We start from the raw sequence: 64,612 nt of genomic DNA on the forward strand, positions 1-64,612 counted from the left end.
CATGATTGTGATGGTACACTCAAACTCTTCCAGTTCCACTGGCAATTCTTTTTGATGTGGAGCTCTGAATCAGGCATACAGCCCATAGGACGAAAACTGAGAAAGTTCTGGTGTTGACAGTAATGTTATTATTGTACTAATAATGCATATAGGCTGATTGAAAATCACAGGTGTACTCAGTCGTTTGTCAAGGATTACAGGTGTTTTTACTTTGGTTTTAATTAGTGTCCACTTTGAGGCCACTGTTTTCAATATAGTCTCTCTAAATTATCTGTTTTTCATTGTTCATAAGATGAAATACTCTACTGTTCAACTTAGTAGTAATACAAGTATTGAGATATGATACATTTTTGACAAATTTGACATTCCCGTTTTTATTATATACTGTATGTATCTAGCCATTTATGTATTCTTTTAACTAGACTTCTCTGCTCATTTGTAATCTGCTTTGTATGCCTTTTCAATTGCCAATCAATAAAGTTGCCCTCCCTACCATTTCAGAGGCAAGGAGCAGGATGGATGATGTTACCTATCGAAGAGCTCGCCACGTTATTGAAGAGATAGAAAGAACTGTCCAAGCTGCTGAAGCCCTGAAGAGAGGAGCCTACAAAGAGTTTGGCAAGCTCATGGTGGAGAGCCATAACTCTCTGAGGTACAGACAACAGAGCTGTGTGACATCTGTTTACGCTGCAGTCACTGTTAAGGACAGAATGTGGGAGGTGTGTGGTAACTTGGTGTTCCTTTGTCAGAGATCTGTATGAGGTAAGCTGCAGGGAGCTGGATGAGCTGGTGTCTGCAGCCATGAAGGTGGACGGGGTGTTTGGCAGCCGGATGACGGGCGGCGGATTCGGTGGATGCACTGTTACTTTGCTGCAGGCGCATGCCATCGACACGACCATTCTTCACATACAGGTGAACACACAAACACACATCCATATATGAAAACAGTGCTGAATTTATTCTATCAAGACTATCATCAGTATACAACAAGTACAGAGGAAGCTGGTTGGTAAATAGTTCTAGATTTTGGGGAATAGCTTGTCTGCTTCTTATTGGGAGTTGGATGAAAGATCCATATCAGCCTCTTCTCTGACTACTGAGTAGAGAACATTTTTCCTGGAATGTTAAGCGAGGCTTAGCACTTCAAATGCACGAAACGTAGCTTCGACCAATAGAACCCAAAGCAAGAGAATTAATTTTAATCCTACCAGTTTCAACAGTGATCATGAGAATAAGTTTACCTCTAAGTTTTGCTCACATAAGTACATCAGATTATTAATAAATATATGTCAAGGCATGAAAATGTCCAAAGAGAAAATCCCACTACCCCAACGGATCTATATGTATTTGGTCATGGCTATACAGTCAGGTCCATAAATATTTGGACATTGACACAATTTTCAGCAGTTCGGCTCTGTACACCACCACAGTGGATCTAAAATGGAACAATCAGACATGCTTTAAAAAGGTGGAGGGCACATATATAATGTGCTGTAGCTCCTACGCCGTTCACCTGATTTTGATGTAAATACCCTCAAGTTAACGCTGAAAGTCTGCACTTAAAGTACATCTTGATTGTTTCATTTCAAATCCATTGTGGTGGTGTGCAGACCTAAAATGCTGAAAACTGTGTCAGTGTCCAAATATCTATGGACCTAACTGTATCGTGCCTTTGCCATCCTGATGACCCAGTACAGTGATAATTCCTGAAGAAATCACACAAAACTACAAGACAAGTCCCCCCTAACCAAAGTTTATGGCTACAAAATGAAGCCTAAAAATGAAAAATAGATTACAAAAAATAGTTTTCTTTGTTCTATTTTAGGAACTATTATGAAACTCTAGAACCGTGTCCTGCTTGGATTGGTCTATCGAGCAATACTTCTGCTTTTGTGGTACAACTTGATATATCTGCTCCATCAGTTATAAAAGTCCAATGAGGATAATTAGTTTTTTTTTTTTTTCCTTTTTGTGACCAAGTATTTTATGTTTAAGCGGATTCTATATGTTTTTGTTTTTTTTGTATTACAATGATATGAATTACCTGTGGTTCAGAAAAAACACTAGTGAGTCTGCATGATCAATATTTTGTTATTGTGTGATCAAAGATGAGACTTTTTTATGACGGCTTTGATTTTTTTCCATGACCAAAGACTACTTTGACACCATGGATGCATAGTTGTTGTAGTCATTATAATAGTTTTGGAGTATGTGGGTCTCTGCTCGGAGGACTCCATTCCATACGTGGCCAGCAGGTTGTATTTATGTGTTCGGTACTATACTGCCAAGTATGCATACTATAGGCCTTGTGACATAGTTGCCTCAAATTTTGGGCTGTACTATGGCAGGTCAAAACAGTATTTAATGTGTGTTTCAATACATGTTGAATAAAGTTATACAGCAGTCAAATAGAACAGCTTTAGATTAAGGCACCCGTGATGAAGTAGGCCAGCTGCTTTGCTAGGTGAACTAAGGTAAACATGACAAATTTGCATAGAGAAGTGAAAAGTCTGAAGAGAAAAAAAACAGTAACATTGGACGTATTTTCTTTACACTACAGAGAAAAACTGCATGCCATAAACTGTAAGCAGAAATTTGCAGTTTTACTTGGTTATCAAAGTTGTTGGAATCAATATGTTAACTGGTCATTGGTCTGTTCTTTCCTTGGACACCTTCTTGTGTGAAGGCCGAGAGTGATGACTCTCTGCTCCAAGCAACACATAACAACAGCATATGAAAGCCAAGCAAAAACATTTGATTTGAAGTTGTGCATGTGCATAAAGGTAAAGGTGCAGACCTACACTCTGAACCTTCCAGAGTTGCATGACTCCTAAAGATGTACAGCTTTTGCTGCCCCTATGTGGCCAATGAAACCTCTTTACACCATCAGCAGACTGTTAAAATTAGCAACTTACTGGTGAACAATATGCAGCAGCGAAAGAGACAGATAGTGTTTCCCAAGAACAGGTGGAGACCAAATCAGAGCTAAAATAACAGAATGACTATTGAATTATTGTTTGTCAGCTGGCCAGAAACATGATCCCATTTGAATGCAATACTTTTTAATCAAACATGAGTCATATCAGCTTAAGCCTTAACACTCACTGACCTGAGTAGCATCGGGATATTTTTTTTTCTTATGTATCATTAGAAAAAAAACACCTTACTAATCAGTGCCAAACATTTTTACGAAATCAACACCACAGCAGTAGATGTTTCTTAATTTGTAGTGAAGATTTGTACACCACAACCTGCAATTTTTTTTTTTAGCTTTTCTGTTGTCTGTAGCAGTATATACTTGTTTAATCACAAGAATCCAATCAACAAAATGCTTGCAAGCATTTAGTCTTGCTTTGGTGATTATACTTCATTTATTGGTGGTGCTTGCAGTTTGTTTTTGGTGCCCCCAGGTGGTCTGAAAGTCAGATAGAGCAGCCTTAATGCACTACACCTACAGAGAAACTGCAAAGGCCAATAAAGTATTTTTCATCTGAAAATAGGAATTTCACATTTTTAGTAGTGTATGGGTTTAAGTTTAAGGTTGTTGTAATAGAAGTGTGTGTTGGATTTGATTGTTGTTATTTTGTAGAATAGTACAGTAAGGGCAGCAAAGTCCATCTTCTTGTTGTTTTGCTGTGTTTGCTTTCAAGATTCTATTCTCTGGAAAATCTTTGCATTCCAGAAGGTATTTAAAAAGCATCTGAGGACATTGTTCATTTGTTCACAGGGAATAAAAAGCACTCTTCAGTGTTCTGGCTGTCACTTTAAGGGGGCCATTTCAGACGAATTGTCCAGTCTCCCGTGTCTTGCTCAGACAGCTCCAGTGTGTGTGAGTGTGAGAGATCAGGGGGTATGAGCTGAGAATAAAGGCGAGCTTCGTGGAGACGGAGCCAGAAGTGTCCAGTTATTAGCATGCTGGTCTGGTCACTGCTGCCTCTCTGCTTTAGCACAGTTCTGGTCTGCTATTGGCTGATATTTTTTAGAATCTTACAGAGGAAGCATCAAAAAAAAAAAAAAAAAAGACAAAAAAAGAAAAACTACAACAACAGACAAACCTTTGGAGACACCTGCATTTATAAGGATGACATGCTTTTTTTTGCAACAACAGTGAGAAGAAAAAGAGCAGCAGCCTTTTATATTTGTGAAACTATGGTTTTATAAATCTTCAGCTTTGGGATCAGACTTGGCAGACTTCCTTGCATCTCTTCTAACTTGACCGTAGCCTGGCGACTGCTGTGGCTTGCTGATTGTCAAAGGAAGTCTTTCTTGGAAATAAAAACACTTCAAACTTCTCTCACATCTCTCGGTCCTTAGCATTCCTGACTAGAGCAGAGGGAGCTTTGTCCTCTGAATTACGACACTGGAGAAGTCTTCACGGGATTGTTTGAATCTCAGCTTTTCCTCCAAGATGCTGAACCTCAACTCTCCTGATGACAACAGCAACAGAAACTCTCTCCAGGACCCAGTGTCGTTGAACGTTGGTGGAGAAATTTATACAACAACCCTGGACACTCTGACCCGCTGCCGTGACTCGATGCTTGGTGCCATGTTCACCGGACAAATCCCTGTGCTTAGGGACAACAGAGGAAATGTCTTCATAGATCGTGATGGCAAAGTGTTTCGATACATTCTGAATTACCTGCGCTCTAGCTCCCTGGACCTGCCAGATGGCTTTTTAGATTTCGCACTTCTACGGAGAGAAGCCGATTTCTTCCAGATACGCCCTCTGCTGGAGGAGATCCGCCGCTATGAGGCTTCAGTGCCTCTCAATCTAAGAGGAGGGCCATTAGGAGCCATGATTATTGTCAACATTGACTCCAAGGTATGTGTGATAAGGTTTTAGCAACATGTCAATCTGATAACACATCAAGTCAATGTTGCAGTTTTAATTACAATTAGATTCAAGTTAGGTATTTCATTTTGTCTTAAAAGTTTCATCCATATATATACACGCATTAGAGCACATCAGACCCTCTTGTTAGTGTCAGTGTGGACTCACACTGACACCAAAAGTGTCAGGATATCAATTTCCCAAGAGGTAATGTTTAGGAACTTTCCCAGGGGTAAAAGTTCCTCCAGCGAATCGTAACACGTTTTTACAGCAGGAAAAAAATCCCAAGAAGATTTAGCCAATTAGTCTGGTGATGTATCAAAAGTGTGACAGTCTCAAATTCATCAGTGCAACAGTAAATAACAAGAGTGGTCCATCGGGCATCACTTTTTCGAGATGCTCCATCCTGATTAATGTTGACCAAAAACTGCAAGCAAGACGACCTAGTTGCAGTTGGGTTTTTTTTGGTTTTTCATTCTGCATAAAAATACTTAAAATACTGAAATGGATGTGCAGTCAGCGATGCACAGTATTGCCAGTCTCACCCCTAAAGCCTCTGAACCTTCAGAAAATACAGCCTGTTCTCTTAAACTTTATTTACAAGGTTGCTTTAATGGAAACACACCTTATGCTTGTCACTTTACAAGAACATCAATTACAGACTAAAAAACTAAAAAACAAAACAAAAAACCCTAAGATGGAGTGGTTCCAATTCGTTTGAATGCAAGCCATGTAGCTCTGTTTCAAAATATGTTGAACTAAAGCGGTTACAATTATTTCAAACTTAAAATTTGTTGTCATGACAAAGTAACTGCAGACAATTGCAAACCATCTTTCCCTTATCCATGACTTTTCCATCTTCGGTGAGGCCTGAAAAATGCTTCTACGTATTACGTGTCCAATGATTGGTAAAGTGGTTACCCATTCAGTCAAGTCCACTAGTCTTATCCATTTTTTACTGACAAAGAGAATAAGCTTTTTCACTGATAACGGAAAAGAAAATGATAGATCCGATGTAAGGTGAAGATCTTGCAGAATTTATACAGAGAACCCAACAAAATTCCCCTTTACTGGGAAGGACAAAAATGTATGAATATACACTTTTACCAATACGTGAACATTAGTTGAGAATTAACATATAAAGTGAATTCTGGACAGTCAGTGAAAAATTTGAAAGGCTTAGAACTAACCCAAAATGACCAAAGTGTACTTGAGTTTAGGTGTTAGACTTTAAGTCATTCTTTGTGAGCAGCTGGACAAAGTGTCCAGGGACCGCAACGCCAAAGTACCCTCAAAAGTTCAAGATTTTCGTCAAGAAATGTGAACCATTAAAGTACAATATAATGAAGTGGGGTCCTGCTGTATTTGCAAATGGATGCTTTGCTCGTTGCTCACGTAATCTTCTAAATGGAAATAAACAAATAAATTACTGTGATAATGTCCACTAACACTATAATAGGTTATTCTGGCCATGCTCAGAAGACAAAAAGAACCCAACATGCACTGGCATTTTGATTGGAGCATAGCAATATTTTGTTATCAATATCAAATTGGGTTTCAGTCGAGAATTTTTCTGTTGACTGAAAATTTGAAAAATACAGGCCCTCACAACCCTGTAGAGGTTCTGTTTGCTGTACACACAAATATGTGCAGAGGTTGGGATTGTGAACCTGTTTGCATATTCAGAGACACAGATGGATTCGTCCTCTGTTTGTGTACACTCTGGAGAATGTGTAGTCAGCATATTCTCCCCTCTCATTCCAGGTTCGCGTTCTCCACTTTAACTTGCGCCATGGACCAGAAAACTATGAGCTTCGCACATGCTCTGTTCGAGCCTTCACAGTCGACCTCTTTTGTACCTGGAGGGCTTTCCTAGCTCTGCTATGTGAGCGCTTCTCCTATATGACATCACAGGGTCTCACTAGCCCTCACCCATGCAGCCCAAGGCAGAACAGGCTAAAACTGGAGTGGGTGCCAAGACCTGATGAACTCCCTCAGGACCAGTATGACAAGCAGTGCTACCGGGGACTAACTGTGTCCAATCCTGAGGCAGCGCAGTCAGATGACATCATGAACATGCACCTGAGTCCCTGTGAAATCACAGACATGCAGGGCTTTGTGGAGGAGTTGTTAAAGGTGTCTCTGGCTGAAGGGTTCAAGGTTGATCTGGTCACTCCTGACCCAGCAGAGATTCTTAACTGTACCTCACTTCGACTTGTCAAGTGCTGAGCAATGGGTTAAACACACTAAATGCCATAGATTCTTTCTAGTCAACACAAAACCTTGTTTCCTTAGGATTTAAATGATTTAATCAAATCTTTGAGTTTAGGGTTACATACAGGTTATGACTGGGAGATCACTGAGGAAGTCACACTGTGTCTGTGACCACTCTGTATTTTCTTCTGTCATATTGTTTTCCCAAATAGTAAGTAATAAGATAGTTGAATCAGAAGTTTACATTCACTATATAAAAAGACACATAACCTTTTCTTCTCACTATCTGACATTAAATCAGACTAAACTTTTCCCATTTTATGTCAGTTAGGATTACCAAAATTATTTATACTTGCTAAATGCCAGAATAATGAGAGAAATCATTTTTAGAGAATTTTTTTTATTACTTCAAAGTCAGAAGTTTACATGCATTTCCTTAGTATTTGGTAGCATTACCTTTAAACTGTATGACTTGGGTCCAACGTTTTGGGTTTCCTTCCACAAGCTTCACACAATAGTTTGATGAATTATTCCTCTTGACAGAACTGGTGGAGCTGAGTCAGGTTTGTTGGCCGCCGTGCTCCACAGGCTTTTTCAACTCTGCCCACAAATTTCCTACAGGATTGAGATCAGGGCTTTGTGATGGCCACTCCAAAACATTGACTTTGTTGTCCTGAAGCCTCTTTGTAACTAATCTGGCTGTATGCTTAGGGTCATTGTCCATTTGAAGACCCACTAGTGCCCAAGCTTTAACTTCCTGGCTGATGTCTTGAGATGTTGCTTCAATATTTCCACATAGTGTTATTTCCTCATGATGCCATCTATTTTGTGAAGTGCACCAGTCCCTCCTGCAGCAAAACAGCCCCACAACATGACGCTGCCACCCCTGTACTTCACAGTTGGGATGCTGTTCTCAGGCTTGCAAGTTTCCCCCTTTTTCCTCCAGATGTAACGATGGTCATTAAAGCCAAACATTTCAGTTTTAGTTTCATCAGACCACAGGACATGTCTCCAAAAATGAAGGTCTTTGTCCTTCTGTGCATTTACAAACTGTAATCTGGCTTTTTATGTTTCTTTTGGAGTAATGTCTTCTTCCTCTCTGAGTATCCTTTCATCCCATGCTGGTACAGGACTGGTTTCACTGTGGATAATGATGCTCTCTTACCAGCTTCAGCAGCATCTTCACAAGGTCTTTAGCTTTTGTTCTGGGGTTGATACTCACATTTCTCACCAAAACACTTCATCTTTGGACACAGAATCCGTCTCCTTCCTGAGCGGAATGATGGCTGGACGTTCCCATGGTGTTTATACTTGTGTATAATTGTTTGAACAGATGAACGTGGAACCTTGAGCCATCTGGAAATTGTACCCAAGGATGAACCAGACTTGTGGAGGTCCACAATTCTCTTCCTGAGATCTTGGCTGATTTCTTTAGATTTTCCATGCTGTCACAAAAGGAAGCAGTGTGTTTGAGGTGTGCCTTAAAATACATCCACAGGTGTGCCTCCAGTTAACTCAGATGTTGTCAATTAACCTATCAAAAGCTTCCAAGGCCATGACATCAACATGTGGGCTTTCCCAAATAGTTTGAAGGCATAATAATCTTTTTTGATTTGAAGACAGTAGTAAAACATTCTCTAAAAAATTCTATCTCTTTTTATTCTGGCATTTAGCGAAGAGAAATAATTTTGGTAATCCTAACTGACCTTTTATTTTTTTGTCTTTTTTAGAAATGATGCTTAAGACTTTTACATCTAACTGCCTGAGTGACATATTGAAATTCCTTTTACAGTTTTGCTGCAGCTGTTGGCAACTCTGGGTAGGGCTCGAGAGCACGTAAGCATAATTAAAATAGTAACCCCATATTTTGTAAAAGATACCTATATTCTTCTTCTGCTTCTTCTTCTTCTTCTTCTTCAGTTCTAGAAGATCTGTAGCACAAACTGCTGAAAACTTCATGCTGGCTAAGATAGAAAGGTGCCAGGACATTCAGAGCATTGTAACTTGCTTATTATGGGACTGCGCAGCTGGAGAGCAGTCAGAATGTCTATGCTGATCCCTGTCAACCACCAAACTGGATCATGTAGCAGCTGAAGAAGGTGACGTGGTCTGATTCATCACATTTTGCTTTAACATTACATGGATAGCCGGATGCATGTGCATCCTTTACCTGAGAAGAAATGGCAGCAGGATGCACTATGGAAAAACCACAAGCCGACAGATGCGGTGTGATGTTTTAGGTAATCTTCAGCTTGGAAACCTGGGTCCTGATGTTCATGTAGATGCTACTTGAACACATAATGTCTACCTAAAAATTGTTGCAGACCACTTACAGTCCTTTATGACAGCAGTATTCCCTGACTGCAGTGACCTCTTTTAGCAGGATAATGCTCAACATCACAGTTGAAACATTGTTCAGAAATGGTTTGAGGAACCTAACAAAGAGTTCAGTGTTTTCACTTGGTCCCCAAATTTCCCAGCATCTGGGAGATGTTCTGGAAAAACAAGTTTGGTCCACTCTGCAAACACCAGGATCTGAGTGATCTGGTGCTAGTCTGTTGGTGCCGGATACCACAGGACACCCTCACAGTTGGCTGGCGGATTTATTGTTGTGGCTGAGTGGTGTAATATATCCTGCTAAGTGTAAATGATTGTCTTAAATCTCATCTGAATTTTATTTGTAGATTTTAAAAAAAATTTTATTGATGAGATCCTCATGACAAGTGGAAGTGGGAACTTTAAAACCAGCATTGCTTACATCCTCGTTTGCTTACAAGAAGCCTCCCCTTCTTTGTGTTTATTAGTGCACTTTCAGTCCCATACTGTATAAAGCTGAGTGACATGTCACCACTTTTTCCCTGTGTCAAAGTGAAGACCGAATGTCATAGAAATAGGTGCTGCTATCTTCCAGTGGTGATGTCATATACAACAGTCTGCAAAGTTTTGACAGGGGGGTGGAGATGATGTGTTGAGGTCCCTTCTGCCAATTCAAAGTTTTTTAGATTGAAAAATCCACGTTACAGCTCTTCATTCTGAAGACAAACTGCTAGTTTGATGAAGTTCAATTTGTCTACTATGATTATATCTTTTTTTTTTTTTATCAGACAATGAATGTTTTTAAGTAGGGTCTATCTCCAGATTGTCGGTCTGAATTCAATTTTATTTGTATAGCACGGTTTGCAACATATGTCATGACATAGTGCTAAGCAAAATGCAAACAGGTGATTTTTGAAAAAACTTAAACTTTACCCTTAAACTGCATTTGCAGTTGCCACAAGAGAATAACCCTGTCAAACTATTGTGAAAAACACAAGCAGCTTACCAGTCTGAATTTTTGGAGTTCACATGTGGGATCTCTGGAGCCACAACAGCCCTGATGTGTTGTTACATGTATGACTACTATGTGTAGTTGTAGGTGTTGCTGCTACAAACTAGGGCCATAACTTTGTGTTGAAAAGTGGCAGAGGCACAAGGGCTCAGATTAAAAACAAAATGTATGCAGTTTCAGGCAGTGTTGTCGACCAATCAGTATGAGGTCAGAGTAGATGATGGAAGGAAAAAGTGCATAAAAAGGGAACAGCCTGAGCTATGTCAAAGTTAACAATATGAAAATACTCATAAAACGCAAAACATTGTCTTCTGTACAAGTAATTCTCATTCATATGCGTCACACACACAGTTGCAACACCATGTCAGTCAAAAAATACCAGTATCACATCAGCATCACTGCATTACTGTCAGGGATAACAGTGTCCATTGGGACTCACCCAAAATATGACTAAATACAAACAGTTTGAGAAAGAACTCTTAAAACGGTAACTAAGCTAAAGTTTAATAATCAACCTTACCTTTAGATGTTGTTACTTTGATGTTATATACTCTTTTATGTTTATAGTAACAGAGTTCACAGAGTTTGAGTCAAGTTCATAGACTGCATATAAAAGATTTATGTAGCCTCAGTGTCTGAAAAGTGAGGCCAATGCACAAGTGCCTTAAACCTGCATTCCTTCTAACAGCCAGCAGGGGGCGACACCTCTGATTGTATAACAATATGAGAAAATAGTCCTGCTTGATCTGCTACCTCCAACATTTTCCTAATTAACTTATGGACTTAATTGTGCTAGTTTCAATACTTTTTGAATTTGGCACGGTTTTCATCTTTAAAATGATGGTTCCTTTAAAATGAAATAGACAATAAACGTTGATTAATTTAGGGCGGGGTTTCCTTGTGATTGACAGGTTGCTACCATTCCACCATCCCCAATGTCTTCCAGTTTTCAAATCAGATCTAACATTTGTGTGTTACATCTGGTTTAAAAAAAAAAACAACTAATATTACAGTGACCAAATGCCAAAGTTGACACTTCAAGATTGCAGTCAACAAAGCATTGGGTGACGTCGCAGTCGCTATGTCCATCTTTTACTCCAATGTATGATCAAACTCAACCAATCTTGACTCATTAATTTAAATATTAATATGAAAGCATTGCTACCTTTTGCAACAATATTAGTTTCTTTCACTTGCAAAAGTCTCCAAGGAGACATGCTGGATGTTCCATTCAAAGCTGATGAGAGCAGTTGCTTTTGCAATGCATTTGTTTTTTTCTATATTTACATTGCATTGAATGTTTTCTTACTGTGCAAGAAACCTTTCTCTAAGCATTCTCATTTCTTAACAATAACATTTGTTGGTGTGAGGTATTTTTGGAACCTTTTTTTCGAAATGTGTGCTTTTAAAAAGTGATAGGGACAAAATTTCCTATTTTAAAAAGTGGTGTGGACCTGTCACATGTGAAAGTTTTATTTTCATTCCTTTTTCTTTCAGTTTTGTGTTTTTTTGTTGTTGTTTTTTTGACAAGAAAAGTTTTTGTGTTGTTGCCATGAATGAGAGGGTTGATTAAACATGACAGAGATGAATGTAGCTTTTCCTCCTCATTTTTTTTTTCAGTTAAAAAAAAAAATGATTTAAATTCATTTCATATTCAAATTAGTGTATTGCATAAAAACTTTAACAGGCTGCGATTTCATGTGGGTGGACTCTATACGTTTGCCCTTTGAATGACTTGGAGGAGGAGTCAGATGAGTTGTGGACAGAGTGTGTAATTTTAGTCTGAAGGAAGCGGTAGTAGAGGAAGCTTGGAGGCGGAAAAGATGCAACTCAAAGGAAAGGTGTCTAGTTGCAACAACAAACTGGTTCTTTCCTCTTGCTCCCTTTCTGAACTTCCTTCCTCAGATGGTGAGTGATGTGTGAAGAATTAATGCTGTGCTGCTTTAAAAATGGTTATTGACACAATGCAGTTTAGCATTCTCACATAAAACAAATCAGACTGAGTGATTTGTTTCATTGTTGAAGTCACTGGAATTTAATGTATGCTTTTTTTCTCATCAGGAGCAGTACAGCGGAACTCCAACTTTTTATGTCACAACTCCATCAGAAGGAGCACGACCTCTCACTCTGTCTTGACCTTTGTCGACACTTCTGCTATGAGCACAGCTGATTCTGTCCTCATTACAGGCTTTATGCTTTGATTTCTTTCCTTTTTTGGGTGGGGGGAGGAGATAATCACTAAAGACTACCTGCTCCACAGCAAACAGTTTCTGTGGAGTTAGTGATGACCACAGACTGTATATAAACATGGACACACATCACCACATCCTCCCACTGGGCAAACATGAAACCAAATATCAACCATAGCAACCATGGGGTGGAGTTGTGGTATCCAGGTTCCGCATATGTGAGCAATATTAGCATTCACTTCCTTATTAAGTTAGCCTTTAAAACACAAACCTAAATTACAGAAAAAACAACCAAGTTTTCCCAGATCCCTCAGGATCACATAGTTAAAAAAGCAAACAGTCCTTTTTTACATTCTCAGCAGAGGTCTGCAGGTGAACGCCAAACAATAAGAAGTACCTAATGTTATTACAGGTATATATTGACTTTATTTTTTGTTCCATTCACTATGTCCTATGTTATACTTTCTATATCCTCAGGTATGTCAGGATGTAAATTTCTGTGTGATGTAAATTTTCTCTCCCCAAGCCTGCAAGAGTCGGGCCGTATTCCTCCACGGATCCATCTGTAGTGCAAAATCTGTGTTGGTCATGCTTCAATGGAAGTAATGTGTATGCACGGAATACATAAATACAACCTAAAGTGTGTGTTTGCAACAGAGTCTTCTGAATGAACTCCTGCAGAACTCAGAAATAGTATAATAACAACTTAGCATCTGTGCCTGCACCTGTCTGTTAGGGTTATAGGGAAGAGTCTGTGCTGTACTGCAACTAACCAACAGGTGGGGTTTAAAAAAATGTGTTGTCCATCTTTACATACAGTTTATGGTGGAGAAAAAAATAAACAAAAGGAGATTTGATATTGATCGAGCTGTCATAAAGTGGACACAAACCTGTTTCCAGTGGGGTGATACAGCACCCTCCATAATTATTGGCACCCCTTGTTAAGAAGTGTTCTTTAGCTTCTAGTAAATTCAGTTTTTTTCTAAATAATATAGGACCACAATGAAAAAAGAGGAAAATACAACCTTTAATTCAAGTGCATTTATTCAGTGTGAAAAAAATCCCACATTAAAAAATAATTCTTTTACATCAAATCATGTGTGCCACAGTTATTAGCACCCTTGATGTTAATACTTTGTACAACCCCCTTTTGCCAACAATTCATTTGAGTTGAGTTGAAGGTTACATTGTTCTACAATTTTCAGTGTGAGAGCATACTTCTGCAATAAAAACTGAATTTATTTTAAGGCTTTTAACACATCTTAACCAGTTGTGCCAATAATTGTGGAGGGCGCTGTATGTTGCTCTGTGCCAGCTGATGTGTGGAGAAGAAATAGCTTTCCAACAAATTACTTAAAGCAACTTTAAGCGTCAGGACTGTGTGATTGTCATCTTCAGCTGGAGTTCTTTGTTCAAAACTGTAGCAGCATTTATGCTATAAAGGCCTTGTAAACCCACGTGGATGTTTTAAGTGTGGCTAACTAGACCTCTGTACCTCTGTTGTCACCAAATTCAGTATCCTAATGAGATGGATAAAGTGTTGAGCTGTTGCAGCCTTACAGGTCACAGCAAAACAAAAAAAAAAGGGTCAGCTGGTTGTGAGTCTATTTTATGCCTTTCAGCCTGGACAAGAACTTCAATTAGACAGATTAGGTAACCACTCACTGGGAATGTGCCATGGGTATGTAGAGGCTTTAAAACATTTGTTTCATTTTAGTGACACTTCTGTCTTTTGTTGTAAGTTACATCCATTGTAAATTTGCATTTTTCAAAAAATCATACTGTAAATTTTAAAGGTGGAGTATGTGATTCTAATCCAATATATACTTCATGTCAAACTGAGTGAGGATCTCCTCATGATCTGCTAACTGTCTGTTCTGTGTGACTGCTGAAAAAGAACAGTGTTAGTACATATCCCTTTGCATTTAATGGTTTTGCAGGGTCTCTTTCAACCTTCCAGGTCACCATGGTAACTTGTGCGACACAAAACCTGCTCCAGACAAGGTGCCATTCAGAGTTTGGGATTTAAACTGATTGTAAGAAGGCCACATTTGCACAGTTCTTCTCCTGATGATATTCTCTCTGAGCAATACAAATTTTCAGCTGATGGATTATGGTATATCTGCAGACCTATTGAACCGTATGCTAGCAATCCCACTGAATGCAGCTGTGCAGTTACAGTATCACACAAGTTGCGTTGCCACGAGCACCTACATGCTTTCAGTTGGTAATAATAATACATAACATACGGTTTTATGTCTGGTCCTGATTTGCTGCCAAATCCACTTTTATGGTGCTGGAACTGCAGCTAATAGAACACAGATGAGAAAACGAACGAGTCTGTTGGTATTTATTACAGAGAATATTCAATGTTAATTTTACTGTAATTTGGCCAAAGTGAGTTTTATGCACCCTTCACTGTGGGACAGTGTCAGACCTAAACGCATTTGTTATGGATTATGTATAAATGTATGAACTTTAGCCACTGAACTACTGAGTGGTAAATTATACGTATAGATAATAACTTACACTGTTAACAGTTTTCTGCCTGCATTCCGCTCATGAATCATTTGCACAACCAGTGGTTTTTGCCATAATAAAATGAGCATATTCTTCATAGCTCTCTGTTACCTGCTCCTCTTGACTAAAGTAGGCAGCATGTCATTGTGTGTTTTGTGTGGAAGACGAGCCAGATGATGCATCAGACACCCCCCTTTTTTTTGGGAACACACACAAAGCCTGATAAAGATAGCCGGGTTAACAGAGAAAGTTGATAACCACTGTCTGATCCCCGTTATCTCTGATTGGGGTTTAAGGTTTGGTCAAGTCAGCTATATGCTCTGTAGTGCGATCCTCTGGCTCTGGAAATGGGGAAACAAACTAAGTAGTTGGACCGATCCACTCATCACTATTTAGCGTGTCATACTCTTGTACAAGATGAGGGGGAAAGAGGGAGAGGACAGATGGCGGTTAAGGGGGCAGTGGGGGAAATGACAGACTGTAAATCTAACCATCTAAACACACTAACTATCAGCAATTTTTTTTTCCAGAGTCACGTACTCCACCTTTCATTTCAACTGTATCTGCTTATCTTAGCCTACCTCTGTTCAAGTTAAATAATCAAGGTGTACTAATTTTGGATTTGTAACAATAAATAAGATTTCAAGTCATTTTGTTTTTCACATCTTGATTAAAAAAAATAAAAAATCTTGTTTCAGTTGTTTTCAACACTTGTGCCACTAGATATTTCTATACAGTTTTTCAGATAAGGAATTCAGATCTGTCCAAAGCTAATACAGGAGTGCAGTAATACCAAGTTTGAACCAGCTGTGTGTACACCTGTTTTGTTACCAGTTATTGTAAACTTACCCAGTGTGTCCCTTTAGCCAGTTTTACTGTGCATGTAAATGTTTTAGAAAATTGCTTTTTTAAGGTAGATGGTACAACTGTAGTCTTGCATAATAAGGAAAAGTGATTGTGCCTTAGGAGTGTTCTGCCCGTGCAGCATGGGTTCTCCTGGTTCTCCAGCTTTCTCCCACAGTCCAAAAACATGCTGAGGTTAATTGGTGATACTAAATTGTCTATAGGTGTGAATGTGAGTGTGCTTGGTTGTCTGTCTCTAAGTGTAGTCCTGTGATAGACTAGTGACCTGTCCAGATTGTCCCCTGCCTTCACCCTAAGTCAGCTGGAATAGGCTCCAGCTTTTCTGACAGCAACTGCTGAACTGTTGCGCACTAATTCAGTTCTTCAGTGAAACCTCTGGAAACAAAGTCTTGGTGTTTTCAGCAAAATTCCAAATGGAGTTTCCTTTGGAGAATTACAGTATTTTCCCTCACATGTCAGGTGGGGTGTTAAATTGAGTTTTCCGTTTTGCCACTTTTAATTCAATCATATTTGCTTAAGTGCTATTACTGCAATATTGTGTTATGTGATCATCGAAATAAACAAACATAAGGCACCACTTAGTCACCCTGAAAGCGCAGATCCTTAGTCTATAAGTTACTGCACTTCACAACGCTCCACAGGTTTCTTCAAATTTATTTGAAATGTTGCTCCATCCAAATTACCAATAGTCACAAGTAAATAAAATAATGGAAAAATGAGAATGTCTGTATCTTGCTGTTCAGATGGATTTCATTTGAGTCGGTACTCTCTGACATGGTCAACCAGCTCTGTGTCATCGCGTCACCGTCGAGCAGCCTTCTGGGAGCTGCAGTAGCGGACCTGCCATCCAAATGCTTAGGAGGAAGACCAACATGCTTCATTTTTACATAGCAGGTTACCAGCATCATGTTTTCAGGGAAAAACTGTACATTAAGTCCTTTGTAAAAAAAATAAAATAAAAAAAGAACTGGTCTGTGGAAGCTTTTGGAACAGAAGCCAACGCGGAAGTGGGACGGGACTTGCATGGAGTTTCCGAGGTGCACTCGAAGGCATCATCAGAGTGGCGTTTGTCCTAGCAGGAAGCACCGCCGCAGCGGGAACGGGCGGAGTTAGCAGCGAAGTTTAGCATAGCAGGAAGCACCGCGGCAGCGGGGACGGGCGGAGTTCGCAGCGAAGTTTAGCATAGCAGGAAGCACCGCCGCAGCGGGGACGGGCGGAGTTAGCAGCGAAGTTTATCCTAGCAGGAAGCACCGCCGCAGCGCGGAGAGAAGCAGCCGACCTAGCTTTACTTGAACCGGTCCTCAGATGTGAGTTTCCCTCTGCTGAGACGGCGTCCCCCTGGATCCTGGGAGTACTCGCTTTCGGTCTGTTCACATTCGGATTGACTTGATAAGAGGAGAGACTTCGTCGTGAACTAAGCTGGCCGGAGGTGGATCTGCTCCAGCGGCTGTAGACAGTGGACATCGGCGGAGCAACGGCCGTTTGGTATCAGGTGAGTTGGGAGATGGGCCCGACGTTTGCAAGGAGCTGGCGGCCACAGGTGTTGGCTAACTACTGAACTACGCATTTGATCATAGCCACCTGTTCTTGTTTTCACTACCTGAACGACTTGAAGTGGAGCTAGCTGAAGTTGCTTAGCCAGTAGCTGCTCTGCGGCTAGCGGGCTAATCTGAACTCACTTCGCTCTCAGATATCGGTGGATTCACACTTTTCCTAGATCCAGGTACACCGTGTAGTCCCGACCTTCTAAGGTGACAGACTAAGGGTCGCTGAGCTGCACTGTTAACTTTTAGCAGGTAGTTAACAGAAATACAGTCTCACGAACACTAATTTGTGCTTTACTGTTTACTTCCATGTCGAATACGCGAAGAAGACGTAAAAACGTGTCTTATTGTAATTTTAGAGAAGAGTTTGTCTGTAATCAGTCCCACACTGAACCAACGTTTCCTTTGCCCTTACACTTAAGGATGTGTTTAGACCAGAGTTGATATTATGGTTGTCTGACCGCTGGCTAGCTAGTTACCTGTAAACACAGGTAACTAGCTAGCCAGCGGTCAAGAGGGTGAGCACACACCTGCAGCTAGAAGCATTTCATTCACAAAGTTCAAAACAGAGAACTGATCAGTGCTTTAACTCTTCATGTCGGTCATATCGAGTCAACTGCGGTGTTTATTGCCAACCAGGGTGTGTAACCAGGTGAGCATTAGCTGCAGCTAGTGTTGCATAATTCCGGAAACGTAGAACCTGAACAAGGTGTGTCTCCCCAGCAGGTATGTCAGTAAGGCCTTTGAGTCAACGGTCTGGTTTCAGACATGAGTAACTGGTGTGTTTGGGATAGGGGGGTATGTATGAGGGAGAGGCGTTTGACCAGTTTGGCAAGTTTCAGGAAAATTCACAATAAAATGACGACAAACGGACTGCCTCTATGGACTGTGTAAGAGAGTTAGGTTTCTTCAAAAAAAACAAAACAGAAAACCGAAAAACAAATACACAGTTGATCATTTGATTGAAGTAAATTTCATTTAGACAAACTGTAGACGTTGTGTAATGCAGCACTGTGCAGAATGGGAACGAAGGTTTACACATTTAACAAAGTGAAGTTAAACTGGTCTCTCCAGTATGATCAGAAACAAAATAATGAGAAGAAGCTGTTATTCAAGTGAGTAGTGCAACTGCAACAAAAAAGGAAGTTTCTTCTATTGAACCCAAAGAGGCGCGAAAGCAACTCCTTTTCTCCTAATTGTGGACTTGTTCTCCAACTTTGGTGGTAGCTTTGAATTCTATGAAAATATATCTGTACACCTGTTGTCTTTACCTCATGCACATGGTGAGTTTGTGGGACCATGCTGCGGTTGTAAAGGATTTGAGCCGTGCACAACAGTAGCCTGTAGCTGTTGGTATTAATGATTTGTGTTTTAGTCACTGTTGTACACTCGTTCCATGGTCTGACAGCAGAAATGGATAAATACATCTCTGACAACAGCTCTGTTGGGACTCAGCTATGTTTATTTACAGTATATGTGAGCACAGAGGGCAGGGAAGAAGCAAACAGTTGTAAAGTGCCTCCTTCCTAAAGAGCAATGAGTGTTTCTTTACAAGGGCTCATGCATTGCACCTTGCTGCTGTGGTATGCTCCTGGGGTTTTGAAAATGTAGGAATCAGCACTTACTGCAGCAGTCCAATCACTGGAGCCAAAAAACAACTGATGTCAAGTAGAAAAACAATAACAGGCACACACACACACATTGGTTTAAAAACATTGACATTTATGTAATTGATTATGCCACATGATCAAGGCAGCTCAGATTTTGAATAACATTCAAAAATGACATTACGGAGCTCAACTTGCATTGTGTCCTTTGAGCCAAAGCAAACTCTCAGACCCTTTTTAGACGTGCACTCCATTCTGTTATTGTGACAGCAACTGAACAAGTCTGCTTGAAGTCTGAATGTGCACCCTGGCCACTTTCTGTAAAAGCTGGGCCACCGTCTTACTAGGTTGAACCTAGCAGCTTTTCCGTGTCACTTTCAACACGGCACAAGTCTGAATTACACCCAACGATACCTTGAGTTGTGAGATGGGACTTTAGGGAAGTCTTTTTTTCCACATTTCAGCATGAATATTTGTCTAAAAGTATCACAGACGGCAAAAGACACAGTTTGTGTGCCATAATCACAACACATTCCTGGAGAAGTGATTGCTGTGTTTCATGTAAATCAACTGCAACCTTGTGCAAACCTCGACCTCTTCTGTTAACCTCAGCTAAAAAGTTTCTTTAAATCTTTGACGCAGAAGTTGTGCATCACTCAGACTGTGGAATCCTGACTGGATACTGCTGAAAGACACACAGACTGCGTCCTTTCAGTTCCACCTGCACCAGCCCAGGACAAGCCAAACAAAAAGCCTTTGTTCTAAGTAGACTTGGTGCTGTTTCACCTGCACAGCGAAGTCCACCCGAAACTATTATAAAGACAAAATAAATGGCCCCTCCCAAATGTAGGGCAAGGCAGAGATGAGCTTTCACCTGCTGTAAAGCAACATTTTCAACAAAGCAGAGAGATTTCTGAAAAATCTTAGTTGTACAAACAGTGCAAATATGCAGGAAAAACAGTCTGCGTGTATTTCAAAGGCTTCCTTTTTTAAGCTTTAATGGAAGCATGAATTTATTTAACCTTTTGTTGGTTAAAGTAGAAGTCGTACTTTGCTTGTAAACTTAAAACCGAGCACTTGGTCAGACTGTCATGCTGTGTTTCAAGCTGTTAACTGGTAACTTGATTCCTGTTTTACCTCCCCATTGTGCAACACATTATCTGGCAGGAAAAGGAGCTATTCTGTGGTTTGCTAATGGGATGGCATAGAAACTACAAATGCTAGAAAGTATCCTCTTGCTCGTCAGGTTTGCAGCAGATAGAAGTGAAAATGCCACGATAGCTAGTTCTGCAAGCTACCAAAATCGCATCCTGCTCGAACCAGTACCCCAAATCTCGAGAATGAAAGCTTCTGCATGTTTAGGCTCAATGCAGCTAAATGCAGGTATTTAATTAAAAAGTGTCTGATCAGAAGACTTACATCAAAGTAATGGTTGGCATGGCAAAGCTTATAACAACATTAAACAGAGCATTCTGACTAATGCTGGTTGTTGCAAGCACACATCGGAAAGACTGATTACAATTATTGTTTCCAAAGTCCAAAAACAACATTTTACAAATGTATGTAGAACTCAACTCTTTGATATTCTTATATCAAAGTCCACATTCGAACTCAAAAGCTGTCCAAGCCATGTGTGTGTACATTTCTAGTACTTTTTTCTTTGGATAGGACTGAATGATTGAGACTAATAAGAGGAAGCCCTGTTTGATACAGTACAGATTTGTTTCCTGTATACAGGTAGTTTAACTGAAAAAACAAAACAAAACAAAAAAGACAAGTGAAAAGGCCACACACTTTGTAAAAAGAAAAACAAAACTAAAAAACTTGAAACTGATCTACTTTTGTATTTCCAAAGCTGATCTCCATGTTGCGGATGCACCGTTTATGCATTGCTGACACACTTAGTAAAGCCAGTGAATGTAATGAAAGTGTGGTGATGCAGCAGCCATTCCCTGAACAGCCTGTGTGAGGTCAGTGTAGCCATGGGGTCAGCTTTAATACAGTTTAATTGGGTGAGTTGTATAAGAACTCCGGACAGGTTGCCTATAGAGAACAAAAGCAATTTTGTACCAGCTTGTGAACATGTGTAGTTATGTGTTAAAGTCTGACAGTTTAACGTGGGGGTCTGTGTGGACTGCCTCAGTACTGGAGCCATCCTCAGGTTGCCATTTGAGGAACTGCACTTTTTGGCACGTGATTGACAGAGGTTGCCCCTTGTTGAATACCCCTACTTTATCGTCTATTTTACTCTAAATGGGACCAAACAAACATGAGGAGCACCATACTGTATTGAGGGGAGACCTGAAACTAGTAATTTAAGACCACAAAACAGATTAAGGGTCATTTCCTCGTAGTCTTTGATTGCATCACATGTCTTCAAAGTCACCTCCTGTGAGCCATTACAAAGAATGCAGGTTGAAAGCACTGTTGTGTTGGTTTCACTTTTCAGACCTGAGGGCTGTGCTATGAAGCGAGACTAGTGGGTTATCAGGTATGTTGCGCTGAAAGCCAGAGTTTTCAGTATTATGGAGGTGGCTCTCTTTTAACCTGCTAGATCGCCATGGTAACTGATGCTGTGGAGCTAACCTAGTCAGGAGTAGGTTATGTTCAGAGATTCAGATTTAGGTTGACTGGAAGAAGCGTCAAATCATTTCCTGACAGAGTTGTGCGTTGCTAATATCACTGAATGAAGCCGTGCGGTTTCAGCATCACACAGTCATGAAAACCCAACATGTGTTTAGTTGGAGATGCAAGAATCACATCAATATGTTTTTTTAATTTGATCCGTTTACTCTGCTGGTAGTGCAGCTGATAAAATACAGATTTGAAAATGGGTTATTCTACTGGTATTCATTACAGAGAATATTCAATCAATAACATTGATTTCACTTTGATGTGGCAAAAACGTTAATGTGATATCCTGAGTTATGGGACAGTGTCAGACCTAAATGTGCTTCAATACAAGATGAGGTTTAAATATATGAGGGTTAAAGTTCAGCAGGTTTAAGGTGCAGCTGTCAGTTAGAAATAAGCAGCTGCATTGATCAATAAAATTAATATATTAACACATGATTAACAGTTTACTACCAGCATTCCTGCTTTGCGTCATTTACAGCAGCAGTGATTTTACCATCACCAGTGTTTGCATTCCTCTTTGTTCTCCATTATAACGTGTTGGCCGAAGCAGCTGCACAACGTTTCATGTAGTGCAGAAGAGTCACATGACGCCTTAAACATCTCCTTTTATGTGAACAGTCTGAAGCAGAAAGTCTGAGTTGACAAAGAAAGTTGAACCACCTTCATGATACCCGTGATCTCTGAGCCAACTTGAACCATAGCCAAGCCGTGGCAGCTTTCGTGGACACTAAAGTAACATGTTTCATGAACTTACTTCATCACTTATTTATTTACTATTACACTTGCACAGCTTTAAAAAAAGTACCTTTTAAAGATTTTTTCCCTGCATTTCCACATAGGATTTTTAATCATAAATTTAAAAAGCACACATTAAAGGTGGATAGAAAAGCACCTTTTGTCAGAAGTAGTGATTCAGTTCTGGTGGCTTTTAAAAGCTGTGCTACTGTTGCATTGGATGTTATGATTCAAAATGGTTTTTGAAATATTTTGTCAACTTTGAGTAACATATTGGGAAAATAAATCGGGCAGTTGCAAGAAACTTTCTGCTGAAGGGATACGTGGTTCCAAATGACCAGTGTTGTAAATGCAGAGATAAAATAAGTTGTTTGGTGACAACATAATCAGTATTTTGACATTTCAAAAACAAATGCACCTTTTTGATGAGACAGTTTGACCTACTCTGATGTTTTGGGTATTTTTTTGAACAGTATTCGCGAGGACTGCTAAAGGTTATCTTGGTGTTCCTTCCAGTCCCCACTCTACCAGGAAAACCTGACACATTCAGACACAAGTAAACAATTAATAGGACACTAACCAATCTGTAACGTCAGTGTTTTGACACGCGTCTGTCCTCCTACCGCAGTTGTTCTTTATTGTCTGGCAGACCTGACATGTCAACCAAATGTAGTTGATAATGTGATTTGTGCCATTCCTGGTGTTCCTGTTCAAGTTTTCAATGATGCATTTAATTGAAAAATATTTTAGTTTTTTGCTCACATGGCTATATTCTGGTAAAGGTAAGTGAGCTAACGTTGAATCTTCTGTGTACGAACTCCTTGTCCTGAGAGATATATGAACACATTGCACTTAAGCTCAGGTTAGAAGGCACTGTCACTTATAATCTCAGCTCAACTACTGTAAACTTTGCGTTTCAGAGTCCTCTCCCTGGATCTGATTACAGGAAGGAGGGAGTGAGTTGGTGGGAGATATATCCTGCTAACCACACCCAGAACTGACAAGATCTCAGTTCTGTTGTGTTAGGGACACTGGAAGGAAGCATCTCTGTAGTGTTTGCTTTAGTGACGGACTCCTCCCACCGGTCTTTTATTTGCTGCATTCTTCTGTCTTCATAGAGGAAAGCAGCTTCTGCTTCACATGTATGCACCAGTACAAGGTGTTATCCCAGTTTCAGCGACACCCAGCTAAGGGTTTTTATTTCATGCTGCTCAGATGTATTCCTATCCTTCCCGTTTCCTCCCTTCGCTCCCTTCTCCTGTGCGCACAGACCTGACACCAGTACCTCCCTAACCCACAGTACAGCACTCGGTCCGGACTTGGGAGGACTTGTTTCCATCACCACAACCAAATAATAGCTCAGTGCTGTCCAGTTCACAATCACAGAGAGATGTAGTTACAGTGCTTTTGTGATCAGACAACGTGTGCAAGCCAGTTCTCTCAGGCTGTAGTCTAACAGCAGCTGCCAAGCAGATTCTGATTCAACTGTTGGAATGTGCTTTATTTTTTTAGCTCCATTCGCACATTCAATATGAATGTTTGTACTTCAAGTTTCTGACTTGATTAGGTGTCACATAAGGAATCATTGATTGTCATTGCATCCTTTTTCCTGTCTTGATGCAAGTGCTGGCATAGTTGCAGATTGCATAAGTCCACAAGTTAAATATTTTGGATGCCAGACATTTCATGGCAAGTCATTCTTGCTTTGAAGCAGTATGCGAGCTATGTCGGTGAGAGACATAGGCCACGCAGCAGCTCTGCTGGTCCAACTCCCTTTTCTTGAGGTGGTTATTGTCATGTTCAGGCATGTTTTGCACATCCATTGACTCCCTTCTGAACTTAGATGGTTCAGTGACTATGCTGGGAAGCTGATGACATCACTGACCTGTAGAGTATGGAATAACAAGGGAACCTTGAAAAGGGGGGGCAAACACATCCTGGATGGCATAGTGAATAGCAGGGATGACTGTTCAGAATACGACTATTTGAGATGAGTCAATAGGGCTGTTGAATTTACGATCAAAGGTAAACACAGTTGTTAGTCTTATCTTGCTGAGAGATGAGCTCACTGTAAATCAAACAGTGTGATGATAGACGAAGTATTCACTACTCGTGTTTTGCAAAGTTACATTTCTGGGAAAATCTATGTCTGAGAGTCGAGCCAGGGTGCATCACAGAGCAGCACTGGGCTGAAACTGACTTCATTCTTGTTTCATGTGCTATTGTTCTTCTAATTAACCTGAAACTAACAGTTCCTCTCACAGTAACAACCTTGTTCACATTCTTGGCAATTTAAATGAAACTTTGTGTTTTGTGTGCATAACGATTCACATTGTTTCCTGCTCAACAGCCTCCCTGCAAAATTAATTTCTGTTATGTTAAAGGTTTATCCCCCTGAAGACAGTGAACTTCAAAAGTTGTAATCATGACAGTATAATAATACCAGTAAATGGCCATGAACAATGAATTTTTGGAAGTTTCAGTAGAACTGTTTAAGTATCAGCTAGAAAATAGCCATTTAAGGAAACAAAGTTGAGTTTATGGTGTAATTTGGACTGCCAACATTAAACATTTTCATTATCTATGAATCTGCTTGTTACTGCCTCTGTTAATTGTTTTGTCTTAAGGTATTAGATAATGTAAATTTCCCCCCCCAACCCCAGCTAATCTGTTTTGAAATTTGGACCTAATAACCAAAGCCCAAAGCTTGAGTTTATTATACTTAATGGCAAAAAAAAATCTTATCATTTCTACTTTAGAATTGACAAAACATAATGAATTACTGGAGAAAAGTTGCTCGGAATCTATAATATTTTCCAAAAGGCTATGGATTTGACACAGTGTCATCTTTATTTAGATGCAGTTGTCACCTATACACATTTTGCTGTGTATGGATGCATTTAGAAGGAAGGCCTAACATTTTCTATTACTGGTCAGGTGTGAGGCTGGTTATTTTCATTTTTTTTACACAGCAGGCAGCTAAAGTTATGAGTTAAGGACCAAAACTATGTATTTTTGGTTTCTGGCTTTGTGACGTGTGAACTACAAAATGTTTCTACAAAATAGTGATCAGGGAAAAGTTCTAAACAACCAAAAGCCAGATGCACTGATGAATTCTATGTGAGAGACTTTTCGTTGTTAACTTGATAATGCCACAGTCATCGAATCCTGACCTGTCACCATTTATTGTAACAATTGTATTTAGCAGGACTCCAAACACAATATTCACTAAGGCTTGCCATAGCTCATAATGTGAGCTGGGTGCTGGGGACATCTCCTCACCCTCTCCTGCCACACTGCTGCTCGTGAAAAGGATATGTTCTTGCAGAGATGAGTGCAGTGGTACTGAATATATTGAATATTTAATCACCCACTGTGGTACATCAATGTTAATTAAATTCTGCTCATAGCAAAGCACAACTGATGAATTCTGAAGTATCGTTACTAATACAATGGAGTTTAGATAATGTCTGAAGCCTTTTAATACTTGGTTCTACAGACTGTAGCAGACACATTTCAGTGTGTACTCAGAGTTTCTGACTCTGGAGGGGGGTCAGTAGATGATGTCCTAAAGCAGGGGTTCTCAACTGGTGTCACCCTGGGACCCACATGTTCCCATGGTCATTGAGTCGCGACCCAATTTTTTAAAGAATTCAATATTCAATGTAGTTTCCTGTGCAATGTGTATTTCAGAGCATATAACCATGCATAGTAACTGGACCATGACAACTGCGTGTTGAATATATGATTTCCCGATTCCAGCACAGCGAATGAATAGTTGGCTACTTGGGTCCAGCCCTAGGATGAAAATCCACATTTTCAATACTCCGGGTCATATTTGCGCTTTGCCATCTTGCATCCCAACATCAACACAAACTTAAAATGAGCGTCAAACACACTATGGTCACCATGCCTGTCAAAATAAAAGTTTTTTTCAAAATAAAAAATAAATCCAACCTGAGACGCACATTATATATTATTTAATTTTGACCAGCTGTCCGCGACCCACCTAGAACAGGTCCGCGACCCACTTTTGGGTCACGACACACCAGTTGAGAACCCCTGTCCTAAAGTCAACAAGGTCCCACAGCAAGTGTGGCTGTCAAAACACACCACACAGGTCTACCTCCTGGTACAGAAGCACCACAGGGCTGTGCAACTTGTCCTCCAATGAAAGTCATGAACACATCTCTGCATTTCACCAATACGCCCATTCCAAACAAATTATATGTTGACCAGGTACTCCAAACTGGTTTCCTGATTTGCTCAGCTTATTCAATATTCTAATGTTTCTTCTTCTTGGCCACAGTCAGGCAGTAGAGGAAGCTGAGGAGGTGGTTATTCTAATTGTTGGAACTGATGGCCTTAAACATCACTGCAGATCAGATAATTGTGATGTTCAGTCCCAGCTTTGGTCCTTGATAAGTAGCTAGTGCAGAAATAACACACGAGTGCATTTGTGACAGGGTAATGTGTGCTCTAATGTCTGTCAGGTTACTTAAAAGGCCACAATTAATGTGGGTATAGAGATACAACTGACGGGAAGTGTGAAAACTGCAGAGAGAAACTCACCCCATGTGTTGGGGCTGGTTTTACTGGACAAAGCCATACTAGTTGCTGGATTCACTTGCTACATGTGTGCATATGTGAGAATTGTGTTCCTGCTGTTGTTTTTCATCAGTAGATTCTTTTTGTAGCCCTTAGGAGCCGTCATGTTTGTGAGGCAGACCTCCCACCCTGACATTGTCAGCACAGCTTATGGTTTTGAGCTCCCACTGTCTGCTCCACTGCTTCTGCTATGACCGTCTCACACACACTCTGTCTACAAGGACTACAAGCTTATAATGGGCCACTACAATAAGAATGGTGTTTTCCTGTGAGATTTGTTATTGGTGCCGAATTACTAGCTGTCTCATCACTCGTAATTATAATTATTATTGTAATTATTATTAATATTTTTATTAGGTCTTTAGAGAATCGGATTCAGAATCAGAATCAACTTTATTGGCCAAGTTTGCAAACAAGGAAATTGACTCCAGTGAATCGTAGCTCTCTGTACAGTAATCACAAAAAACTACTAAAATAAGAACATAAAAACAAGGTACAAGTTGAGGAGTAAAGAAATAAAACTAGAACAATAAAGTAGTAACAATATAAACACCCATAAGTAGCAGCATTTACAGTCGTGATGGGAAGTTCGACTCTTATCAGAGAGTCGACTCTTGTGGCACGGCTCCTAAAGAAGAGCCGACTCTTTTGGCTCCCAAACGGCTCTTAATTTCTTATCATCTGTAGCCTCATATTTTAGCCTAACCTGGCAAATATGAATGCTTTGTGTGTTGATAAACCCTTTTGAATTTCCTGTTTTTATGAGAAGCCTTATAATGGCCTAATTTTGTGTATTTTTATGTTACAAAAGCAGGCATTCTTACTTTTAATATTTTAATGAAGCTTTTAATCTTAATTAAACATGAAAACAAATGCAAACAATCCCACAGAACAGAAACAGAACAAAACTCAGTTCAAACACCAAACGGTTTGTCCTTAGTGCAGGTTTGCATTCAAAAAATTAAATGTCTCAGCTTAATTTGCAGTGTGCGTTTTTCTTTTGCCATGGAGGATGCATGAATTCTGGCTTCCAGTTGTACTGATGAATTTATCTTTAGATTTAGGCAAAACATTATTTAAGCAGCTCTCTGATTCCCTTTAATATTAAATCACGTTTTCTCTACTCCATTATTTTCTTTGCCATGAAGTCATGACTCATATGAACCAAAATAAAAAGCAGACGCCTTTCTCAGATGTCAAAACATGTCGTCTTTGACAGAGTTGCATTTTACATATATAATGGTCACAAATAGACCAACACAAATGTTACTCCATAACAACACACAGTGAGCTGCTGTTACAGCCTGTGTCACCTTATAGTGTTTTCAGACAAAGTAAAACTAAGAGTGACATGGCATCATAACGTTTGCTGAAGACAGACAGCAATGTCCATCATTTGAACTTTTCGGGCCCCTCTGCGTTCACATCACTCCTGTTGTTGGATAAAAAGTTTAAAAAGTTGTTTTCTGTTCTCTGAAAACCCGTCAGAATGAGGCTCTATGCGCTGTTTTGGTTTCAGACTTTGCGGCAGAGTGAGTGATCTTACCGCTGTGCGTTCGCTATCTTGCGTCTTCGTCATCTCCGTGAGCCAAGTTTGACTTGTTTACAAGAAGCAGTAGCAAAAACGGAGCTTTTCGTGGTGTTGCTCAAGTGTTTTCATACGCTTTTGCCTTGGAGAATATTTTTCTTTTTACAAAATCAAAATTGTACAAAATGAATGTATGAAAGCAACTGTGACACTTAACAGCATTTACTGTTTTATGAGAAATTAAGAATACATCGGTGTTTAATCTGCAAAACTTCAGCCGATGATGATTATTTGAAGAAGTTCTATAATCGGCCAATCTAATCGGCCTGCCCTAGTGCAAATATGCGTGGCTGTGGGCTATGGCACCGTGGTTCCCGACTCTCCCTTTTCCACCGAGAAGAACCAGGTGCTAGTTTGTTGCTGGTTCAAGTTCCAGTGTTTAGTTGGTTCAAAACTGGCACCTCCTCATAGCCTGTTTGCTTTTCCATTGGCAAGGAGCCAAGTTAGAGCCACACCATGTGCCACTGCATACGTAGCCGTTGAACACACAACGCTTGCGCCACACGGAAGTCCACACAGCACTCCAGACTTTTTTTTTTTTCTTATTACCGGTGTGACCAACTTTTTCATTTGTTCGCACTTCTTACCTTGTCACAGGCAAAATATATAACTTGCTGAACATTTTCATGTCGATAGACTCCACAATTTACAATGTTCCCTGAATGCCCCACATAGCAGGTTGCGCAGGTGGCTGTGGTGCTCAGGCGGGGGTGCAACCAAAAATCACTTTAAAAAGAGTAAACTAGGGCGTTTTGATGTCAGAATTGTCCAAGATGAAACCGAGGGATTTTTTTTTCTGTAAGCGCTCCGCTTTTCATAAAAAGTCCGCACTTCTAAGCATAAATACCGCATTACACCGAAGTTATAAAAGTACTATTTTCCACCACTGTGGTGCTGCTGGTGGGACACAATTGTGCCGAATTTCAGCGCGCAACAGTTTGTGCAAAACTTCCGTGTGTCCCAGGACTCTTTCAATACATCTGTGAATTGACCAGAGACGTCCTGGCGAAAAACGACAAAAATTACTGCTTGCGTGTGTGTCCCATTCATCGGTCTTATGGGTCACAATAACCCCGCCCCCAGCCCCTGACGTACGCTGTTCTTAGCTCTGGCCCAGCAAAGACTTGGTGCTTGCTAAGCACCCGTTTTGAGGACCTGGAGCCGGTTCTTCGTTGGTGGAAACACAAAGAACTGGTGCTAAGTCAGGCTCTGGCTCCAAACTAGCACTGGAACCAGTTTGGTGGAAACGGGGTATCCCCCTTAGTGCAAGCGGGGGTCGGCTGGGAAGGGTGTGGGGGTTTCAGAGAGTGCTATTGTGTGGGTGGGAGGTGTGAAGGACAGCCTTTCAAACCTTCGGTAGAAGCTGTTCAGGTCCTCAGCAAGTCTGAGGTTTCCTACAGGGTGATAAGATAAAATAAACTTTTATTTGTCACGTACACAATTATACACATTACAATGCGTAGTGAAATGTGCTTAGTACCTGCATGTGGGTGCGGGGATGGTCTCTTGCAGCTGCAGGCCTCTCCAAACTGACGCGGAATTGTTGGCTGACAGGCTGGTTTTTAGCCTTTCATAGCTGCCCTGAGCTCCTCTGTCAGCCTGTTTCTGGCCTGCTTGATCAGGGCCTGATCCCCACTCCTGTAGTCCTCCTCCTTGGACTGACGCAGCCTCCTGACATTAGAAGTGAACCAAGGTTTATTGTTGTTGTATGTGTAGATGGTCTTGGTCTGCACACATGCCCTGATGTAGGATGTCACAGTGTCTGTAAGTTCGTTGAGATCAGTTGTTGGATGTTAAAGCTGTCGTGAGAATTGTGACGCTGATATCAGCATTGATGTAAAATTTCAATGAATTTAGCTGTGAACTTAGTGTACAGTACTATGCAAAGTTTTCAGGCACTTTTGATGTTAAGATTCTTATCACACAAGCATCATCACACATTATCATCAGGGAGGCATCTGACTGTTTCAAAGCTCTCTTACCCCTTTTCCACCAAGAAGAACCAGGTGCTAGTTCGTTGCTGTTGCTAGTGCCAGTGCTTAGCTGGTTCAAATCTGGGACCTTCTAAGTGTAAATACCGCAGTGCACCGAAGTTGTAAAAGTACTGTTTCCCACCACTGTGGTGTTGCTGGTGGGACACAATTGTAATGGCTTTCAGCGTGCAACAGTTTGTGCAAAACTTATGTGTACCTGGAGTCATTCCAATACATCTGTGATCGGACTGGGGAGATCCCGGCAAAAAAAACAACCGACACAAATTACTGCTTGTGTGTCCCATTCATCAGTCTCGTTGGTCACAATAACCCCGACCCCAGCCCCTGACGTACTCGGTTCTTAGCTCTGGCCCAGCAAAGAGTTGGTGCTTGCTAAGCACCCGTCTTGAGGTGGTGAAAACACAAAGAACTGGTGCTAAGTCAGGCTCTGGCTCCGAACTAGCACTGGAACCAGTTTGGTGGAAAAGGGGTAACAGAGTTCTGATCTCAGCCTTATGGAGACAGACTGATGACATGAAGAGACAGAAGACACAAAGAAAGACTTAATCCACCGGAGAGCTGTGGCAGGTTCTCCAAAACATGCACGTCTTTCAATTATTCTGACAGCATCCTAATATGTCTGCTGAATGTCTCAATGAGCACCCTGGTGGCTTTTCTGCAAAAGTTGCAACCGCACTTTCACCAGGTCAAACCTTGGATTATTTATGCTCCCCTTTCAACATGGCGCAAGTCTAAAGTGTCTCCGTACTGTCACCTTAACAAATTGGCACAGAAATACAACATACTTTGAGTTGTTTGAAGTGATTCAAGTTTTTTCCCCCACATTTTAGTTCTAATATTGGTCCAAAAACATCACAGAGTGGGCAAAAGACATGGTTTTTGTTCCTGTAGGTACCAGAGTTGCATGTAGACCTCAAAATGCCAAAACACCTTTCATGTATGTTTAGCCTCATTCACTTTGCTCAAATATTTTATGACAAATTAAAACGTAGGTAAAATTTCAACTTTATTGCGATGAAGAGATAGTCTATATAAGTTCAGGTTAATAAGACTCATCAGTACTGTAATCCAGATTCTTAAAAAATGTTAACAGAAGCTGAAGTACAGTTTGTTGCATCCAGTAGTTTGTAGGAGTCTAGTTTGCAAAAGGGTTAGAATAGAATAAAATTTTATCATCCACCAAGGTGGAACATTGTCTTTGACTCACCAACACACAAGATCAGCATGACATACATACAGACACACACACACACAGCAATACATAGTCTAGGTAGCCTACAATAGGATAATACAACAGAATAATTGATTGCTTTGTCTCTAGTATTGCTGTTTGGGTAACAAGAACTAAAACAAAATGTTTGTTTAAACGAACCATCTGATACCTGATGATGGTTTAACAGAGTCAGCATTCGAACTTTAGGACATTGTGCAGGAGTTCCCTAAAACTTTATTATGGTAAGGCATAGGGCTGCAGCTGTCGATTATTTTAATAATTGAGTATTCTATCGATCATTTTAAAAATTAGTTGAGTAATGGGATTTAAAACATACATAATTTCATTAAATTATTTTGACTTAGTTTAATAGTAATGCATCGTTTTCTCCACAGGTTAGTTTGCTCTCCAAGCTTTGTCTGTGCCCATCTCCATTTTGCATTCTGCGCTTGGCATGCATGTTACAGTATCAAAAGCGGAAGCAAGCACGCTGTGCAGCAGAAATAACCGTCTGGGCAGAACACGGGCAGATAGCCTGCTGTATCAGTGCAGTGTAGCTATGGTGTAAGTACATGCTGACAAAGCCCAGAATTGAACTTGTTGAATACACACTCTTAAATGCATTGTAGAAGGTGCATATATTAGAGCATAGGCATGTTCAAAATACTCAGTCCCATTTGTGTCATACCGTTCAGCAGGTAAGAAACATGTCTAGCAGCTCTTCTGTCCTCAAAGCAGTCTGTCAGCTGTAACTGCTGAGTCCAGTCAGCCTGCAGTACCAGTTCCATGTACCAGAGTGGAGGTCACTGTTTCTTTAGGCCCCTGTCAGACATGGAATATGGAACATTGTTGGCTGCATCAATCCAATAAAGCGACGGCATTCTTGTCACTCAGCACATACACATGCAAAATGAAATATTTGTCATTGACACCAAGCAAGCCAACACACAGTGATGCTTAATGCATAATATTGCAGTAAAAGACTGAAACTAAATGAATAGGAGCTGATCAAAGTGTCCAAACTAACTAACAGTCCAGTTTATTGCCCTTTGGTCCCGGTCGGCCCTTTCTCCACATTGGGATAATTTATAGTTGAACCTAATTAATTAGGTTCCTGCTGTTGCTACATATGGAAAAGCTCTCTCTCTTTGGAGACGCTTGTGGATCCTACCGCTGTCTGATGCTGCTGGTGTGAAATAAACTATGAAGACATTGTTTTAAACGGCTAGATACTAAACTGCTGCTGTGTGTGTGACGGCTGACCTGTCTGGTGTGGAGACTTGTAGGTCTACACAGTGTGACCTGCCATCAGATCCTGTGCCAGACTGATTTTGCTCTCAACATTTTCTCAGTGATAATTTGTAATTATAAGAATTTTTTAAAATGCGGGTGTTAAATAGTTCTGAGTCGCTGGAAGAAAGCTCCTGTTAATGTCTTATGGAGGGAGGAAAAAAATGCAATTACATTCAGGATTTGTGAGTTTCATTCATCTTTAAGCTGCTACTGTCTGCAAATTAGACTTTTCATTGCAGTAAAGTGTTAATATTATTATGGACGTTTTATTTGATTGGCTCGATTTTGAAATTGTAGAGCAAAAGTGAAAAGGTGTTTTGTGGTTTTGGCACACAAACTGTATATTAAACCTCTCTGTGATGTTGTCAGTTAAATATTGATACTATTACGCGGAAAAATCCTATATAAATCACTTAACACAGCTCAAAGTACTGGTGCTTGTGTGTGGCTATCCATTAATGTTGCTTTTCAGTTCAGGCTGTTGAAAGTTAAACCAAGGTTGGACCTAGTAACACTGCTGAGCGACTTACAGAAAAGTGACCAGGTGCTCATGCAGATGTAAAGCAGACACGGTAAACAGCCGTCAGATTATAGAAGGTATGTCTGAAAGGGGCTTTCGAGGGAGCTGGAGTTGGAAATATGTGATGCAGACCCACAGTGAGTCAGGGCAGCACTACATGATATGAGGGTAATAACAGAACTATGTCGGGATGCAAATGAGCTGGTTCAGACGGAAAAGTGACTCATGGTGTGGGCCTTTGTCAGGGACTTGTGACATTGTGGGTCATGTGTCTGACCACAGTTATGAGCTTTTCTCTGTCTGAAATCTTGTGCTCCGAACAGCTTTTCCTTTACGTAGTCGAGTGTCAGTCAGTGAGGGAGCCACAGAGGCCTATATGCCACCCTGTGGTGTGATGCTGTGTGCTGTGGGATAGCCACAGAGCCACACAAACTGTAACAGACCTTATTGCATCCTCATGCTCTATTCAAACAGTTAAAATCCACATTTTTAAGGCTGTCACTTTTCCTAACACTCGGTCCAAATAAGGACAAGCATGTAATTACCTGGAGTTATTGCAGCACATGACACCCAACTGCAGAAACATTGTCAGCTTGCAGTGCTTCTGCTGTCCCATTTAGTTGATAAGACCACAGGCATATTCTCAGACTGGTTGTCATGGTAATGTCACTTTTTTTATTCAAGACATTGATTTTATATTATTGCTTGTTAAGGCAGCATTAAATAATTCTGTGTGTTACAATGATGTCTTTCATCTGTCCTTGCTGTAGAACAGCTTTGATGTTGATTGAGTTCATTAATGATCCTCCTGGACATTGGGAGCCTTCACCCCACAAATAGATGTTTTTCTAAATTACCTGATGTTAGAAGACTCTTGGCTACAGTGTTTTAACTTTTATCAAAATTATTTTTTGTTTGAGCACGACATATCATTTTATACGGTCATCCTGAAAAGGCAAAGCAAGTAGTAGAGCTATATTTTAATCTGAGGGCATGAAGTTCAGACTTGTACTGTGTTTGAAGTGTTACAGGAATGTTAGTCAGTGTGACCCAAAGCTTGCTGTCATGACTGTAATGTGTAAAATCACCACATGTAACAAGATGCAGTCAAATAAGGACCAGACAGAGTAAAGTTTCTGTTCCTGTGTACATTTGCTTTCTTATTCTCAGATTCCACCAGAAGAAAGTAGAAAAACACTTAATTTGTACATCAGCTAATGGAGAAACGAATTGATCACATCTAAACCAAACCTATAAATGATTTTTGACCAGCCTAATAAAAATCCCACCTACAGGGAAGGTGTAGCTTGAGAGCTGTGTTGGCTCAGCAGCAGCAGCAGCAGCAGCAGCAGCAGCTCTGGTGCTCCACCTGTGCCTCACAGGATGCATTCATGTACACCTGTGTTTTGGCAGAGGTCAGAGCCAGTTACAATTGTAAACTCCAGGAAAATAGACTTGAAGCTTAAAACTACACTTCAGCTTTGTATGAAAATCCAGCCCTTCTGGGGACGTATACATTCAGTTCTGTGCAAAGTACTGGGTTATGTTGTTCCCCGATCATCTCTTGTGTTATACCTGGGACATTTGGAAGGATCTGTACATGTTGGTGATCGATACCTGGTCAAGATTCTTAGTACGGCGGCAAAGAAAACCATCACTAAGAACTGACTAAAAGCTGAGGCACCAAATCATAAACAGTGGTTGTCAATTATAGAAAACATCCTTGAGATGGAGAAGCTTTCTTTTAAACTGAAACTGAAAGAAGAAGACTTTGTAAAAGGCTGGGAGAAATGGTTGAGATATACAAAACAAGCTTAAGCACTTGTAAGTGATAGAAGAATGTAACTGACATATTAATAGGCTGGGGTATTTGTGACCATTGTTTATGTTATTGTTTATCTTTGTTGTACCATCACTGTCATGGATTGTTTGATGTATATTGATGACGATTGTAAAATGGATGGATTTAAAATAAAAATATAATAAATAAAAAGTTTTAAAAAAACAAAAAAAACTACACTTCAGCTTGAAATTACGAGTGTGTAACAGGCTGTGTAAACTGATTAAAATAGCAGCACATCTGTTCCTTGAGACGACTCAGAGACATGACTGAAACTTATTCTGCAGGCACATTTGAAAACTATTGGTGTAGAAACAAAAAGTGCTTTCCACTGATGAAGAGACAAAAATTCAACACACTACACCTTATTCCTACCTGATAGCCGTGTCTTCTCTCTCTTTCCTCCTGTCAGGAAGCGTCAGTGGGCCTGCAGGCTCCACGTGGGTGCTGAGACAGGATGAAGAGGTTCAGGCGACATGGCCAGGAGTCCCAGAGGGATCGACTCAAACAGGAACTCTTCCAGTTCAACAAGGCAAGTGAACCCTGGTGCATTACACTGGTTGGATCTGAAACACAAAGACAACATCGCAACAGATTTTACAGAACATTCGGGTCAGAGACATGACTGAACAGAAGGTGAAAGCAAAAATCATGTCAGCAGACTCCTCCAAAAATGTTCATGTGCAATTTGTTTACTTGCACTTAAGTGAACAGGTTAGTGAAAAAGATTGAGGACGTGTTCTAAAGTGGTTACTGTCAGTACACATGTAGGCGCCAAACATGCTGATTTTGGTTGAATTAAAGATGATGTGCTGATCCTAAGGCGCTGTGTCTGTGTGACAGCTGTAGATTGGTTGTGTCCCAGTCCATTCTGTGGATGGTTAATCAGATTGGTAGCAGGGCAGTTTGAAGCTCAGACCAGCACCTTAGACTCTTTGTCATGTTCCTTGAGCTGTTTCTCAGCAGTTCTTGCAGGAAAGCAGGGCGCGTTGTTGTTCTGGGGGAGGCCTCTCTCGTCAGAGTAACATCCCAGTGTTATTCACATCATCTGTCAGTGGATTTAATATTGGGACTCATCAGAGTATTTCAGCGAGTGCTTTACGAATATGCATCTGCAGTGTGTGATTGTACAGGTCACTAGGTAAGACTTTGCATTAAAACACCAATTAATTAATTTTCCCATTCAACTGTGTGTCAGATTATGCTATAGTTTCTATTTGATGACAAAAGTAATACATTTGGAGGTGGTCTTGTCATCAAAGTATGCTTTTTTTTATGTTGTATTACTATCACTTGTGTTGTAAATATGTGGTCAACAACAAAAAAGGAAGATTTTTAATAATGTGTGAGCAATAGACATTAAGTATTAAAAAAAACAAACAAAAAAAAAACAGAACATATACATACGGAACTGTAAATATCTAATCATCTGTTTCTGCCACTGTGCACAATTTAATGTTTACAGTCTGATGATGTAGCTGAAAGGAAAGTAGTAGTTTTCAACCAACCCTTTCAAATGAAAAACATTTGTTTTTAATGAGTTACTGTATTCTGACAGTGTTTTCAAGGCATTTCTGATTTACTAACATTAAAAAAAATCAGTCAAAGAAATAAGAGACCCTGATGCCAACACTGATCTTTAACTGCATTGCAGGAATAGAACTAAACATTGTGTTCAGTCCTTGTCTCGGTGATCTCTTGTCTTTGTGTCCGTTGTTCCAGCTCTGTGTCACCCTCCTTGTGTCTGTCCACTCTTCCCTCCTCAGACAGTGGAGCATGGATTCCCCCACCAGCCCAGTGCCCTGGGCTACAGTCCCTCCCTGCAGCTGCTTGCCATCGGTACCCGCTCCGGGGCCATCAAACTGTATCCTTTACTCTACCTGTGCATAAGTATATGCCAGGTAATAACTTGAGCACAGTGTTTGAACTTGAGGTAGGAGGTGCTAATGAATGCCTGTCACGCTGTTAAATCTTCATCTAGTTCAGGTATGACATTTTCCCATACTGTTGCTCAGTGCCACCTGTTATTGTTAGACAGTGGCGTCTGTGTCGCTGTAGCCTTTTGCACAATTATTCAATGACTGTACAGTGGAGCCAGTCAGTACACTGCCCCCATTGACACAGAGACATACACTGGTTTTGATAATGGCGGTACCTTCTCTCATTAGACTAATCCATTCATACAATGCAGCACATTGTTCCTGGAAAAAATAGAAAGTGGGCTCAGATAAAGGAAAATCTCTCAAAAAATGCTATGAGTCAACTTCAGGTTATGTCAAGGGACAGAGCAGATTCTGTTCTTTGTATGTAGCATCATTTGATAATGTGACGCTTTTAGTCAGTATATTTACAGTGAGGTTAGGGTCACATAAACTGCAGCAGCAGCCCTGGAGCTGCGTCACTGGTTTGCTCTTTGACCCTACAGCAACATGGGAGATTGAGCTGCACTCCTCATGTTGTTTGACAGACTCCATGCACAGTATAGTGCCCCCTGGGGCCTTTATCTCATGCAGGACATTAGCGTTTCTGGTATTAAGAACAAAGTTCATTCCTAATCCAAATAAGTCACAATGGAAACCAATCAATCAAATATAATAAAAAATATATATATATTGTAAAAAATATATAAACAAAATAAAAATACAGAAAGGTCAATGACAACATCAGTGACTGAATAGAACATTAAAAACATGAATACAATGAAATGTAGTAAAATAAAGAAATTTCTAATCAAAAGCCAAGGTAGGTTCCATATTTGTGTTTAAAGATGTTGCTTGACTCAAGCATCAGTTTAACTGGGAAAAATCATTCATTCGTAATGTTTTAAAGAGAAAAAAATCATTAGCTTAGAAGTTGTTCAGTCCATGCATAATGTATGCTTCATGTTGTTGGACTTATGAGTGTTTCACATTTAATGTTTGCGCTTGTGTCTGCGTTGCAAATTTAGTTTTCCCTGCAAAATGTTGGGCTTCAGCAAGAGCAGTGCATACCATTCTGAGTTTAATGTCAGAATTATGACTTGAAACTCAAAAGTCAGAATTTACCAAAATGATCAGCCAGAAGGAAAAGGTTCAGAACTTGAACATTTCTCACAGTAGCCCCTTAATCTTCCTCTCTAAGTTTAAATCAGTCTTGAAAATGCATGCTTGTTGTTTTCAGGACAAACTGGATTATGACTCCCAAAGGAACCTGGCTTTTTGACTCACATTCACCCCACATCTTTTCCTCCCCTTCAACCCTCTGGCATCCCTATGGAAGGGATTCAGGCCTTCTCTTTTGGCATTTGGCAGAATGTCTGTATTTTTAGTTTTAGTTTTTAATAGACTGCATTCTGTAGTTTGACTAAATATTTCGTTCTCTCCCTCTCAATGTAATTCTAATAGGCCTTAAATTAAACTTAATGTTGATATAGGTTCCTGGAGTCTTCATTGTACGTGTGTCTGCGTCTGTCATAAATCCAGACTTTCCTTTACCAGTGTTCAGGTACGGAGCTCCAGGTGTGGAGTTCATGGGTCTACATGACGAGAATGCTGCCGTCACACAGGTGCACTTTATGCCCCACCAGGTACTGTCGGAGAACAAACACATGAAACACAGCATTTCAGCTCTCTAAATTTGCAATATAGAGTATTAAGAAATATATTCCAGCTGCCCACTGTTCTGAGCAATATTGATGGATTGTGGCTGTTGTTTAGGTTGAACTGGTGACTTTGCTGGATGACAACAGTCTGCACATGTGGACATTAAGAGGTCACAAGGGACTTTCTGAACTTCTGGAGATTGGACGCTTCACGCTCACTGGACCTCCTGGGTAAGTCACATTTTCCAGTCATCATTTTCCCCTTTCCACAGGTACTTTTCCAGAATTTTTTTGGGGAACTCCAGGCTCTTATTTCTGCCACCCCAACATCCTTGATGTAGGACTGTAGTACTGTGGAGCATGGGTGTAGCAGAAAACAATGGCATTTTTTTAATGATACTAAGAGGACCCATTTCTGACTAACTCATTACTTAGTTCTTGGAATGAGTTAGTCAAACAGGCATATCCCTCTGCATCCATGAATTTGTGTAACCATCCCTTTGTCCAAAAAGTAGCTACCTGACGTTCCGATTGATATCCTCATCTCTTCCTCAGTGCCCCTCCAAGCGTGACCAGAGTGACTGCAGTACTGGCTCACTCCTCAGGGGAGCTGCTGCTGTTGGGGACAGAAGGAGGACATGTTTTCATCGTTGAAGTCCCGGGATTCAGAGAGCTAGAAGAAAGAAACATCAGCCTCGACCAAGTCGCTGCGAGGTGGGCAGTTGCAAAACATCAACGCACATTTTGGTGTTGTGTTTGTAATTAAGGGGAGGAAAATAGTGTTAAGGACTAGGAAACTGCAAGAAAAATGAAAATGGTACACCTCCATACACAGCACTGTCGCCACGGTGCAAACAGTTGTTTGGCTGTGTGCTATATTGACAAGAACATTCTGTCAGGCTAGAGTCTGTCTCGGTGTTCCACCACGTAGTTCTTCAGTCTGCTGTATGAGCATTTTATTACAGTGGTTGGGATTCACAACAATAGGCTACACATCAACAGCCTTTATGGTAAATCATCTAGTATAAATGTTCTTAGTGCGCCATTTGTCACTGCAGGAGCTTTTGTGCATGTTCCAACCACACTGGTAGCACCTCTTTTAGGGCTGTCTTAGGGAGAAAAATGTACCTTTTGTGGGACAGGTGCATCTGAGGGGCCCTGAAAAACTACTGCGTGGGTCTTAATGCTTAACTCATAGAAGACAACAACAACAAGTGCCACTTTTTCTGCTTGATGTTCTCTTTGAGTTGCAATCTCCTTCTTTCAGACATTACCATCAATGAAAAACTTGCTATGTAGGCTAACATAACAAATAATATTCATCTCGGTGTCTTTGTCGTTGATGTTTTGACCGGTTCAGCATTGTAATTGCAGTGAAAACTATTGCAGAATTGAGACATCACGTTGTGAGTTAAAGTGGATTCTACACCACAATGCAGACAGGAAGACCCAAAGGGCCAGGTGGTTGGGCCGTAACTGTAAACGTTTGCACCACCTCGCGCCTGCCCGATCTCCCCTGAATCTTGTTGAACCAGCTCTTATTTATTCACATGTGCCAATCAGGAAAAAACTTCAAGATTGAGTAAAGGAGCCTGATGCACTTAACACAAGTGCAAGCAAAGCTACCAAGTATTTCTGTGTCTTGTTCTGTTCCCCTGTGGAAATACACAGCACTGTAGTTCTTCAGATTTCTAATGGATTGACCATAAACAGTGTATTGATTGTTCTATCTAGACTGTTGTCACACACACCATTTAATACATCACACTGCCTCTCAACCCCCTACAGATCAGTAGTGCGTTTGATGTTGTGTCTATACTTGTTGTGTTTCGTCTTATTTTTTTTTTGCCTTTTCTTTGCTTTTTGTCACTCCAGCGTGCCGGACGACTACATTGGCCGCAGGAATCTGGAACATGTAGAGGCCTTACAAGAGAACCCAATCAACCCAAATCAGGTTGTTATCGGCTATGGACGGGGTCTCATGGTCATATGGGATTTGGAGAAACAGTGTGCCATCCAGCACATCCCTGCCACACAGGTAATACAGTACCAGCCAGTCCTGTACAAACTGTGTTTACAACCAGCATGTGTAATCTTGGCATATATTTTAATGTATTCTAATGAAACCACAGCAACTGGAGAGCGTGTGGTGGACTGAGGACGGGAGCTACATTCTCAGTTCACACAGTGATGGAAGCTATTGTCGATGGATGGTGGGTGGTGAGGATGTGAATGAGGAGGAGGAAAAATCAGACATTCCTTATGGTGAGAAGGAAAAGCTGTGACATTTTCATTTACTACCACACATGAAGTATGCTTTTTTTCGAGGCTGATAGCAAAAAACTCCTTATCACTGCAGGACATTTCCCTTGCAAGGCCATTTCTAAAATAATTCAGCTCCCGACAGAAGAAGGGTAAGCTCACCTCATTCACCAGTAAAATTCACTCGTGACATGTATTACACAGCTTCCCTCAGTGAATGCTGTCCTAGCATTCTCACTGTTCTAATGTTTAACTTCTCAGTAGGTTACATGAGCTGTAGTTAAACATTAGCCTTTGGGCAAATTGAACTGATCTTGAACCTGTGTACATGTGTGTGTAGGCCTCCATTCCTGCTGTTCAGTGGTGGTATGCCCAGAGCCAGCTACGGGGACAGACACTGTATCACAGTGATCCACAGTAAGACGCACGTAGCTCTGGACTTCACCTCCAGGATTATCGACTTCTTCGTCATCAGGGATGGGCTGCAGCACACAGGCAGGCAACACACCTGCATACAACAAACACACTCAGTCTTCGCTTGAGTTCAGCTTTCTACAGTTTTCGTAAATGTGATAATATACAAATATATTTATATCAGTATATAATTACTAATCAGTTAAGGCACACACAGATTTTTTAAAGAACTTTTCCATATGCCTTTTCCCTTTCTCCTCACTCTTCAGTGACTGTGGTGTTGCCACTGTGTGCATTTACACTTTACTTTTGACATATCCAGATAATATAAAGTGGGGACAGCAAAAAAGCAGATTAAATGAGATTTTCACAAATCTGACATAAACGACATTTAGAGGTGGTTTGAAGCAGATTTCCAGAGATTTCTTACTCCAGTTGCTCTGGCTGCTGAAATTGGATGTCAAAGTGTCTTTTGCATCACTCGCACTGTGACATACAACAGCGATGAGAAATCCAGAGGGCATAATCTAGGCTACGTGCATGCTACATGCTACTAGCAGAACAGAATTAAGGACAGCATGGCAAACAGCAGTCCGAGGACAGATGCCAAAATATAGTTAGTGGGATGACTGTAGAGCATCAGTCCATTTCTGTTGCTTCTGTGCTGGGTCTGTGTTTTGAACTACCCTACCAAGTAAATCTAAAAGTCAAGATGTCTCAGCCTCTGCTCCTTTGTGAGACCCATCACTGCGGTTCATGACTTGTGGGGCATTATTTCGTTTTGCTGGTATCTGTCACTGTGGTAAATTCTTATGAGTATCCCTGAAGAGCAATGCATAGTAAAAACTACATATTTCAGTTTGTGGCATAAACAATCCGATTATGTTTTTAAGCACTTTTCTGCTTAAGTTTTAATCTAGGAACAATGCCGCCCCAGAAATTGCTATAATTGCCAAACAACAACATCTCTGGTGCTCTGTACCCCTGCAGGAGATCCCAGTGCGTTGGTGGTCCTGGTGGAGGAGGAGCTGGTAGTAATTGACCTGCAGACGGATTGCTGGCCTGTTATTCAGACACCTTACTTGGTCCCCCTCCACAGCTCAGCCATCACCTGCTCTCACCATGTCTCTGCCATTCCCCTTAAATTGTGGGAGAGGGTCATCGCTGCTGGAGATCTGCAGAATACACACTACTCTAAAAAGGTATACCTGTGTTTAAGCAAGTTTGTGTTTTTTTGTTCATTTCCTGCATTTATGTTAAAAAGTAATCATTGGCCTTTAAATGCTTTATCTTGTGAAATATTTCAAAATAAATTATTTGGAAATAAAGTTGTTTGAAAAAGTTAAGTTCAAGAAAAATGTCTACTCTGTCAAGCCTGACCTAAATGGTCTGACTTGATGAAATGTATCTGACAGAAAAGCTATTGTATGAGTATTGTGATATATTGAGCAGGTCCAAAATCTTGGATACACTCGCCTTAAATGATGCTACATTTTCTTCAGTCATGAGTGAATATGCAAGTGTCTTACATTTTTAAGTTCTTAACCTCGATCTTAGTTATCAACCTGTTGAACCCTCTGAACTCTAAGAACTGTGCAGTCTTTGCTTGTTTCACAGTTTATCTTACTGTGTGCTCATTTTTCTCTGCAATGTGAAGTCCTGCCCTTTTGCATGCATACTCTTTTGTTTGCAACACAATTTGGTGCAAACAGTTTATTTTGGCAAACATTTTAAACACCCATGAAGAAAAAACAGATTTTGATTCGGTATCCCAATCTTTACCTCTGATTTGGTAACTGTTTCCTGACTAAATCAAAGGTCACAGTCGCAAAGGACCGTCAGAAAGTTTTAATCCAGTGAATCTTCCTGTTTTTACAGTCTCTTCTTATGATAAATAGTGTCATTTTGGTGGTTTTATTTTTTGAATTAGGATCCCTTTCAGAACCACCGGCGGGTTTTCGGGTTCAGAGGGCTAAAACACTGTTTAGTATAGTGTGACCAAAACCTTGTATCATAGTGTACTTGATTTTTTGATTCCCTTACAAGCATCCTGTGCTTCCCTGCTTTTTACAACCATATTAATCCCAAACAAGGCTTTTAAACACATGCTAAGAGTATCTCAGATTCAGAATTACCAGGGTCAGGTCAGCTCCTAAAATGCAATTTTTACAGTGCTTTTAGGTATCAGCACAAGTTGGTCTTACTCTTAAACCTTCGTTTCCCCTTTCTCCATGTCAGCCATGGCCAATAACAGGTGGTCAAAACCTGGCTCCAGATCCTCCACAGAGAGACCTGCTGCTCACAGGGTTGGTACACCTGCACTTCATACATCTGTGTTGGAAGATTTCTTTGACTTCCTGCAAATCATTTTAACAGTGACATGTTTGTTTGTACATACAGGCATGAGGATGGAACAGTGCGTTTCTGGGATGCATCAGGAGTCTGTCTGTATCCCATGTACAAGCTTAGCACAGCTGGGGTGTTCCACACAGATGCTGATCCCAATGACAACATGAATCAAGGGGCTGAAGGAGAGTGGCCTCCATTCAGAAAGGTTTTGTAATACACTTCACAAAAATAAATCCATATTTTTTCTTTTCAAACATCTTTTTATTACTGCCACTACTACTACTCTTACTACTACTACTACTACTACTATTACTACTACTACCAGCAGTGCAGCTTGACAGGTGAACAACAACTTTCAGTGAGGCATTGTGCAATGTTACATTGCTATAACAACAGTGGTGAAGAAATTCCTTTGTGCATGGGAATGATGAAGTAACATTTAGAAAGTCATTTTTAGATGATACTACGAACAGAACAGTTTGCACTTATTGATGATTCTAACAATGTGTATAATGCTTGGCTGAAGATATATACATATATATATATATATATATTTAAAAAAGTAAACAGGATGGTGTTGTCTTTCATTGCAATCTGAACAAAGCACTCTGGGATGCTCTCATAGTTACTGTAGTCAATCATGCCATTGTGTCTATGAGTCACCCCCGCCCTGACAGAGCCACCAAATGTAGTTTATTGTTTTTGGAGAATCATTCCTCAGGTCTCCAGTAGCACCCTACCAAGATCCAGACAGCACAGTGTAATATGTAGCTGAGTTGACAGTTAGTCATAAGAACAGTCAAATTAGCTGACTATATCAAAACTCTACTGAAGGAAAGGAAGTAGACTGAAGGACATATATTAGAGCAAAACCAAAAAAAATAACCATAATACCTAAAAAGTATCCATAAACATTTCAGTAGCAATTGTAAGGCACCATATAGTCACATAGTCTGGTTCACACATGCTCAGTTAATATTCTACATGTGTCAGGGTAAGGACGTATTTCTGTACAGTTCCGTCTAATTTCCCGTGTTTTATAGAATATAACAGAATGCTTTTTATTGTCATCATACACAAGGTACAACGAAATTAAAAGACAACTCCAGTGGTGCAGAAGTATAACAGTAAACGTATAAAAAGACAAATAAGAATATATACATGTATTTACAAAAGGCGTATTAGTCTGTCTCTGAAAGCAGTTGGTTCTGCTGGAGGTTTGTAAAGCCTGAGAAAATGTTAGTTTGGAGACAGATGTGGTTGTTTTGCAGACAGTGGGCACATTATAGGAAATCCATATGTTGGATCCTGCATTTTTGTCTGACTTGAAGTCTGGATATTTTAATTTTCATTCTGTTCATGACAAGACCCACAACTTCTAACGTGCAACACTAACCTGCAGTTCCCGACATGTTTGTTTCCAGGTTGGCTGTTTTGACCCCTACAGTGACGACCCGAGGCTTGGCATTCAGAAGATCCATCTCTGTAAATATAGTGGTTATCTGACTGTAGCTGGCACGGCGGGACAGGTGACTGTTCATATATGTTACCTGACTGGAATTGATGTCATGGTTTATACACTGTATTCCTTTTTTACTGATTCATTCTCAATGCCGCTTCATTACTACAGTACTACTACTACACTAGAAAACACTATTACTACGACTGCGTTAGCCATTGTAATAGGCTAGCTCACCTGCTCAGTCTGTTCCTGCAGGCACCTGTACGCTGATCACCAGGTGTCTGAGTCAGACCTCTTCTGATTGAGGAGCGCACATCAGCTCACAGAGCCACAGAAGAAATAAAAGTTCTGCTTTCCACCACTTAACACAGTAGCTGCATGTGCTGGTTAAAGTGACAACAAAACAGCTAATGATCATCATGCTCTTGCACCAATGTGACCACTAAATTTTAATTCCCAAAACACTCAAAAAAAGGTCACATATGTGATCACTGTGGTTGCAGTCTGAAGCCCTGTCACCATAGGTGGAATTTATTGTCCACAAAAACCTTTTATTATGAAAATCCACCACAGTTTCACAATCACAGGTTGGCCTGACGGGGTCCATTTCTTCACATGTGCACATATATGATACACTTTGTAACTGTACTCAATCCATCTATTGGCTCTACTTTCTTCTCCTTTCAAGAGTTGCACGGGGCTGGTGATATTTTTTATGATCCAATATTCTAAATATACCCTGATTTAAAATGAGGGTCCTACCACCAGGGCTTAGTTTGAAGTCACATCATTCTGTTTATTCACAGTATTGGTTTGTCCTTGTAGATCCTGGTGCTGGAGCTGAATGACGAGGCAGCAGAGCAGACAGTGGAGGCTAAAGTTGTAGACTTGCTACAGGGCCAAGAGGGATTTCGCTGGAAGGTAAAGACTAATACTGGACCGGTTATTGAGATTATGTTTATACTTAGCTGCATCCACACCAGGCAATTCAATTTGTTTGTGCAAATATCATCATCTGTGTTAAAACTCAGAAAGGGATCTTGCCCCCTTAAAGAGAATGCACGAAGGACACATAAGCAAGCTAGGTACAGTAATGGTAACCATTAATGGGAAAATTAACACTGTCTCCATGGTTGCTTCCTGCTATCTCAAGTGCATTTATAACAAGAATTTCAGCGAGAGAGGGTTTACATTTTGGCTTCTTTGCTGTTGCCGTGATGCTACGTTTTCACTACAACACCAAGCTGATTTTTTTAGATTTTAGATAGACTCCAGTTTACTCCAGAAAGATGAAGCTGCATTTACCATTTTTACTGGCATAGTGTTTTCATGGTATGACAAAAGTAATTTCCACTAACACAATTTTAACGCTGTCCCTAGTATTCCCTGGTAGCTGTCAAATCTGATAACACTGATTCTTTCCCCTTACATCCTTTTTATCATTATTTGTTACGCACTGTACCATCAAGCACTGGACTTGTTATGGAATGCGTATGTTTTTTTCGCCCACTAGGGTCACACTCGGCTGGACGTGCGTGAGGAGCCAGTGTTGTTTCCTCCAGGCTTCCAGCCCTTTGCTCTGGTCCAGTGCCAGCCCCCTGCTGTGGTCACTGCCCTCACACTGCACTCAGAGTGGAAGCTGATAGCATTTGGCACCAGCCACGGCTTTGGGTTATATGATTACCAGCAGAAGAACAACGTCCTCATCAAGTAAGGAGACCCAGAGACCGAGATTAAAGCTTCATTTTCATATCGAACAATCACTGTGTTTGTTCTCACCAGGATTCTCTGGTTCAGTTTGTAGCAGTTGCATAGTGGCATGTGCCATTTTCTTTTTACAGTGGAGAAATTTAGTCCACACAGTTTTTCTCAGTTGGTTTGGCCTCATTTTTATGTCACAAGCTGTTTCCACAGTATTCGTGTATCATTCTATGTATCTCTTCACTCTAAAAGGTAATACCAATACTTATTTGAATCACATTAGTGTACTTTACTTATTTCTCATTGTCCTGTCCATTTAACACATGGACTGTGAGTATGTACTCATTTTTCCTTAAAGAGTTATATAACTAAGTATACTTGGGTAAACTTGAAACATTCTGTTCCTGGACTGAACACAGAGCTCAGCAGTGCACATGTGCAGTTGAGAAGTGCAGGAAAAGTTTCCAGAAACTTTTCGGGGCGGCTGTGGCTCAGGTGGTAGAGCGAATCGGTCAGTGATCGGAAGGTCAGCAGTTTAGTTCCACCCTGTAACCTCTGTCATGGTCGTTGTGTCCTTCGGCAAGACACTTTACCCACCTTGCCTTGCCTTGCCTCAGTCTGCCCCAGGGCAGCTCACCGAAATGAATGTGTGTGAATGAATAATTGACAGTGTAAAGCGTCTTTGAGTGTCTAGAACACCGCTATATAAAGCTGATCAGTTATTAATATTATTATTTGGTTCTTACCCTTGGAAATATCAAATTCATTCTACTTGCTATATATAAGTTCACAAAATTAAGTAAATACAGCTAAATTTTGAGTAAGCTTTACAAGTAGATATGAAGTAAACTGAATTTAAGACAAATGGTTATATTTGCTTATCTTTTTTGAGTGCAACCGGTTTCCTAGATTCGTTTAAGAAAGATCAACTTTTCACATTTTATAGTGTGTGTATGTGCTAATTCAGTATTTTCCAAATTGTAGGTGCACACTAAACCCCAGTGACCAGCTGGCCATGGAGGGTCCCCTGTCCAGAGTGAAGAGCATAAAGAAATCCCTCCGACAGTCCTTCAGGAGAATCAGGCGTAGCAGAGTCTCTCTAAGAAAACATCACGTCAACAACACTGCCAAGGTGGCATCAGAGTACTACTGACTGTCCACATTCTCCTCATGTCCCCTCAGGTTGTTACATGTTTTGCTTATTTCTCCTCATCTTGACTCTCCTCTCCTTAAACAGCTCCAAGAGGCTAATGCTCGTTTGGAGGCTGAACTGGCGGAGATGGAGCTGGCTCCTGTCCAGAGGAAGATTGAAGCTCGTTCCTCAGATGACTCCTTCACCGGCCTTGTACGGACGCTCTACTTTGCTGATACCTTCCTCTCAGACAGTGAGTTTTCCTGTTAAACACTGGGCTTTGCTTGTAAACTACACAAATGAACACCTACACAAGAATAAAACCGTATAGAAGAACTGGCTCTATACTGTTTTATTGTACCTGAAAGCATTTTTGGACATGTCTCTTCATTTCTTCTGTAGGTTCACATAACACACCCTCCCTGTGGGCAGGAACCAATGGCGGCTGTGTTTTTGCATACATGCTGCGCCTTCCTCCTGTAGAGCACAGAGCAGATGAACCTGTCACCGCACAGCCAGGTGAGTTTTTGATATTTGGGGAAATATTCTCCCACCTATGTTGTCTTATTGCAACGTTGTCTCCCCTCTGTTTGCCTCCGGTATCCCAGCCAAGGAGATCCAGCTGATGCACCGTGCCCCTGTTGTTGGTATAGTGGTGTTGGATGGTCATGGGGCTCCTCTACCTGAGCCACTGGAGGTAGCCCATGACCTGGCTCGCTCGCCTGACATGCACGGCTCCCACCAGCTACTGGTCATATCTGAGGAACAGTTTAAGGTCAGAATCACACCCATGCCCCAGTATCACTTTTGCATCCACAGCATCTAACACTCTTTTTACACAGGGAAAGTTGCTTGTAGCCTTACTTTGCTAAAGGTCCCATATTCTTCCCCTTTTCAGCAAAAATAACCAAAGTCTCACATGTGTCCAGAGTGTGTCTTTCTTTTTCTTTTTTCTTTTTTTTTTGGTGGTCAGAACAAAGCATATATAGTTCATTTCACCATGACTGTACAACCCCCTGTTACAGCCCTGCTCCAAATGGGCAGTTTTAGTGTCTCTAGCTTTAAATGCAGCTGAGCTGAGCTGCTGTTTTCCACAGCCCCTTCAGGAAGAAGGCTCTCTCTGCACCTGTTATTTACAGAGCAGAGCAAAGCAGTTGACCAGAGGCAGGTGATCACGGCTTCCTATCGCTTAAACGTTCTCTTGGAATGATCATTTTACATCGAAATATTTCTGAGCACATCTGTTGCTTGGAACTCGTGTGTGAGTTTTTCAGACAGCGTTGCTCTTAAAAGCATCAGTATTTTAGTGGTGCAGAGCAGTATTCTTAACAGGTGGTGTTTCAGTCATTATTATGACTGACGGCAGATTATACAAATTTGTGTTGGACAACTATCAGTTGCTCTCTTGCTACCTAAGAGTCAAAAATCTTAATGTCTTGTAAAGCTGGAAGGCATTCTGGTTGAGAAGGGACTAAAGCAGGCATCACCAAATGGTGGACCTCGGTCTGGACCGGACCGAGGGATGGTTTTGTCCGGACCTGTGACCAATCTCTGATATATTCACGAGAATAGATTTTCGTGCAACATTTTTTCCAACCGTCGCAGCTGTAGACAGCGGGCGCTGCTACTCCAGTTAATACGACAATAGCGCCACTCAGTCCAGCCAATCAAATTGTTCAGTTACCCTGCACGACCAGCGTACCGCCACGGCTCGCTGCCGCTGCTACTTTGCGCTGCCTATACAGCAGAGCAGAGAGGAAGAGACAGTGATGGAAGCATGACTTGCTCCAAAAGAAGGAAGCTTGATGAGGGAAACCGTTGCTTTGAAGATGAGAGGACGGAGAAATGTATGTTCATTCTTCTGTCAGGCAGTTTACAACCAGTGTGCCTCATACGCTCTGAAAACGTGACATTAACTAAAAGTAGCACCGTGACGCGCCACTACGAAACGAAGCACAGCTCTTTTGAGCAAAGTTATCCCCTGAAGTCTGATCTGAGGGCAAAATAATCGAGCTGCAAACCCTGTATGACAGATCTACCTGACTTATCACCACATTTACAGCCCAGCAACGTGCAAACCAAACTTTTTATGTATTGTTTTCTGAGGATGTTGACTTTTTTTACTTGAAGTGGAGGCCTTCAGTTCTTTATGCTGGGACCTCTTTAATTTAAGAGATAAAAGGGTTATTTGGCTCCGTTTGCACTTTTTTTGCCAGAGACTACTTATATATATATGGTTAAAGAGCTAACTGTGCATTCAGTTAAACGTATCCTGCAGTGAAAATTGAAAATAAGTATTGTTGAACCATGAAAACGTAGCCACAGGGGAAGGCTATAAGACACAAACTGGACTATGGTTTGGACCTTTTACTTGGAGGAAATTTTAATAACTGGACCTCAGTGACTTTTTAGTTTTTTAGTTTAGTTTTCGTTGTTAGCCACACGAAGTTACTCTTTTTATATACATATATATATATATATATATATATATAAAAAAGATATATATTAATTGATTTTTTTGACAGATGCACTTATGCTGACATGTTTTTGTACTTGCAGCACGGATTGGCACAAGCAAGAGATGACAATAAAAAAGATTTCCCAATGCACTTGTAGAGGGGAATGATAAGGAACACTGTTTCATTATTATGTGTTTCAATATATTTCTATAAAGATTTATGAATCTTGCTGTGTTCTCATTAGTCAAGGACCTCTTTCTGTTTTGAGGTGCCTCGGCCACTTGTTAAAATGTTGTTCCAGAGGCTTTTCCACCTTGATAAAAAAATAGAATTAAATTGAAATCTTGTGTTTGGTATGGACATGGTAAAGATATAGAATATTTGCACAAAATATTTTACTTGCAGGTTAAATTGTACCTTAATAATTTGTTAAGCTGCAGAACTTGCTTCACCTTCAACAGATAAGAAAGTGTATGCATTGAAATTGGTGAACTCAAATTCACACAAGACATGTGGAGACTTCACATTCAGATATTTTGAAGACAGAAGAGTTTGTGGTGGTTTCCAATTGATTGGTTTTGCTATGTGTTCAGGTTTTTACCCTGCCAAAGGTCAGTGCTAAAATGAAGTTGAAGCTGACAGCCGTGGATGGCTCCCGAGTACGGAGGGTAGGTGTGGCCTGGTTCTGCAGCAGTCGGACGGAGGACTATGGTGAGAGCGGCCTTGTGGTTCTGACCAATCAGGGTGACGTACATGTGGTGTCACTGCCACATGTCAAGATGCAGGTCCAGTACCCCTGCATCCGCCGAGAGGACGTCAGCGGCATCGCCTCCTGTGTTTTCACAAAGCATGGCCAGGGTAAGAACATGCTTACACACACTCCGACATTTGTGCCCCTGTATGAGTGAAGACCCTGAATGGACCTTATGCCATGAAATGCATTTCCCCTTAGACTTTATCTAGTTGCAACACTGAACATTTCTGATCAGTGGAGTTCTTGCAGCATTTTATTTCTTACAATGAGTTATTTTATTTGTTTACTTCAGGTCTGCTTTGCTACTTGTGTTTTTTTCCATAGCTGACCCCCTTTGCAAAGCATCCAATCTCAATCAGCAGCAGCACAATTTGAATGTCCTCCATGCTTCCTGTATCTGTTGTACCTCGCTGTATATGATGTTGTCATGGTTGTATAGTCTTCTGCATTACCATGAGCCCACTGTACCTGCTTAGCCCCCCCATTTGCTGTCGTCCTCCTCCAGGCTTCTACCTGATCTCTCCATCTGAGTTTGAAAGGTTCTCTCTTTCCACCTGCTACTTGGTCGAGCCTCGCTGTCTAGTGGAGGCTCCTCTTCATTCTGGTTCTTCCAGCCAACGTCGGCCACAACCTGATGGAGCTTCATCCGCCCATCGGTATACACAGCTTAAGTGTTCTTCTTTTGACTTTCATCTTTGAGTTTTTAAGAGAATTTATGACTCTGATGTCTTCTCTTTCCTTTTACAACCAGGCAAGACAGTGAGGATGCAGGTAAGGAGTCTTTGAGAGGCTTTAAAGACATGCTGTTAAAGTAAATCCAGCATCATACTTAAGCGTGCATGTGCCATTGGCTGAGGGAACACTGCACATTCAGATACAGTGTTCTGTTTGATGTTGTTTAGCTCTGTGCTTGTGCTAATGTGCTGTATGTACTTTTTTTGCACACGTACTTTGTTTGTGGCTGACCGTACCGACGTGTCATCTGCCTGCTGCCTGTGTGTTCCAGAAAGTGCAGCTAGACGTGTTATGGAGCATGCTTTGCTGAATGACGAGAGTGAGTACTCAAGAGAAAGAGACAGGAGAGAATGTAGTGAAACTTGTAGCTAAGAAGTCATACAGGAGGCCTCCAAGTCACTGTATTTGGTCCCCTACAGTTCTGCTTCAGTAGTAATTGCATTGTGGGCTGCCTCTCTTAACTGGTATGTCAGCTTTCTGCTCACATTGTCATCAAACACAGCCACACCAGCAGGTGAACTGTCACACAGCAGTGTGTACCAAACCTCATCCATTGCATGATTTGTACAACTTCTCTTTGATCCCAGCAAGCTGTATTGTGTATGTATGTTATGTGTATGCGACTGAGCTGCTGCTGCAGATGTCATGTAAAGTGTTGAGTGTTATGTTGAGAACACTGGTTTGTTACAATTGTGTTGTTCTCTTCCAGAAGTTCTTCAGGAGATACAAAAGTCACTAGAAGGAGACCAGACGTAAGTGTCAGTGACACAACATCCACTCACACACTTCTTCTAGAAGCAGGTCAGCACAGTGTTGTCAATTTCCTTAAAGTGCGATGATGTTTTTGACTCAATAAAAAGCAAAACATGTTTACATGCCTGTGGAAAATACAAGTTGTTTAGATTGCTGTCAGATCATTTGACTGCGTCGCAAGTTTACTTCTGCACTTGTAGATGAACTTATGAGTTCACTTAGTCTTATAAACAAATGTACTTAGAAATGTATGTAGCCACAAGCTCACAAATTTACTTACAAGACATGCCCACAGATGTATGAATACGTATGAATGTACCGACTCGAAAATGTACTTTTGAACTTTCAGTGCACAACAGAAGTGAGTTGATACTTGTGCAGTATCCCTTAAATATCAAAGGATCTTCAATTGTATAATATAACATTTAACTTGAATAGTGAGTTTTTATTCTGATGTAATTATAAAAACGAACAGTTTGCATTTACTATATTACAAAATACAGGCACACAGTAGGAACTCGATGCAACGAGGTGGCCGATCTGACAAGCTTCTGTTGTGAATGAGCTTAATGTGGCTTGTAGTCTGCTCACACTCATTGCTTCCTTAAATACATTAATCACAGTGCTGTCCACATGGACTAAGCAAATCTGTGATTGGTTGAGACACTATCAGGAAGACGCTCTTTGGATGCACTGCGCATCTCGGAGGTGCTACCTTTTTTGTCTTTAGCTCTTTGTTTCGGTTTTACAGCTGCAAGCAAGGATCTGAGTGTTGATCAGATGAAAGTAAACATTTGAGTTTATTTTAGTGTTTTACTCTGGTTGTGTGATGTGAACTGTGAAAGCCCTTAAATGGTGAAGGTGAATGTGGACCAGGCCACCATCTGTACTACAGGAAGTAGTAATGTTGACGCAAGCTGCTTTCCGTTTGCCTCAGGTCATTCCTGGAGAATAATGTGAAGACTGCTGTGGCTTGAGGGCCGTCCATCCACAGTTGAGGTAAGCACAGGGCAGCAGAACTTTGCTACTTAAACATGACATCTCATCAACAGTCAGTGAACCATAACTGGTGTCTGATCGTTGTGTTTCTCTGCCTCCTCAGAAACAACTGACATGTTGCTGTGTATGAAGCATACTACAGTCCTGCAGCAGCACTCGCCAGCTGCTCGGCTCACACAACCACTACTGACCCCTCGCCTCTGTGTGTGACTGCCCCGTCCCCACCCGTCCCCACCCCATAGAGAGACACTAAAGGGCTCTTGGTAGTCGTGCTCTCTGGAGCTCCATGAGTGTCCAACAGCTTCGTGGAGCAGACAGAGTTTGAAGGAGGAGACACCACCTGTGCCTAAGGACCACACACTGTTGCCACAGCATGGTCACACACGCACGCGCGCGCACACACACACACACAAACACACACACACACACAAACACACACACACACACACACCATTTAACATAAAGCTACATGAAGCACATTCCTGACATGGGACTAACGCCATACTTCATTAAACCAGCATCCTATGACTGCCATAGATGCCTCTTGTTGAAGCTGTTTGACTTAAATACCCACATCATTCTGAAAGCCTTCATCACCACCAGCCTAGAAACGATTTGTACAATCACCATCCTCTGTTGGGCATCTCACCAGTCTTCATCTCCTCACGTGGACATTAAGCTGGACGGAATGCAGGGAATGCATTAAATAATGTTGATGGAAATATTTTGTAGTTAAAAAGTGGTTTGTGCCTCTTCTCTGAAACCTCACATTTAATGTATGGAGGCCCGTATCTGCCATTAAATCAAAAAAATAGACGAAAAGTTACAAGTGTCAACTCATTTTCAGTTCAAATTATGTGATTCTAGAATGAAGTTGAGATGCCATGACAGCTTATGAGGACTTAAAATGGAATTGTGATACGCTAAGCCAACATTTATGTTATTGTTTTTTCTTAAGCTACATTTATCCAAAGTCAAAAATGGAGACAAAAAGTTAAAAAGTACTTTTTTTGCTTTATTGTTTTTGACCTTTCAAGTCAGTAATGACTCTGGAATCATGTGATTTTAAAGGTAATATTACGAGAAACAAAGTCAGGATTAGGAGAGAGAGGTTAAGTGATGAAAAGAATCACAATTATGACTTATGTTAAGGCTTTTTACTTAAGATCATTACACAGTAAGTCACATGTTTGTTTGTTTGTTTTTATTTGGACTTAGTACCTTAATTTTTCCCTCATAGTTTTTAGTCAAAAGTCATAAATTCAAAGTTCTTAATTTTAACAATGCATTATGCCATTTTTTTTATTAGTCGTATATTTTACATAAAAGCATGTTAAGTAATTCACCATTTTTATTTAAATATTTTGACTTAATTGTTTTTTTTTTTTAACCCGCTCATAGTTTTTACATGCATCAGTTTTAAAATATTTATTTGATCCCGTACTTACTACTTGGCCAAGTTTTGCTTCCTGGTATTGTAATTTGGATTCAAGTCATATCTTTGCCTTAATCTCAAACTTCACACTTCAAAGCTGGCAGATCTTCTTCTTTTTTTCTTTATTTTTTCCTTTAACAAGCTTCTCATTCAGATGAACAACCAAGGGGAAATGATCGGGCATGCCCCAGACAAAAAAAAAAAAAGATAAGGATGTTGTTTTGTGTATGTTGAACCACAACGATGTAACTTGTGTTATTATGCTGACTTCTTATGTACTAAGTTTGTAATAGCATTACACACTGTATTGTGGCCCTGTATACTGCTGGCACAGCTCTGCCCCCACCACCCACTCTGAGCTAAACCGGCCATAGGTACTTCTGCACTACAGCAGAGCTCACAATGCTGTAACTTTTCGGGGATCAGCTTTTTTTTTGTTTGTTTGTTTTTTTAATTTTTTACTTTTTTTTTTTTTTTTTAATGTAAACCAGTTTTTATGCCAGCAATGAATAATGTAATTTAGGAATGTAATTGTAAACTATTGTAGTGATTTTTAAATATATATATATCTACACACACACACACATATATATGGAGAGAGAGAGAGTATGTATGTGACTCTGTACCTGTGGGCCTGTTGTAATCGGGGTTGGCTGCTATTTAGACCACACAAGGAAATATTTTGGTACTGTGTCTCAGAATGCTGGGTGTTGTAGCATCAGCGTAGAATATATTTTTGTAGTGAACTGATTACGAAACCTAATTTTTTGATTTGTAAGTAACTTCACACTACAGGATAATTATTACATGTTTTTCCCAAAAATGAATGTCTGGTTGTATTTACTCGCTGCACTAATGTCTTTATTTTGTAAGCTGATGGTTTTCTACATCATTCATCTCTGCTATACTGCAAAGAAATTCTTGACCGAGTATGACAGTGTTTCAGAGTCTCTGTATGCTCAACTGAAATGAAAAGAAAGCATGTAGACTTTGAACCCTGCATTTTAGCCTGTCTAATGATAGTCCTTAGCTCAAAGCTCTTTTTCCACTGTCTGTTTTTCTACAAAAGCCCAGCTAAAATCAAGGTCTTTGTGAGCTCAGTGGCTGCCGATCCACCTCTGGTGAAGTGGATAAAGGAGGCATCAGCTGTCATACATGCACAGCCAAGAGGTTTGATCATCCATTATAGAATGAGGCGCTTTGTCTGCTAATTGTCTTGAGCCACGATGGCTCCTTTGCAATCTGAGCTGTCTAACAACTTGGCTGAGGCGACACAAGCTGACAGAAGCAGCTCTGTCTGTAGATGACCACACAAGATGAGTCATGGCCATTTGCAACTTGAAGATGTTAAGTGGGCTTTAAAATGGTGGTGCCTCAGGTTGGATTAATGAGTTTTTCTTTTTGTGTTTAGGTCACAGCTTGATAATTTGAGTTTTGAGTGTCCATGAGTGAAGAGCATAGACAATAGTGGAGTGACATATCTTGCTTGTGTTGTCTCTGTACTCCACAACACTGAATTAGACAAGAAACCTCTGAGTTTAAGTGCTGCCTTGAAAGTTTTTGAAAAGTTTTTAAATGCACATCAGATGAGCAGTGTACGAATTTAATCTCTTATGCATAGATGACTGATCAAAAATGATCAGAATAAGTGCACAAATGTAGAGACACGTATTCTTAAATGAAAAATCAAATTCAGTGGTTTGTTCCAGTGATGTGACGTTTATTTGATATCCATCCATCCATTATCTATACACCGCTTAATCCTCACCAGGGTCGCGGGGGGGCTGGAGCCTATCCCAGCTGACTCAGGGCGAAGGCAGGGGACACCCTGGACAGGTCGCCAGTCTATCACAGGGCTACACTTAGAGACAGACAATCAAGCACACTCACATTCACACCCACAGACAATTTAGAATCACCAATTAACCTCAACATGTTTTTGGACTGTGTGGGAGGAAGCTGTAGAGCCCGAAGAGAACCCACGCTGCACACAGAGAACATGCAAAGTCCACGCAGAAAGATCCCGGGTGTCCTAATGGGCCGAACCGGGGATGTTCTAGCTGTGAGGCGATGGTGCTAACTACTGAGCCACCGTGCAGCCCTTCAAACAAACATACTTGGGCACCACTATAGCTCACCTGGTTGAGCTGGCGTCCCAGGTACAGGGCTACAGTCCCGATGTGGAGGTCATGAGTTCGAATCCCGCTCATGGCCCTTTCCCACACATCCTCCCCCCATTCTTCTCTCCACTTTCCTGTCTCTCTCTCACTGCACTGTCAATAAAGGCACAAAGGCTTAAAAAATAACTTAAAAAAAAAAAGCCAGCTCAGTTTTAACACACATACCTAGAGGTATGTTGACCTTAAACTCAGAGTTGTCAGTGTCACAAAGGTGTCTTTTAACCTGCTAGATCTCCATGGTAACTGATGCTGTGGAGCTAGCCTGGTCAGGAGGAGGTTATGTGCAGAGTTTTGGATTTAAGTTGACTGTAAGCTGTGTCTGCCTTTTAACCAAATCATTTCCTGACAGAGTTGTGCCTTATGAATATCACCGAATGAAGCCGTGCAGTTACAGCATCACACAGTCATGTGAACCCAATCAGTAAAATAAATATATTAACACATAATTAACAGCTTACCACCAGAATTCCTGCATGCATCATTTACAGCAGCAGTGATTTTACCATCACAAGTGTTTACATTCCTCTTTGTTCTCCATTATAACGTGTTGACCGAAGCAGCTGCACAACGTTTCATTTAGTGCAGAAGAAGAGTCACATGACGCCTTAAACACCTCCTTTTATGTGAACAGTCTGAAGCAGAAAGTCTGAGCTGACAAAGAAAGTTGAACCACCTTCATGATACCCGTGATCTCTGAACCAACTTACACAAAGAAAGCCTGGCTGTGTCAGACTCTGCACTGTTAACCTGAAGTAGGTGTATAAATCCTCAAAATAACCACTCTACTATTACAAATGTCAACAGCTGGAAAACAATAACGAATGGATCCGTATACTTATGATCCGCTTTCAGATATTAATAATGAGTCCTCATTCTCTCTCCGCTCTCTCTGCTCTCCCTTCTCTTCTCCATCAGCACCTATTGTTGATCACTCCAAGCAGCACCTCTCACCTTTCCTCCCAAGCATTCAGCAGCTGGCCATATGAAAGGCAGCTCAACTCCATGACTGGCCCGATACAGCTGAATAATTTAGGTGTGTGTGTGTGTGTGTGTGTGTGTGTGTGTGTGTGAGCGCGCACACACACACACACACACACACTTTGTCACACAGCTCACCTTTGTCATGCACACATACACCTTTGTTGGGCGTGTATTGCATATATGGCTGTGTGCCCTGTGTATTATGTTAGTTGGTGGAGTATTGGCGTATTAACTGGCCTTCAGCTCTGCTCCTGAACATGGGTAAATGTTTGTATCAGTGACACCAGCTCTTGAGGACAAGCCGAAGCTCTCTGCAGCCCCCCAGCCATGCCTGGGTTTCACCTGAGAAGCCTGGTAAGGTTTATTACACTGAAATGTGCTCTCACTGCTTTCCCCCCAGGGCTCCCTGGCTATACAACCACATTTAGGCCGCTCTAAAGATAAACTTTCACTGCCGTGTAGATCTAAGCTTCAGATAAAACCTTTTGTTAGCTGTGATAAAAGTAAACGGAGAATGGTTGTTTCGCTTTGTGTGTTTGCAGTGTTGCACTATATTCAAGTTTCTCTCTGTACAGATTTATAGAAGTTTGCAAATTTAGTGTAGCAATGGCATTTAAAAAATTAGGTCAGTTTAGGCCAAACCAGGGTTAACCTGGATGTCTTTAGCTTGACTACAAGGATCAGGGACTTTAAGTGTGAAACCCAGTCAAGATGTTGATTGACTGAGCCAAGGACTTGGTTTCATTCAGTTTGACAGACATGTTACTCAACCTGCAGGCCTTAATTGTTCATTTATCTAGAGGTTAACTTGTTTATCCAAGTGTGTCAGTGATACATTTAAATTTTCCAAATTGAATCTCACCTGTCAAAATAGACTGTTTTTTATTCTGTAGGTGATTTCAACTCTGAAGAATTGAGTCATGCCACCACTTAAGTCCCAAGGTAGAACATATGCAACAAAGCAGAGGGCAGAGACAACAAAAACAGGAAATCAACAGAAAAAGGTGAGACAGAATGGTTCCAAAGCATGTCAGCCTCCCTCTCAAGTGCCTAATGGGAAACAAAGACGAGGGAATTCACCAACTCTCAAGTCTATGAAGACAGATGGACTGAAAAATAATGACAGGAAGGAAGCGGGACAAGCCAGAAACATAGGTTCCAAACACAAGGAACCACACAAACAAATTGGAAATGGAAAAACTACTAATGGTAGATCACAACCTCAACACAACAAAGGTAGTAAGATTATAGGGATCAAAAACAAGACCACCGAACCTCCTCCAAAAGCACCCCCATCCATACAAAAAAAGCCTGAAAATGACAGCAGTGACAAAGTGACAGAAAGTGAAGAGGAGCAATCAGAGAGTGATTCAGGAAGCTTGGTGGAGGTGAAAGAAGAGGAAATTAGTAATGAGAAGGAGGAGGAGTGGGGCAGTCACGAAGAGCCATATGAGACGCAAGGGAGTGAGGAAAGCAATGAGGAGGCTGAGGCACTGGATACTCAAACAGATACAGAACAGTCAACAAACGAGGAGTCAGACAAAGAGGAAGCCAAAATCAGCAGAAGTGATTCTGAGAGCGAACCGGCTGAATTTAGAGAGGGAGGAGAAAGAGAAAAGAACAAGACGGAAGTACAAGTGCTTGAGACCATCAATAGTGATGGGAGTGGAGACAAGGAGATAACCCAGAAGGACACGTCTGAAAAGCCAAACACTGACAAAGTCTGCAGGCGACGAAGACAGAATCCACGTCTCTCGAAGGCTGAACAAGGGCAATACAAGATGTTTAAAAAAACAAAGGCAGATAAAGAGGTTGAGAAGGCAGAAAAACAAAGGCTCAAGGCAGAGAAGCAGCGATTAGCAAAGGAAACCAAACAAAAAGCCAAGGAAGAAAAGAAGAACAAAAAGAAGGCAATGAAAGGTGACAAACCTGGTTCTGCGTCAAAGGGGATTCAGCCACCAAAAGGTCCTTCCTTCACCAAGGTTGATGCTGCAAAAGGCAAGACCCAGGTAGTAAACAAAACAAAAAATACCAAAGAGAGAGATTCTCCTATGGAAGCTGATCCAGATGAGGAAGAAGAGGAAGCTGAACCCACACTGACCAAAGCCATCAAAGACCAAAACCGAATAATGCTTCTTAAAGCCAAAGGTAAAGACTTCAAAGCCATTCTGGAGCCTGAGGAGCAGCAGGATGCTGAAAGAATCATCAAAGGGCAGCCACAGAGCTTACTCTTAGGGAAAGTCAAGATGGCATCTCTCCGACACAAAGCAAAGAAGGTGTTGACAGCACCTGATGAGGAGACATTTGTGACTGAGGATGTTGATGGGAGATCCAGCAAATCTAAGGAGTGTTTGATAGCACAAAGAAAAGGCATGACGACTCTTCGCAGAGTATCTGGTTGGATTCAAAAGAAAATGCCCAGAGGGGTAAACTTGAGAAGGAAATTTTCTGCTTGGACTAAAGCCATAGGGATATCCCGATGGCTCTCAGTTCGAACCATAAAACAAAAACAAGGCTCCAAAAAACCTAAGGGCAATATCTTCAAACAGAGGATGGCCATGAGAGTTGCCAGTAAAACCAACCTAACCAGCAAGAAAAACAAGAGCTCAGAAGAAAAAATGGGTAAAGAGACACCCAGTCTCCAAACAGGGAAGGGTGCAGAAGAAGCAGTGTTAGCTGGGGAGAAAGAGATAGAGGCTAAATACGCTGTGGTACTCCCCAGAATGAACAAACTGGACAAGGCAAAGGTGACTGAGGCAGCTCAGGCAGTTCCCGGACCTTCAACACCATCAAGTCCATCAGAAGAACATAATACCTCCGAGCCCAAACCCCCAAAGCCAGGTGCCAAGCTTGTACTCCCTGTCAAACCAGATCTCAGCCTCCTGAAGTCCATCAAGAAGCCCCTGCCAGGTGGGTTAACATCAGGTAGAGATGTGGCAGAGAGGAGCCCTGGGTCCAGTGATACACCAGAAGGATCATCGACTACTGAGGACAGAAACAGGAGAGCTGCCCTCTGTGAACAAGATGGAGTCAGTATGCTACAGGCTGCAAGAGGGAAGCTGAACCCCTCCCAGATCAACCTGACCAAAATATCCTTTTCTGGTGGAAAAATAGGTGGTGTACCAGAACAGGCCAAGGAAGAAGAACCAAAGAGAGAGGGTGCATCTGGGATACCAAGGTCCACCACTCAGCCTTTTCAAAATGGGGAGGCAAGTGCAGCAATGTCAGGTGTTCGGTCGTTGTATGAAGAAGAGGCAGACAGGGAAGTGGCCCAGCTAATGGGCGAGGGGGGTATATATACTGTCACCCAACCAGAGGTGCACTGGACTGGGAACCCACGAATGAGTGGAAACCCTCAGGTATGTGATACAACTCTTCATTAAAAATACTAATATGAAATTATGAGTATGAAACCGCGTTCTCACACTTAAGGTCTATAAAGTCTTAGTGAAATGATAACAGAGGGCGTTCCTCTACAAGCATTTAGTTAAATGAGGATGATCATCTAATGCTTATTTCAAGCTCAGTAACCTGTCCTGTGCTATGTATGGTACAGGACTGGCTGCGTGCTGAGAATCTGCTACCCCATCAGACAGTAGAGAAGCTGACCAAGTGGACAGTATATGACGATGAAGGCCAGGCCAGGACCATTCCAGCCCATAATGGCAGAGGACCATGGGAATCAGAGGATCCCACTCAGGAAATGCTAGAAAGTCGACTAGTCAACACACAGGTATTGATGCTCCATTTCAATAGTGGACAAAAGTCCAAAGTCACAACAGCAACCCTTAGATGCTACAGTATTCCTTTCTAGGACATACAGACAGCAGTTACCTACAAGTTTGGGACATCTGACTGATGTCACAACTCACTCCAGTTCTTTCTGGTAGTTTCCTCTTGTTTATCTAATATTTTTTTGAGTCTCTCCACAAAAGCCAGTGTAGCTGTCAGGAAGAAAACACAACCACTGCATTTGTGTTGGGTGTCTCTGTGTGTGCTTGGATATAGATTGAATATAACAAATCTATTCCAAGCCCACATCAGAAACCCATGCCTAGGTCCTTCGCATTCCATTAAAACCAATCTTAAATGCTGAAGGATGGGCTCCCCAAGATCTCTGAAGTTTCCTTGTGGTATTAGGTATCAAGATGTTAACAGAACATCCTTGAAGTCCTTTAAGTTCAGATGTGTCCCAGCTCATCCCCAACACCCTGCCACCTCTTTAATGTTTGTCCATCTTTGTACCACTGTTAGTAGGTACTCACCACAACTGACAAGCCTTGCCATTTCGGAAATGGACAAAAGGTCAGGCCATAATGATTAGGTCTTTGTCGAAGTCTCTCAGGTCTTTACACCCAACCATTTCTCCAACATTTAACATATTGACTGTGAGAACGGACTGTTAGCTTAGCCTCTAAAATATTCCAGAGTTTGACAACACTGTTGTTAAAAGATGAGTGTTTTCTTCATCTGTGATGTACATAGTGTTTTAGCTCATCTGTGTATTAATCACAATGTAACAAACTTCACCTAAGAAAAGTTCAGGAAAGTAAATGTGTGGTTGTCTGACAGGTGAATGTCTGCATATCAGTTCTACTTCATCGCTTATGGTGCACACAAAACAATAGAGCATAAAAGACTTGCTTCTGGTTTATTCATTTCCTGGTCTGTGCAGATACAATAGAGCATACAAAACACAGTAGCTCGCTGCAAAGAGAATGCACTATATCAGCTATCAGACTGCTCCACTGCTGCAACTGGACTTGTTACCTGCTGTGGAAAGCTCATGAGCAGAGGTGACCATTAGCAGGAAAACAAAACTGACCATAAAGTAATGAAGGACACTGGAGAACATTTACTTACTTTTGAAAAATTAATGTCATTCATTGTTTGCCAGCTTAGATTATTCCTCTGAGGAGAAGGTAAGGAGTGAGTTGTCTGAAGTTAATGGTCGTGGGATTACCTTTCAGATGGAGGGTGCTGAGCAAGGCTCTTCTGTTTTCATATCTGCTCATGCTCTGCCTTTTTTCAGGTTGTGATGCCTGGCAGCAAAAGAGCTGTAGAGGTGGATGAGGTGGAGGACCTCTCTCAGCTGGAGTGAGTTCACACACACACACAGCTTTCACACTGCAGCTGTGCACAGTTTCAACCTGTTTGTTTAATGTTTTTAGAGAGGTGTGTGAGAGCTCTGTGCTTCTGAACCTGAAGAAGAGGTTTCATCGTGACTGTATTTATGTAAGTTTCATCACTGTCCTGACCCTTTTTAAAAAAAGTAAATACATGTATATATAGAAGTCACATTATTTAAAACAATGCTATTATTTAGCATCATAACTCTGAAATACATACTGGGGTTATCTTACATTCTGTGCAAGTCAAAAAAAAAATTTCAATGAAGCATTCAACCTCCTGGTATTCCTCAAACCATTTGTCTTCAGCAATGTGTGATAACATGTAATAACATAAGCTTTTTTACATTAAAAGTCTGGTAGATAAAAAATATAGAGTGTCATGTTGCAATCTGAAGTCTGACCTGGTGGTGCCAGTGTTGTGTCACTCTTCAATAGCTTAAACCCAGACACCATGACACAGATGTGTGTCTGTTCTGCTTATTTCAAGGTGTCAATGACAATGGTTCTCCTGATAAAGATCTACCTGGTTCTGATGAATCAGATGATTTAAAAGCAGAACCAGAGTAAGACAATGACAGAGCTTAATAACAGATGGGAGAATCTCATATAGTTGTTGCAACACTGCTGTAAAAAATATATAAACCGTTTCTTAAACTAATTAGCTGTGCATGTGCACACATGCATGCTTGTTTGTGTGTCTGTAGTAGAGACCTACTCCTCCTCTGACAGCCAATCACCATGTGCACCAAACTAACTCCT

The 64,612-nt window shown here is 41.0% G+C and overlaps 3 protein-coding genes across 3 annotated transcripts in view; all 3 read left to right on the forward strand.

Moving 5' to 3' along the window:
* The window catches only part of galk1 (galactokinase 1), a 17,146-nt gene extending 3,613 nt beyond the window's left edge, over positions 1 to 13,533 (forward strand). Inside the window, exons 6-8 of the mRNA XM_008289360.1 lie at positions 502 to 652; positions 750 to 912; positions 12,435 to 13,533. Of these exons, the coding sequence (XP_008287582.1) occupies positions 502 to 652; positions 750 to 912; positions 12,435 to 12,509 (389 nt within the window). The 3' untranslated portion in view covers positions 12,510 to 13,533. The remainder of the gene's footprint in view (positions 1 to 501; positions 653 to 749; positions 913 to 12,434) is intronic.
* Positions 3,321 to 7,296, forward strand: LOC103362851 (BTB/POZ domain-containing protein KCTD21). The gene is made up of 2 exons (XM_008289359.1): positions 3,321 to 4,822; positions 6,596 to 7,296. The coding sequence occupies exons 1-2, from the start codon at positions 4,409 to 4,411 to the stop codon at positions 7,058 to 7,060; spliced, it is 879 nt and encodes a 292-aa protein (XP_008287581.1). The 5' UTR covers positions 3,321 to 4,408; the 3' UTR covers positions 7,061 to 7,296.
* A 3,658-nt stretch (positions 13,534 to 17,191) lies between the features above and the next one.
* On the forward strand, positions 17,192 to 56,490 carry llgl2 (LLGL scribble cell polarity complex component 2). The gene is made up of 27 exons (XM_008289361.1): positions 17,192 to 17,438; positions 35,938 to 36,057; positions 37,292 to 37,389; positions 39,009 to 39,090; positions 39,221 to 39,336; positions 39,661 to 39,819; positions 40,981 to 41,143; positions 41,238 to 41,370; positions 41,465 to 41,519; positions 41,708 to 41,862; positions 42,772 to 42,983; positions 44,020 to 44,087; positions 44,182 to 44,335; positions 45,555 to 45,659; positions 46,418 to 46,513; positions 47,106 to 47,302; positions 48,278 to 48,425; positions 48,531 to 48,678; positions 48,828 to 48,944; positions 49,034 to 49,200; positions 51,478 to 51,742; positions 52,144 to 52,294; positions 52,390 to 52,409; positions 52,645 to 52,692; positions 53,083 to 53,125; positions 54,064 to 54,125; positions 54,229 to 56,490. The coding sequence occupies exons 2-26, from the start codon at positions 35,983 to 35,985 to the stop codon at positions 54,101 to 54,103; spliced, it is 3,015 nt and encodes a 1,004-aa protein (XP_008287583.1). The 5' UTR covers positions 17,192 to 17,438; positions 35,938 to 35,982; the 3' UTR covers positions 54,104 to 54,125; positions 54,229 to 56,490.
* The last annotated feature ends 8,122 nt before the right edge of the window (positions 56,491 to 64,612 follow it).

The sequence above is a fragment of the Stegastes partitus genome, unplaced genomic scaffold (assembly GCF_000690725.1).
Source record: "Stegastes partitus isolate 25-593 unplaced genomic scaffold, Stegastes_partitus-1.0.2 Scaffold609, whole genome shotgun sequence".
Lineage (NCBI taxonomy): Eukaryota > Metazoa > Chordata > Actinopteri > Pomacentridae > Stegastes > Stegastes partitus.

What these genes read in the sequence shown, in the direction of transcription:
- LOC103362851 (XM_008289359.1), top strand. Translation starts at nt 4,409, where the DNA reads ATGCTGAACCTCAACTCTCCTGATGACAACAGCAACAGAAACTCTCTC. An exon ending in TTGTCAACATTGACTCCAAG is followed by an intron (nt 4,823 to 6,595) that starts GTATGTGTGATA and finishes CTCTCATTCCAG; the next exon opens with GTTCGCGTTCTCCACTTTAA.
- llgl2 (XM_008289361.1), top strand. Translation starts at nt 35,983, where the DNA reads ATGAAGAGGTTCAGGCGACATGGCCAGGAGTCCCAGAGGGATCGACTC. An exon ending in CTCGACCAAGTCGCTGCGAG is followed by an intron (nt 39,820 to 40,980) that starts GTGGGCAGTTGC and finishes TTGTCACTCCAG; the next exon opens with CGTGCCGGACGACTACATTG. An exon ending in GCAAGACAGTGAGGATGCAG is followed by an intron (nt 52,410 to 52,644) that starts GTAAGGAGTCTT and finishes TGTGTGTTCCAG; the next exon opens with AAAGTGCAGCTAGACGTGTT.